Raw genomic sequence first — 68,811 nt, 5'->3', positions numbered from 1 at the left:
TTGTAGTTGTACTGATAATAGTAGTAGTAGTAGTAGTAGCAGTAGCAGTTGCAGTAGTAATAAAAGTAGTAGTGGTAGTGGTATAGTAGTAGTAGTAAAAAATAATAGTAGTAAAAGTAGTAGTAGTACAAATAATAATAGTAGAAAAATAATAATAATAGTAGCAGTAGCAGCAGCAGTAGTAGTAGTAGTAGTAGTAGCAGTTGTAGTTGTACTGATAATAGTAGTAGTGGTAGTAGTAGTAGTAGTAGTAGAAGTAATAGTAGTAGTAGAAATAATAATGTTAGTAGCAGTAGTAGTAGTTGTAGTAGTAGTAGTACCGATAATAGTAATAGTCGTAGTAGTAGTAGTAGTAGTAGCAGTAGAAGTAATAGTAGTCGTAGTGTAGTAGTGGTCATGGTATAGTAGTAGTAGTAAAAGTAGTAGCAAAGGTAGTGGGAGCAGTAGTAGTAATATTAATGGTAGTATTAGTGGTAGTAGTTGTAGTAATAGTAGTGGTAGTGTTATAGATGTAGTAGTAAAAGTAGTAGCAGTAGTAGTAAACGTACTATATTATGTCCCTGTTTTTTCCTCCTCCTTTTCCTCCCTTTATCCTCATGTTTATGCTGCAGTGTTTCTGGTCCATGTCTAGTTCCCACATGTGATGTATTTTATATTGATTCCTTTGTTTGTCTTATACTTGTGAAGAAATTGACAAATAAAGCAAAAGTAGTAGCAGTGGTAATAGTAATAGTAGTAAAAGGTATAAGGTAAACGTGTTCAAATTAAATACTAAGCTTTTACTGATAACAACTGTAATGCAGATTTATTCTTAATCACAAAACATTGGACGCGATGACTAAGTTTCTCAATCTCAAGACGATTATAGAAAGCAGAATGAGCCTCAAATGAGTTTTATTGCCAGGTTCAGTGCAGAAATCCAGTTGGTTTAAACCTAAAACGCCTCTCTCTGGTCTGAATGGTCACGAACTAAACCCCACGACCTGCAGCCAGTCATGACTCAGTGCTCGTGTAGCGGTGAGGGAAATCTGGAGGTTTTGAACTTCCACATGAGGCTTGTCCATAAACTGATGTGTCCTTTATCTGCAGGTTAAGGCACGAGAGAATCTACTTCCTTATTATTTCATTAAGAGCACAGACTGCACACCCTCCTTTTAAACATATCATTTAAAATCCTGTTCTGTCGTACAGTTATTAATAAGCTACAGTATAATTCAGTCCCATTACAGGAGGTGTTATGTACAGTACTTGCCCGATAATGAAATGCCTCCTCCGCCCGGGGCACTACACACGATTATAGACATATGCAAATGAAGCAGCGTGAGTGTGAAATCTCTGCATCTAATATACAGCACGATTACACTTATTAAACCAACTAACCCACATTACTGTACGAGTGTAGCCTATAAAACCGTCTAATTAAACTACAGAGTCTAGACAGAGGTAAAACTATTCAGAAAGTGTGTTTTGGTTAGAATGTGCAAAATTTCAGGTGTGACTATTGTGTGCCTAAGACCAGACTTAAAACCACGGGGACAGGACCTTCTCTGCGGACGGCCCCAAACTCTAAAACACTCTGCCATGATGATGATGATGAAGACATACTCAGTACTTTTCAGTGTGTGTGTGTATGTGTGAGTTAGTGTGCGTGTGTATATATATATATATATATATATATATATATATATATATATATATATATATATATATATATATATATATATATATATACACACACACACAAACACTGTGCTGGCAGCATGGTTGTCCTTAAAAGCAACAACAGCAACAACGGCACTGAGCCAGTGAGGGTATTTAAGGAGATGTTGGACACTGCGGTGTACACAAGTACCTGCGGTGGACAAAGACAGCTACATTCCTACAGATACAGCGCCAGCTTTCCCTGTGAGCTGTCTCCTCAGGAGGTGGTCCTGGAGCTGGTGACTAAAGTCTGTGAGAGTTTGTGGCTGCCCTCTTCCTCCTCGGTCCTGTGCAGCATGTCCTCCAGCCCGCTGAGTGCTCCCACTATGAGCCTGGTCCAGGCTGTAATGGACAAAGTGTCCCAAACACTGAGCACACAGAAGGTGCAGACTGTGTCCTTCACTGTCTCCCTCAGAGACCTCATGGTACAGACTGTCCTCTGTACAGTCTCACACATGGTCCCCATACAGAGGCTGCAGACTGAGCTGAGCTGCTCCTCCAAAGGCCTGGTCATGTTGGTGACCTGAGCTGTAGCTGCACAGGCCTGTGAGCTCTTTTAAAGACAGAAACATGCTGATGTCTCTCCAGCACTGATGTCAGACTCCAAGTCCTGCTTCAACTCTAAGGACCTGACCTCCAAGTTTGAGGAGTTCTCTCTTCCAACACCCAAGTCTGTCTCTCAGTCTGAGGACCTCGAGTCCCTCTCTCAGTTTGACGACCCCGAGTCCCTCTCTCAGTCTGAGAACCTGAAGTCCTGCTCCAGGTCTGCGGACCTGATGTCCTCCTCCAAGCTTGAGAAACCTTCTGTTCCAGACCCTGAGCCCCTCTCTCAGTCTGAGAACCAGACGGCTAAAGGAGACTTGGTGGACACTGGAGCTCAACCTTCTCCACGTTCATCTACCAAAGGCTCCATCTTTCGGTGTTTCGGCAGATGGCTTCGTAAAGTCAAGAGGAGATACTTCAAATAGAATGAGACTTTTCTCATTACTCTCCTCTTGTAAAATTGTAATAAACTGTTGTCTGCTCTGTGTTAACATCATTTTATTTATAAATACATTTATAAGTACAATATTGTAATAATATACCAGCTTTGATTCTTTTGTGTACCTTAACAAATCACTGGACCCAGGACTCTGCACAGATCTGGGGGCTGCTGCTGCTTGGTAAAACAGGTTTATTTGTTTTTTGCTGATTTTCTCAGTATTATATCACAATGGAGTAACTTGCTCACTGCGAGAGTTGTGTGACCCTCTGTGTCTTTTATTTTATTTTATTTTATTTTATGTTATTTTTATTTTTATTTTAGTTTTATGCATTTTCACACTTTATTCATTATTTTTATTTATAATATTTTATTTTAAATCTAGTATCTACAGCAATATCAAATTCAGCTATAAGACAAGAATCTTCTAATGGTCTTATTCCCTGCTCATATTTCATTTCATTTCAACTTCATCAACTTCATTCATTTCAGACGGATCTAAAAGAATAAAATGCAAAAAAAAAAAAAAAAAAAAAGAGTCCAATTAGTGTGCACAGATGTTGCATGGAAACCCCGGCTCTCGACGCAGTGACGCACCACAGGGACCAGGAAGTCGTCTGCTCCCGGTCACGCCTCTGTTAGCATTAGCATTCACCTTCAAACCAGCAGCATCCCACCCTCGGATCCCAACACCCCCTCCCTCCTCGCTCCGCTCCCACTGGTCCGCTCCCGCCGCCATCCTGCGCTCTGATTGGCTGCTCCGCTCAAGCCTGTTGCTGGGCTGTTTCCATGGAGATCACTATCACTGTTTTCAGGCGTTTGCAGAGACACAGAAGTCAGGATTTGGGGGAATAGATGATTACGTTTATATAATCTTGGTTTTTATAGTATGTAAAGGATTGTGTAGGGTTTCTGCAGCTATAGGACGACACGTTTAGTTACATGATCACCTTGTAAAATTATAATTTCACTGAATTGTTGTTATGGAAAAGCACAGGACCTGCTTGTATGATTTTAAACCCAGATTTAGATGTAACAACAAGTTTTTAGGAGTAACTATAGACCATAATTTAGACTGGAAATCACATATAAATAAAATTAGAAATAAATTATCCAAGTAATCACAATTATCTTGTCTTTTTATTATATAGAACTTGCTGGTAATGTCCTACATAACCTACTGTATTGAGATTTGGGGCAATACATATAAGACTAAAATAAATCCAATCTTTACCTTGCAAAAAAGGCAATAAGAGCATCACTTTATCAACTTATAATGAACCAAGCAATGTGTTATTTATAAACCTTCAAACTCTGAAATTTTATGGTTTAGTCGACCTTTACACTTTGAAAATCATGTTCAAAGTAAACAACAATCTCTTGTCAAAATCATTACAGAATATGTTCAAAATCCTAAAATCAAAGCAAACATCATGAAATTTTGTGTATCTAATAAATGGATAGACCTCTGGAACAACTGTACAGAAAACCTAAAACTGTACACCACTCTGTTCCATTTTATAAAGAAGTTTAAATGTTTAACTCTGGGCAGAAACAGGAGTTATGAAACTTAAACTGCGTTTACGCTGAAACAAATTCCGCGAATTACCTTAACCCCGTATCGGAAACGATCTGCGTCCACACACGTCATTTCTGTGTCTGCAAGCCTTCCCTATCCTCACAGCTTTGAGCATGTTTGTTTACATTTTAGAGAAACAAAACTTAAAACCGCATGACCAATTTGAATAAACTAAGCTAAAAAAAACCCCCAGCTCACTCCTTGTGCGCTGATCTGCATCTGCAATGAAAACGACTCAAATATGTACTAGTGTGGACGAGGCCTTAGTTTGTGCTGTAGTACTTTGTTGTACTGTTACTCATTTATTTGTTTCCTCTTGCTGTATTTATGAAGATGAACTGGTGTCAAGATGATGCTCTGATAAAGCCTATAAAGCCTACTCCTTTTTGGTTAGTGTATGTTAAATATGACTGTTAAATATTGTCGGAATTTATTTGTGACCGAAATCAATCAATCAATCAGATGTTGCAATGTCATAATTTACACTTTTACTGAAATATATCTTAAATTGACTTAAATAGGTAGAACATTTAGTCCAAAGCCTGTTAAAGGTCCAATATTACACAAAATTTGTGTAATATTGAGCTTTAAGACATTTTAGAATATGTCAAAAACAGACCTGGAGTTGTGTTTTGTTTCATTCACTCATGTTTCGTCATTAGTCTGTTTACATCTCCAAAGCTCAAAATGCTCTACTCCACATTCTGATGTCACGAAGCAGTAGTTTTCAAGTTAACAACTCCTTTTACCTTTTGTTCAGTAGAGGTTGGAAATTCCAAAGCTGAAATCATCTAAATATAGAGAAGGTGCATGAAGTTTAAAAACGCAGTGGAGCACTTCCTGTTTTAACACATGAAATCACAAAGTGGAAAGGAGTGTTTTCTGTTTTAGAGAAGAACTCAGCCTAAATATGCAGGGTTTGTGTGAATGAAACAAAAAACAGCTCCAGGTCTTAAAGAGAAAGTTACCCTCACTGGAAACGTAAAAGTGGGCAAGGTACAAACCTCAGGCACTTCGACTGAACATATTAAAAGTCCTTTATTGCATGAATCCAAGTCTGTTTTTAACGAGGAAATATTATAAAATAGATCAGCAAATAGAATCAGATCAGAAATTTTGTACAAACTGACTAAAATTAATTAAATGTCCCAAAACCCAAAGCTTGTTAAAGTAATGACATAGCAATAATTTGCACAGAGCATTTGTTAAAAGTGCCATCAGCATATTTTAGCATAATCTGAAAGAAGAGATCACATTTTTCATCTTGATGAATGGAAGCCTTCAAAGAATTATACAGAAATATCCAAATTACTTTACATCACGCATGTCCAAACTAAATGCAGCCCTCAGACCAATTTTTCTTAACCCTCAGCCTTACACGTGAATTGTCCCAAATTATCTTAAGCATTACTTTTTACTGGAAGTTTTTTGAAAGTTACTCAAAATCTTGACAAAATTAAATATTTAGTGTGTGCTTTTGAGGATCTTAGGGCCTGTTTTACGGGTAAAAACCACAAAATATTTTATCGGAAGTGCTTTTCGTTTAGACGGTGATGGTGTTTTTGGGGCTTAAAAATGCAAAAACCTGAAATCATCCTCCAGAGTGGAAAAGCTGAATACGCTCCGCTGTAGCGTTTCCATCTACACTGCCCAAGACGCAAAACTCTGGTCACATCTGCTCAAGTCGAGCACACGTTTACATCACATACATACAGTACACAGAAACCTGGCATGCACACCCAATCGAATTCACCGTGAAGACACGACACCACTTTTGCATCTTCTGTTCAGACCGTCATCATATAAAAGTATCTTAAGATTGAATAAAGCTCTGGTGGCTCATTCTAACATGTTAAAAAATGCACATATTTCAATTATTCACTGTTTTAAAGGTTGTATAGAGGATTTTCCAAGGAACGAGAAATCCAGCGACTGTTTGCCACCCCCCCTCCCCTACAGCTCCTACGTAGAAACGCCTCCTCCCGCCTCCTCTTTACGCCAGAAAAAGGTTTGTTTACAGCCGGTGAGCTGCACATGACTTGTAAAAACAACTAACTACAGTGTTGGTTAGACAAGACGGAGAAGTGAGGAGCAGGGGGAGCGGAGTGCGCGGACATTTCGTTCGCGGACGAGAAGTGAGGAGCAGGGAGAAGAACGGAGCAGGAGAGAGAGGAGAGGAGAGAGGAGAGGAGAGAGGAGAGGAGAGAGAGGAGAGAGGAGAGATAGGGAGAGGGAGCAGTGTGCGGAGATTTCCGTGCCCGAGAAGTGAGGAGCAGGGGGAAGAGCGGATCGGGCAGCGGGGGACAGGAGCAGGAAAGGGGTGCAGAGAAGGTTGCGCGGAGATTCAGTGCGAATGAACTAGCTACAACACGCAGCAGCAAGCGGACTCTTTCTTTGCCTTGAAAAATGACGTTTTTCAGACATAGGATATCGCTTTCGTGTCCTGAAAAACGTTTGTCTAACTCTTGGAAATAAAGTACGTTTTCATAATAAGCAGAAGTTTCCTGTCCAGGAGGTAATTTGTGGACCAGTGCGTCAGTCTTTAGGACCCTGTGTCTGCTTCAGTTGCGCCAATCGCTGGAATGAATCTACAAGAATCACCTTAGTTTGGCTTCGCTGCTTTTCCCCTTGTCTTCTTCTTTCAGCGACCTCAAAAACGGACTTTCTTTTGCGGTGAACTGCTCCTGGATTCTTGTCGCCATTGCAACAAACTTTGTTGCGAACTGTGAGGAAGATATAGGTAAAAAAAAGCCGCTAAGAACTGTTGCGTTGGTGGAGTAAACAGCGTCTGTGCGTCTTGCGTCTGTGGACTGCGTGACAGGCGTACGTAAACCACGTACCGGCGGCGCGCAGGCAAGTCAGTTACGCTAGAAACGTAGGGAGTTTGATTGACAGCCTGTCAGCTAACAGATAACGAGGCAGTGTCGTTATCTATTGGCAAATGTTTAGCCCCACCACGTCCAGAGTTGATGAATTTTTATTCTCTTTTTTTTGGCCATCATAATTACAAGGCTACTGCACCTCTATAATGCTATCATTGACAACTTGAAACAACAAAAAATCCTCCATACAACCTTTAAGTACCAGTCTACGGCCTTCCATCTGCCTTCTGCTTTGTCTGTGTTTTAATATAGCGTCCTTGATGAAAAAAGTTTGGACAACCTGACTTCACCTGATATTTCAATGAAGTCTTCTAATAATTTATGTTCACTCTGAGGAAGACAGGTATGAAAACAAACAAACTCTCGATCTGAAAAAGAACCTAATAATAGTCAGGGAGCCAAAGTATCAAAAATGGGTTGAACCTGACATGGTCTGCCATACTTTTTATTTGTGTATTTTTGATTAATTTTGAACCTAAGGACCAATAACGGGAGGGTCTGCTCTGCCGGAAATATCACAAACAAAATTGTGGCCATTGCTCATTGGGTTGGGTAAGCTCTCAATAAATACATTCCAAATAAAAGAACACATGTGGTGACAACATTCAGTGAAAAAATAATTCTTAAAACACATTTCTACATGATTTTGGCTCAGTTTAATACAAAAAATTAAAGCATTTTCTCACTATTTTCCAATATTTCATCTTTACCTCATTGGCAATCAAATATTCCCCCAAGTTATGACATCAGCCACTATGCCATTCTTTTCACCAAACAATACAAGTACACTCATTCCACTGAAAAAATGATAAAAACCCAACCAAAATCAATGGATCTGTGATAACATAAATTAATATACATACGTTTTCCGTGCACTTTGCCGACATCTTTAGTTGCAATTTAGGTTAGGTTAAAAAAATTAAATAAAGCTATTATTATGAAAAGGCCAAGAATAGATGGAATCAATTACTACAACACCAAACTACTACTGATATAAAATACTATATATGAGAAGTATTCATATTAGTATACAGTGAATATATAGTACAGAGTAGGGAGAGTGAATATTTGGTTAGAAAGAGGCTGAGGTCAAAAGGATGAATGACTGTATTACAAGATTGAAGTTGTGAATGTAATAACTAATATTAAAGCTGCACTGTGTAACTTTGTGGTTGCCGTCCGTCACCTGCTTGTTTCTATGTGCCCGGAATGTTCCACAATGTGACATTAAACAGCTCTACTTTACATTTATTCAATTACAGGTGGTTTTATATCACAAAAATACCTAGAAAAACATTACATCTGACTGTGAGCGGGGTCGCCTCTCCGCAGATCTGACCTGTAACTTGGTCTGGTTTGGTCTCCATGAAGATAGAAAGGTTTAAAGCCATACTGTGAAACATTCCAGACAAAACAATAACATCTCCACGGGGAAATGCATTTGAGAGACTCTTCAAAAGAAAAGAAAAGGAAAGTTACACGATGCAGCTCTGAGTATTGAGCGTATCTTCATCGTCACGGCATTTACCCACAAATCTGCAGGCGTCTCAGTAACTGATAATAATAATGGATAATTGTCCTTGCCTGAGTCCACACTGCTTCCTCCCCAAAGCTTTTCCTTCAGGCGGCGCACGAAAATCAATACCTCCTGGGCCCATCGAACACTAACTCACCAGAGTGTCAGAGAATGTGTTGTATAAGAGTTTACATCACTCCACAAAGACTCTACTCTAAACTACTGCAAAGAAACTATCTAGGTAAGTTAAAATGACTTAAATTAACAATATTTTACTTTATTTGAGTCGATTCGACTTGATAAGTAAAATTATCGACCAATGAAGTAAGTGAGTTTTTCTTAATTCAAGAAACATTTGATTTTGTTTCTTATTTTCAGTTCAGAAAGTTGTTGTTTTCTCATTTTAATTGTTTTAGTGTTTTAACTACAAAAAGTCTTGTTCCACTGGCAGATAATTTTGCTTGTCAAGTGAAATTGACTCAAATTGTGATAAAACTTTCTTGAAAACTTGACTTAAATTACAGGAGATTTGGTGTTTTTGCAAGAAAGATCCACAAACTTTAAACCCTATCATAATTTGTTTGGGATTTGCTTCACAAACTTGTTAATTTTACGTCTTAAAGTCACTTTCAGATGACAACAACAATCACATCTTTGGGTAATGTTTGAATAATGGCTCCACTTTCTGAAGATAATCCACAATTAAATTCTAACACAGAACTCTGACCTGTGCTAGTCTGAGTCATCAGCCGGTTTTATTTGTGGAAACCGTCTGACCTCGCAGCATCAGAATTAGTTCGCTCGATGGTAGATGGGTTCTTTTTTTATTTAACTAATCACTGCTGTTTGGTTGTGACGTATGTAATGCACCAAATCCCATAAGAAAAAGGGCAATAACTTCTTTCCCCTTGATAAAATTCACCAAACTTTCTCTTTGTTCCGGCTTTAAATCCTCGATCTTAGGAATTGTTGCCAACACAGAATGCATGTCTTCGTCCACATTCATCTCGACCACTTTGTTTACTGTTGTGCTGCACTACAAAAGGGACTCAGACAGGCGCTTGAGTTTGACGTCATGGCTTCACAGCTCTTCGTTGATTGGCCAGTGCGCGGTCTACAACTTCCAGGGTTCTTGCAAACCGTCTAGTGCAGGGGTGTCAAACTCATTTTGGTCCGGGGGCCGTATCCAACCTTCTTTGATCCCAAAGGGGCCAGACCAGAATCCTCATGGCATATATACCTCAAAAATAGCAATAAGTTCAAATATTTGTGCAGAGAAACGCAAATCTATTACAGAAATCTTTTTTAATTGATGAACTTTCATTTACAAAATATTATAATATTATGAACAACCTGAAACTTTAAGAAAAATGGAATTTCAACACAATGTTTTAACATTAACTTATATGCAAATAGGAATAAGTCAATTTTTCTTGGAAAATCCTGCACTCGGCTCCACTTTTCTAATTTTTGACATTTTTCTGATGAGGGTGTCAGGTTCAACAGTCAAAACGATCGTCCTTTAAGAGAGTTTGGAAAGAGGCAAGTCTTCATTTGTGCTGCTCTGGTGGGAGGGGCCACGTACAGAGACGCTGGAGACGCTGTTATGCTAAGCGGCGCAGAAAATTAACAATAGTTTAATAGAAAATATAATTAAAATATCTTAGCAGAAAATCAGCCGAGGGCCAGATTAAAGGCCTTGGAGGGAATTGAGTGGAGGCACTAGGTGGCGCCAGCCTGGTTGGACCTGTGCTGCAGATCATTTTGAAACTATAAAACATTGTGATGCCCCATGAATCCAACCAACTCTCTAAGGCAGAATGTTTAGCAGTACCGAAAAAGTTTTAAGATATAAAAAAAAAAAACAAAATAGATTTAAGCAACATATTTTCAGGAGCCTGTGGTCAATACGAGCATTCATGGTCTTGTTTAGGAGTTTGAAGTACAGTGAGGGGGACGTCTTTGGTCTCCTCCGTCCTTTCCCTTCTCTGTGCAGACACTCCCTTGTATCTACTGTGCCTCCTGTGAGCTCCAGGCTGCAGCAGAGAGAGCAGCGAGGCAGAGGAGTGCGCCATCTGCTGGTGGATATGCAGTACAACAGGAGAAGATAAATAATGAATGAAAACTAGAAAAAATAGAAACACTGACATCCTTTATGTAGCTACCCTGGTTTTCTTCACAAATAAAGGACGTCACGCTCCGTACTGATGATCATGTGTCAATATTTATTCTCATTAATATTCGACTCCATCAACACATTGGACACTGTGAAAACTAAAAGACAGACAGAGAAAATGTCTCAGCTTTATATAAATATCTTTAAATAAATGCAGAATTCAAAACAATATATTTAAACTGTTTGCCTAAACATCACCAGTAGTTAAGTAGTGTTTCTTTGTGTTTGACGTCTTTTTCTTTACACCTTTGCTGTGTTTCTATCTATAGTCTTTTTCTCTCTTTCGCGGCTCCTATTTCTCACTCTGTTTACTTCTGGGCAAAGTAAAATGTCACATGACTCAAAGGTAAATATTTTTACAAATAAGATATATGAAAATGAATAACAGTGGTGTTCTGACACATCTTAATATTTGAACAAATAAAATATTTTTCTGTATCTGTTAGTAGTATAACAAATATTCAAGATTATACAGTGAGTAAAATAAGTATTTGAACACCCTGCTATTTTCAAGTTCTCCCACTTAGAAATCGTGGAGGGGCCTGAAATTGTCATCGTAGGTGCATGTTCACTGTGAGCAGTGTTGGGAAGGCTACTTTTAAAATGTATTCCCCTACAGATTACAGATTACATACCCCAAAATGTAGTTTGTAACATAATCCATTAAATTACTTAAAGTGAGTAACGTAATCTGAATACTTTGGATTACTTGATTTGCTGTAGAGAAGCAAAGATGAGGAAATCTTCACAACTTCACTTAACAGTATTAAAAATATTATCGATAGAAGAGGAGGAGACATGGTCCACTCAGCATGGTTTAGTCCTGTTAAATCCTGTTTTAGACCTGGTTTAGTCCTGATTTAGTCCTGGTTTAGACCTGGTTTAGACCTGGTTTAGATCTCATTGTAGTCCTGCTTTAGTCCTGGTTTAGTCCTGGTTTAGACCTAGTTTAGACCTGGTTTTAGACCTGGTTAAGAGTCCTGCTTTAGTCCTGGTTTAGTCCTGGTTTTAGTCCTGGTTTAGTCCGGCTTTAGACCTGGTTTAGTCCTAGTTTAGTCCTGGTTTAGTCCTGGTTTAGACCTAGTTTAGACCTGGTTTTAGACCTGGTTTAGACAAGGTTTAGAACTGGTTTGGACCTGGGTTTAGACCTGGTTTAGCCCAAAATGTGAAAACAGGAAAATACCGAAGTGTAATCCATTTATTTCAACCAAGTAACTGTAATCCAATTACCACTCACTGAAACAGTAACTGTAACTGAATACAGTTACTGTTACTATAATTTGTACTCTGATTACGTAACTCCAGTACATGTAATTTGTTACTCCCCAACACTGACTGTGAGAGACATAATCTGAAAAGAAAAATCCAGAAATCACAATGTATGATTTTTAAAACTATTTATTTGTATGATACAGCTGCAAATAAGTATTTGAACACCTGAGAAAATCAATAAATAAATACTTATTTTCCTCACTGTACATGTATTTTTAAATAAAACTAAACCCCTAAAAGAAGTGAAATATAAATATAATAATATAAAATACAGACTCACAAAATGGCTAGAGCTACAAAACTATTCTGTACAATATAGACAGAATATTTTGACAATATTGACACTAGACGTTACACCTCATTGTAGTAAATCTAAGTAAATGTTGTATTTAAAAGCACTGAAGCCGAAAGTGTGACTGTCCAGCTGTAATTTTAAACATATTTCTTGGTATGTTCTTGCAATCGCTGATGTTTCGACAGTTCAAAGCAGCGTCAGAGCAGAATTTTAATGATCTGAACTTTCAGACTTGGAGCCGGGGGAGCAGTCAGTCCAGTAAGAGTCCCACAAACACTTGAGAATCAGCGGGAAGAGCTCAGCGAGGGGAGGGTGATTATAGAGACATTATCTGAACTGCAATTAGAAGAATCCACGCTGTGATGAGAGGATGAACTATGATGATGAACTAAGAGAGACCAGAGCAAAACAGACTGTTAATGAATCCACATACCATGAACACCACAACATCTTTAGATCATATTTGGCCTTTTACAACAGATTTTAAAAGTTTAGTTCAGTGTATATTTGTGATACAGAATAAATAAAACTGCTGCTGTCTCCGATGGCTTTACAAATGTGTGGATTATTTAACAGTGAGTTAGGAAATCAAAAAGTAAAATAGTCAATAGTCAACAGGAAGCAAACAAGCCAATGGAGAACTGTCCCATGAGCTGTACGACTGTGTTCTGTATTTTTGAAAAAATAAATAAACAAAATAATCAAATAAAAAAAAAAGCAAAAAAATTTAATAAACAATAATAACAAAATAACAATAATAAAAAAAATAGACAAAAATAAAAAAACTACAAAAAAATACAAAAAATACAAAAAACAAAAAAAACAAAAACAAAAAACAAATCAAATAAAAAAAATCAAAAAACAAACATAAAAATTTACAAAAAGAATAATAACAAAATAACAAAAATAACAATAATAAACAAAAAACAAGCAAACAAACAAACAAAAAAACCCAAACAAACAAAAAAATAAAAAAATAAAACAAAACAACAGCATACCCAAAGGACTGAAACAAGCTCCTGTTTGCTTCTCTATAATAAACCTTATAAATATAACCTACAGTATATTGCTGGATTTAAAATGATATCACAGATAAAAATAAAATTGTTAAAATAAAAAAAAAGTTGTTATATAGCAAGTTCTAAGATCTAGTTACTATTAGAAATGATTAAGTACCATATTTGGAAATTTACCTTTCTGATTTCACAGTAATGCACCATGTAAATAACCGGAAATTCTGTCTCCTGCCCCCAACATCACAGTCTAGAATCTGAAAACTACCAAAATGTTTCATGTGAACAGAACCATGATGACACTTCTCTGTGTCAAAATGTTGACCTTGACCTTGTGGTTTGGGAGCATCTCCAGAGAAACACAAAAACTCCTTTAACCAGCTGGTTAAACAGACAGCTTAGACTTAGACAGACTGAGATAACCTCAAGGGATGAGGGTGAGCTGTTGGACAGTTGTAGGGAGTATTTGAGCTGTGTACAGTTTGTAGGGAGTATTATCTGTTACATAAGGGTGAGCTGTTGTACAGTTGTAGGGAGTATTATCTGTCCCTCTATAGTCCAGTGCAGTGGGTGAGTTGTTGTAGTTGTAGGGAGTATTATCTGTTACATCAGGATGAGTTGTTGTACAGTTGTAGGGAGTATTATCTGTCCCTCTATAGTCCGGTGCAGTGGATGAGTTGTTGTAGTTGTAGGGAGTATTATCTGTTCCGTCTTTAGTCTGGTGCAGTGGGTGAGTTGTTGTAGTTGTAGGGAGTATTATCTGTCCGTCTTTAGTCTGGTGCAGTGGGTGAGTTGTTGTACAGTTGTAGGGAGTATTATCTGTGTCATTAGTCTGGTGAGTGAGTGTTGTAGTTGTAGGGAGTATTATCTGTACGTTGTACAGTTGTAGGGAGTATTATCTGTTTTATAAGGGTGAGTTGTTGTACAGTTGTAGGGAGTATTATCTGTTACATAAGGGTGAGTTGTTGTACAGTTGTAGGGAGTATTATCTGTCCCTCTATAGTCCAGTGCAGTGGGTGAGTTGTTGTAGTTGTAGGAGATATTATCTGTTACATCAGGTGAGTTGTTGTACAGTTGTAGGGAGTATTATCTGTCCCTCTTTAGTCTGGTGCAGTGGGTGAGTTGTTGTAGGGAGTATTATCTGTTACATCAGGATGAGTTGTTGTAGTTGTAGGGAGTATTATCTGTCCGTCTTTAGTCTGGTGCAGTGGTGAGTAGTTGTAGGGAGTATTATCTGTTACATCAGGATGAGTTGTTGTACAGTTGTAGGGAGTAGTATCTGTCCCTCTATAGTCCGGTGCAGTGGGTGAGTTGTTGTAGTTGTAGGGAGTATTATCTGTCCATCTTTAGTCTGGTGCAGTGGGTGAGTTGTTGTTTATCAGTTTTATTTTCTTGTCTTGTAAAGCCATTTTTATAGTTTTTTTTTTTTTTTTTTGTTAATAGATTTAATATTTATGGTGACTCAAACATGATTAATTATTTGTGGAATAAAAACTTTCAGCCCTGGAGCAATAATGTTTTTATTTGTGTGTCTGTAATGTGAAAGTGAAACTCCACAAACGTGTCTTTTTTTTTTTTTTTTTTTTTTTTAAGTGCAGCTGTGAGTGCACTGCCTCAATCTCACCACTGGAGGGCAATGTTACTCCAGCACTCAGACACGGGGATCACGGACCAACAACAAACCTGATTAAAAAAAGAGAAAGAGAAAAAGAAAAAGGGGGAAACATGGTGAATAGTTTGTGTTTGTTTTGTGTTTTATGTTTTCTGACAGCTCTGACCCGACTGCTTTTGTGAGCACTCAAGTCACCTCAAGTCAACTTAAAAAAACACACACTGCAGAAAGATCAATGATGAGAGAGAGAGAGAGAGAGAGAGAGAGGAGAGAGAGAAGGAGGGAGCGAGGAAGGGAGGAAGAGAGGGAGAGAGGAAGAGAGTGGGGGAGATAGAGAGAAGAGACAAAAGGGGAGAGAGAGAGAGAAAGAGAGAAATTGGGAGAGAAAGGGAGATGAGACAAAGAGGGAGAGAAAGAGAGATAGTGAGAGAAAGAGAGCGGGAGAAATAGAGAGAGAGGGAGGGGAGAGAAAGAGAGAAAGAAAGAGTAGGAGATAGAAGAGAAAAGGGAGAGAGAGAGAGAGAGAAGAGAAAGTGGAGAGAAAGAGAGAGAAGAGACAAGAGAGGGGGAGAAGAGAGAGATAGTGAGAGAAAGAGAGTGGGAGAAATAGAGAGAGAGGGGAGAGAAGAGAGAAGAAAGAAAGAGAGGTGGGGAGATAGAGAGAAGAGAAAGAAAGAGGAGAGAGAGAGAGAGAGAGAGAGAGAGAGAGAAGATTGGAAGGAGAGAAAGGGAGTTGAGACAAAGAGGAGAGAAAGAGAGAAAGAAAGAGTGGGAGAGATAGAAGAGACAAAAAGGGAGAGAGAGAGAGAGAGAGAAAGAGAGTGGGAGAGAAAGAGAGAAGAGACAAAGAGGGAGAGAAAGAGAGATAGTGAGAGAAAGAGAGTGGGAGAAATAGAGAAGAGAGGGAGGGGGAGAGAAAGAGAGAAAGAAAGAGAGTGGGAGAGATTGAAAGAAGAGATAAAAAGGGAGAGAGAGAGAGAGAGAAAGAGAGTGGGGAGAAAAGAGAGAAGAGACAAAAAGGAGAGAGGCAGGGGGCAGTGAGAGAGAGAGAAGAGAGAGAGAAGGAGAGAGCGAAGAGAGAAAAAGGGAGAGAAAGAAAGAGGAGGAGTAAAAAGAGAAAAAAAGAAGAGAGGACAGGGTAGAGAGATAAAGAGAGAGAACGGTAGAAAGAGAGTCTGAGATATTAAGAGAAAGAGAGAGAAAGGGAGTAAGAGAGAAAGAAGAGAGGACGGGGTAGAGAGATAAAGAGAGAATGGGAGAAAGAAAAAGAGTGAAATATTAAGAGAAATAAAGTAAGAAAGGAGAGAGAGAGAGAAGAAAGGTGAGAAGGAGAGAGAGAGAGAGAAAAGAGACAAAGAGAGAGAAAAGGAGTAAGAGAGAAAGAAAAGAGAGTGGGGGAGATAGAGAGAAGAGACAAAAAGGGAGAGAGAGAGAGAGAGAGAGAAATTGGGAGAGAAAGGGAGATGAGACAAAGAGGGGAGAAAGAGAGATAGTGAGAGAAAGAGAGCGGGAGAAATAGAGAGAGAGGGAGGGGAGAGAAAGAGAGAAAGAAAGAGAGTGGGAGAAATTGAAAGAAGAGATAAAAAGGGGAGAGAGAGAGAGAGAGAGAGAGAGAGAAAGAAAGAAAGAGATTGATAGAGAAAGAGAGAGGAGACAAATAGAGAAAGAAAGACAGGATTGAGAGAAAGAGAGGGAGAGAAGATAGAGAGGAGAGGGGAGAGAATGAGAGAAAGAAAGAGCGGGAGAGATAGAAGAGACAAAAAGAGGAGAGAGAGAAAGAGAGGGGAAAAAGAGAGAAGAGACAAAGAGAGAGAGAAAGAGAGATAGTGAGAGAAAGAGAGGGAGAAATAGAGAGAGAGAGGGAGGGGGAGAGAAGAGAGAAAGAAGAGAGTGGGGAGAGATAGAAGAGACAAAAGAGGGAGAGAGAGAGAGAGAGAGGGAGAGAGAGAGAAAGAGAGAGAGGAGAAAGAGAGAAGAGACAAAGAGGGAGAGAAAGAGATTGGGAGAGATAGAGAGAAGAGAACAAAAAGGGGGAGAGAGAGAGAGAAATTGGGAGAGAAAGGGAGTGAGACAAAGAGGGAGAGAAAGAGAGAAAGAAAGAGTGGGAGGAGATAGAAGAGAGAAAAAGGGAGAGAGAGAGAGAAAGAGAGTGGGAGAGAAAGAGAGAGAAGAGAGACAAAGAGGGAAAGAAAGAGAGATATGTGAGAGAAAGAGAGTGGGAGAAATAGAGAGAGAGGGAGGGGGAGAGAAAGAGAGAAAGAAAGAGCGGGAGAGATAGAAGAGACAAAAAGGGAGAGAGAGAGAGGGAGAGAGAGAAAGAGAGTGGGGAGAGATAGAGAGAAGAGACAAAGAGAGAGAGAGGCGGGGGGCAGGGAGAGAGCGAGAAGGAGAGAGCGAAAGAGAGAAAAAGGGAGAGAAAGAAAGAGGAGGAGTAAAAGAGGAAAAAAAAGAAGAGAGGACAGGGTAGAGAGATAAAGAGAGAGAACGGTAGAAAGAGAGTCTGAGATATTAAGAGAAAGAGGAGAGAAAGGGAGTAGAGAGAGAAAGAAGAGAGGAGGGGTAGAGAGATAAAGAGAGAATGGAGAAAGAAAAAGAGTGAAATATTAAGAGAAATAAAGTAAGAGAGAGAGAGAGAGAAAGAGAAAAGACAAAGAGAGAGAAAAGGAGTAAGAGAGAAAGAAAGAGAGGGATAAAGAGATAGAAAGAGAGAAAAGAAAGAGCCTGAAATATTAGGAGAAATAAAGTAAGAGAAGAGAGACAAAGAAAGAAAAGGGGAAAAGAAAAATAGAAAGGAGGGCTGAAGATGTAAATAAATGAAGAGAGATAAAATGAGAGAGAAAGAAAGGGGAGAGATTAAGTGGGAGAGAAAGATGAAGTCAGAGAGAGAGAGAGAGATGTATGTGAGCAGACACATGTGCTGGGGTCTTTGTGTGGGGTCGCCGGTTTAAATACCGGAGGAGAGCGCGGAGAACGACAGAAGCGACAGACGGACACATAAAAGCGAAAAATAAAGTTGGATTTGCTTCAGTCCCGGAGAACGTGTGGTCTGCTTCTCACATCCGCAGGTAGAATTACGTGAAGAGGAGATGAGCCGTCTCGAGTGTGCGGCTGGAAAATGAACACACAGTTAATCTGTCTGGATTTTATGCCGCTTTAAGATCCATTATGAGCAACACGGCATCAGTAGAAAAGATTAGGCAAACTATTAAATACAGAGATGGATTATGGGCTGGACTGAAAATATGACTAATCAATTGGCTTTTTAATTTCATTTCATTACGTCCAATTTCCTGGAGGTGGAGGACGGAAAGAACAGTGGAAAAGAAGCTCCACCGTCCGCTCCGAATATTTTTCATTCAATTTTTCCACAAACTTTTTGATAAATGTAAATATTAAAAGCTCCAAGGCATCATGGAGGCAGCCTACGTGGTGACTATTTTCTATTCATTTCAAAATCCAAGACACAGTTCACTTTATAAAGCTTCAGAAACAGACATTTTTTATATTTTTGGTCTTATAGTCATTAGTTTCTATAGCTGATTAGTATTGGTATCTGTACTTTACTTAAGAACATTTTACAGCAGATATTTTTTACTTTAACTACTTTAACTGCATTTGAAAGCACGTATCTGCACTTTCTATTTCACTACATTTTACAGCTGACTGAAAAATAAAAAGTACTTTTCTTTAGTTTAGTTTGAGACATGCTGAAATGGCAGAGACTTATTTTTAGCACTTTTAGTTTGAGTTTCCATTCCAACTTTGAGCAAAGCAAACACAAAAACAACAACATAAATTAAGAAATCAAATGAATCAGTTCAATTCAGCTAAATTCTGAGCAATAAATGAGTAAAGTGTGTCCTTATAGCTCCTATTTACAACTCCATCCTCAAACCTAAATCAAAACAAACAAGAGAACAACAGGTGTAGTCAGGTCAGGTCCAGAGGTGTGGAAGCTCCATTTTTGCCATGAATTGTTCTGCTAATTAGACCCCCACACCCTGTACAGGTCAATAGGCCTAACTAACAAACAGAAACTGTAAACAAGTAGGTGTGTTAGTTTCAGAGTAGTTTCAGTGTAGTTAGCTCCTCCCTTCAGGCAAATATAAGGAAGTGTCCACCAGCGTCTGACCAGAACTGAAGAAGCAGCTTGGATGAACTGTGAAACGTCTTCAACCAAACTAACTTTTGTCCAGTCGACAAACTGAATTTTCTCCTCATCCTTATTGCCCTGACAACCAAATCTTTTAAAACTTATTTTGAAGGGCCACATCTCACTATTTTTGTGCTACTGGAGAGCATTTTCTCTTAGGACTTTCTAGTACTTATTTGAGCGATTATTTCAACATGAAATGAGGCAAATCCAAGAAAAACATAACGCCTGAACAAGGCCTTAACCAAGCACCGGGCTCGACGGACATGGAGAAGAAAGAGCCGAGTCAGCCGACACCAAAGATGACGAGGTGGAACCATCTCACCAGGCCTTGCTCGAAGCAATCAAAGATCTCAAAGCTGAAGCCACCAAAAACAAAGATGACGTTGGCGAAAGTTTGGAAATTTGCATTGAAAGTGTTTCTAGTGACTTGAGAGGAGAAATAAACACGGCCAAAACAGATCTTTGTGCATCCACTGCTAACCTCGAAGCTAAGACTAAGATGACCTGCAACACTGTCAGAGATTTAGAGAAAGTGTCTACTTCTCATTTGGACATTATGACTCGCCGGAGCAACAAGTGAACAGTCTGAAGACAGAAGTTTCCATTCTGACCCAAAAATTTGCAGATCTGGAGTGAAGATCCCGGAGATACAACATCAGAATCACAGGATCCTAGAGCGACGTGAAGGGACAAAGCTGAGAGACTTTATCACTAACATGTTAAGAGAAGTCCTCAGATTGGATGAAGTGCCTCTAATCGATAGAGCGCACCAGGTCGACCGACAGAGACCCAGTCCATCCGAGCATTTCTGCATCTACACTAATACCACACGCTCCAGGATATTGTGCGGTGAGAGACCTTAAATACCACGACAAGACTTTACAGATCTTCTCTGACTACCCTCCAACTCTAGCGAAGCGAACTGGCTTCAACAGAGTCAGAAGTTTACAGCGCGACCATCTCGGAGTAAGATATGCTCTATTTTACCCAGCGAGACTCATTGAGTGCGTATACATGCACATCAATAACCCGGTTATTAGCCATACCCCGGTTATGTCAGTATTCGAGTTACTGCGTATACATGCGCACTGAGAAACCGGGATACTCATATCCGCGTATATATGATCAAATGGAGTATCCCGGTTTCTTGACATAATCTTACAAATGCGCAGGCGCAAAAATTAACTTAAATCAATTTCATAAACCAGGAAAAATACAAACCGTGAGCTCCTTTAGCATAAGAAGCTATGGAGCTACGAGATCTCCCACAATCCACTGTGCAGATTCTTCATTAAAATCTTCTGCATAAATAAACTCAACTTTACAACATATAAACCATAAAGACTATAGACACATCAGCCCGTTTGATCAGATCATTCAGCTGTGATCACATTTGTTTACGTTTTACAGAAACGAAACTTAAGACCGTTTGGCTAATTAGCATAAACTGCTAGCGGCGATAAAAACAACTCGCTCCTTGTGCCGCTGATGTGATCAGTTTCTTTTGGACTAAATGGCACAACTCTGTGGATTATGTGTGTTATTTCTGTGACAGAAGAGGCGCTAATGATGGTAAGTGTGTTCCGTGCGTATAGAGTATAGGAGATAGTTCATGTTTTAGCTTTTCAGCGTCACACGAGTGCAGGTCGCACGAGTGCAGGTCGTACGAGTGCAGGTCGTACGTGTGCAGGTTTAGCGCAGCTCTTTTTACAGTCATTTCACTCGTTTGGTCACTTTATTTATATTGGTCAATTTATTTATGTCACTACTGTTGTGTTGAGAGGCTGGAAAGTGTCTTTTGGACGCATGCGCACTCAACTTTATGTTGCAGTAACCGGGGTACTGCGTTTACATGCCACAAGTAACCCGGTTACTATCGGAATAAACCAGCTACAGTAACCCGGTTTCTAATAACAAATAATACTGCCATAACCGGGTTACTGAAACCGGGTTACTGCGTATACATGCACCATCAAGAAACCGGGATACTCAAAAAACCCGATCATAACCGGATTACTGATGTGCATGTATACGCACTCAGTGTGACCCATGAAAAAAATATCTGTATTGCTGTTTTTCAAATGGCCTTTTATAAATAGGCTTGATAGGCTTTCTTCAGTATGAACAACAGTCTCAGTAGGTTAGGATATTCTGACAGCATTGTTGTTTTTGTTATTTTTCCTTTTTCTGGCTACATTAGTGATAGCCAGAGGTGTTTTTGGTTATTATGTTTTTGTTCGTGAGTATGCGGAGTCATTACAGCCTGATATACAAATTCCTTTACGTACAATTTTATCCACGTAGACTTGGACTCTTACTTTCTGATCTTGTGTCAATGTATTTTCAATATGTGACACATGTTAGACAGGGCAGTAATAATCCAGTGAAAAGATGCAAAATCACGCATTTCTTGAAAATTATTACATTCTGATGTAACTTTCTTGCAAGAGACACATTTAAAAAATAATTGCCATAATAGACTGAGAGCAAAGTGGGTAAGAGATGTGTACCCCTCACCACTCATCTTTCTCTGCTCAGAGTACGGGAGCAGCTATAAAGAAAGGTTTAGCTATTAGTCATAACTCAAAGGCAAGGCAAGGCAAGGCAAGTTTATTTGTACAGCACAATTCGTACACAAAGTAATTCAAAGTGCTTTACAGAATAAGAAATACATTAAAATCATAATAAAAACAAATCAAAACATAAATAATCATGAAGATAAAATAAAAAAAGAGAGACATAAATTGGAGAGAAGAGTGCGGAATGAAAACCTTTCAGTTATATGCACAGTTAAACAGAAATGTTTTGAGCCTGGATTTAAACAGCGTCACAGAAGAGTCTGTCTCACATGTTCAGACTGTTCCAGGTTTTAGCTGCATGAACCTGAAACGCTGACTCCCCTTGTTTAGTTCTGACTCTGGGCACCAGCAGGAGGCTGGTCCCTGAGGTCCTCAGAGTGCGAGATGGTTCATATGACACTAACATGTCACAGATGTACTTTGGTGCTCGGCCATGGAGAGACTTGTACAAGCAGAGCTGTTTTAAAGTCTATTCTCTGAGGCACAGGAGACAGTGCAGAGACCTGAGCACAGGACTTATGTGCTCGTACTTCCTAGTTCGAGTAAGGACCCGAGCTGCAGCGTTCTGGATGTTCTGGATGTTCTGCAGCGTCTCACAGCTCGTTTGGAGAGACCAGTGAGCAGAACATTACAGTATCTAACCTACTGGTGACAAACACATGGATAAGTTTCTCCAAGTCTGATTTAGACAGTAAACCTTTGATTTTTGCTATGTTTTTTAGATGGTAAAAGGCTGCAGATGTTATTGATTTGATGTGACTGTTAAAGTTCAAGTCTGAGTCCATTATTACCCCTAGATTTCTTGCCAAAGATAGTTGATAAATATGGTCATAAGTGAGTATTTTTTTAAACTCATGTCTTAAAAGCATGAATACTATAGATCTATGGTGCTTTACAAATCCATCAGGTAGAGAGTATTGTTTTTTTTGACCAGTACAACAACAGTATAACTCAGATAGTAGAAGTGATGACTTTCTTCTGGATGCTCAGTTAGTACCATTTACAACAGAAATAAAATACCACATCGCATCAATCTCAGACCCCAACCTCTTCCATTTAATTTGTTTGTGGAGAGTATAGATCCACCTTTTGGAGTCTGGAGATTGAGTCCTCAGTTACTGACAGAAATGAATCCATAGAATCCAAAATAAAGTTATACTCTGAAATAAACGACACCTCTGATGTTGCCCCATGTGTCCTCTGGGAGGCTTTTAAGGCGTACTTAAGAGGGTGTGTTATTTCATATGAAACGGCAAAGAAGAAGATAATGCTCAAAGTAAGAAGCTAAAAGATCAGATTCAGCAGTTTGATCGGAAAAATGCACCACTACACCTTAACCACAGATGTACACGGGAGAATTAACAATGTGAAATATCAACTAATGAAAGAAGATCACGTTGGCCTTCCTCTTTGCCAAACAAAAGCATTCTGAATTTGGAGATAAACTGTACAAATTATGAGCAGATCAACTTAAAAAAGCAGAAGCAGACCAGGCAATCCATAAAATTAAAACTGACAGGGACAATATATTGAATAAACCAAGTAACACTAATAAATATTTCTACAATTTTATTCAGACTAACAGATCTCGAAGTGCAACATTAATCCTCTGGTTATAAATGCATTTTTAGATGAGTGCCAGCTCCCAAAACTAACAACATCTAACAACATCTAGATCAGACATGTCAAACTCAGGCCCGGGGGCTAAATCTTGCCCGCGATATTATTATATTTGGCCCGCAAGATTGTATCAAATATTTATTAGAGCTGGCTACAGATATACAGGCTATAGAGACATTATTTATTTAAAATGTTATTATTATTTTTTATTACGCTTGTTCTAGATTCAATATTTAAACAAAACTATTGTTAAACATGTATTTTAATAAGAAAAGGTTTAATGTTGTTGAAAATTTTCAATAAATATTTAGTTTGGTCCACAACTTAGTCCCAGTTTTAAATTTTGGCCTCTGTGAATTTGAGTTTGACACCCTTGATCTAGATAGTCTTAATTTATTCATCCTACTGAAATACAAAAAGCCATTAGTTCCCTTCAAATCAGTGAAGCTCCTGGCCCTGACGGTTTAACGGGTGAACTTGATCAAAAATGTTGTCCTATACTCACACCATTCCTGTATAAAATGTATAAAAATGAATGAGACATTTACATTTACACTATCACAACACAATCACGGTGCATCCCGCTAATGAAACTACTGCAGGTCGCCTCAGGTCGGTCAAGCTGTTGTGTAGTTTTGAATCATAGAAGATGCGGAAAGCTCAAAAACAAAATCAGTTGTGCATGATAGCAGACAGCTGCCCCAGAAAACAGGTAAAACTCAATGGATGAATGCTTCTTTAATCCAGTTCCACTGTTCTGAAAACCATTTAAATATTTTAGCTCACTTAACTGAATCTGGCAGTGTTGTTTCCAGAAAAAAACATCTGTGCAGGGGTGTGTAGCTCACACTTAAGTCAAGTCAGTCAAGTAACGTTTGAATAAAATTTTAGTTTTAGTATAGAGTTTAGTTCTCAGACACTGTATTTTAAGTTATATATTTTTTTTCCTCAAACATCAGCCCTCTCTGTCATAGATGCAAGACGATTAATAGTACGTTTGCACACCAATTCTGGTTATGCCCGAGACTCCAAGGTTTCTGTTGTTCAATATTTAAATGATATTCCCGTGCATTTCAGGTAACTACAGACCCTGATCCTGAAACGGCCTTTTTGGTTTCTCTACCATTTTGTAAAATATGGGACACCATTGCAGTGACTTACGGCCTGGTGATCGCTAAAAGATGCATTTTGAAACTGTGGAAATCGGATTCTCCACCTCAAATTGAAGCCTGGCTCAGGGAATTGATGGGAGTGTCGCATATGGAAAGATTGAGTTATGCCGGGCAATCTGAAGAAGGTATGGAAACCCATTCTGGAGCATTTGAATTTGCAGTGGACCCCTGAAAAAGAACAGTGTTGTTATATGATGTAATTGTGGACATTTATACTTTTTTGTATATGTAGACCCCATTGTGTGTTTGTGTGTGTTTTAAACCCTATTTTTTATTTTGTATCTATTTTATCTTAAATTTTATATTTTATCCTATTATTCTTATTATTATTTTTAACTACTTTATTTATGTTTTTTATTTATTTATTTTTGTTTATTTAATTTATATTTATTTTTTTTTATTGTATTTGATGCTTACAGTCTATTTTAATGATTATTTGGCACCAACATAAGCTTGTCCTTTTCAGTTTTTGTTGTAGATTTTTTGTTATAAACTGAAAATGTTAATAAATAAAGTTAAATAAAAAAAAAAAAGACACTTTATTTTTATTACACTTTAAATTTATGTAGAAGTAACAGTAATCTTAAGCCCAGCACAGCACATACTACTATTTTGTAGGGTTAACCAGTTTTAAATGTTTAAACTTTAAAGAGCCATTAAACGCCCTCCACCCTGAAGCAAAATCTGAAAAATCCTCCAGAGTGGGCGGTGCCGGCGAGTTGTGGGGAGCGGATGTGGACGGGCTTTGGAGCGGTGATTGACAGCGACCTGACACCCACAACAATCCAACACGGAGTGGACCAGTGTGTTCCAGACTATGAAACAGAGCGGACATTTGTGCTCGGATCACACTGTTTCCCTTTTCTCCAGACATGGGGGGAGATCGTGGTGACCAGCGGTGCCAGGACGAGGCGGGGCTGAGAGGGTCTCCTCATGTCCTGCCCATAGATGCCAGTGTATGTGCCCGTCACGTAATAACCTGCATCTGACTCACTGGCGGCTGTTAATCCAACACAAAAATTCAAATGTCCTGGCTGTCAGATTTTTCACAAATATGCACTAAAAGGACAAAATAAGGCCTGGGATCAGTGTACATTTCTATTTTAGACCCATTTACATAGATTATCAGTAGAAAAAAAAGTGATTTTAGGGTTTAGTGGCCCTTTAACTTAAAGAGACGTACCTGAGCTGTGCACTCTCCAATTACTCCAGACTCTTTCAAGGACCCCGATGTCTCTCTCCTCTGTTACATTCCTAAAATACATCTGCTGAACTTCTATATTCATATAGGCATTCCCATTTTTACTCTCATTAGCATAAAGGTGCATATATGTGTCGTCTCTTGTGACTGGCTTATGTGAGGCTTATGTAAAGTGGAGCATCCTGATCAGGAAACTTTTAATCAAGCATCTATTCACCAGGATCTGCTGTCATTTCTTAATTTTCTTATTTGCATCCCCCACAGTGAAGTGTTTTAAGTCTCGTCTCAAGACCCACTTTAATTCTCTGACTTTTAACACCGCGTGAGTTGTGTGGTCCTCTGTGTTTTTATTTATTATATTTTATTCATTGCTTTATTATTCTTAGCTTTATGCATTTTTAACACTTTTTATTTATTGTTTTTATTTATGATTTACTTTTATTGTACAGTCGTCCCTCGCTATATCACGGTTCACCTTCACTATGTTCACCTTCACTTCACCTTCACCTTCACAAAAATCCACTTCATGGATTTTTGTGTGTGAAATTTTGCATGCTTTTTACAGTATATGAATGCGTATTGTGTTCCTCCCCCTGTGTTCTGATTGGATAAGGGATTGTAGGCCATTGTCAGTCAATCTTCTCTGTGCCATGTTTCCTGTACAGTACAGATGAGTTCAGCTGACAAATTTACATAAATGTTCGATCTCTATCAGTGTGATTCTGAAGTGTAGTATGTTTGTAAGTTTTCTCCCCGACAAAACCCACAATGTCGACGAAACGTTTTGCACCGACAAAGGCTCCTGCGGTCGCACCCAAAAGGCAGAGGAAGACGCAAACCATCGCACAAAATGTTGGACTTCTGGACACGCTGAAGGAAGGAAGAAGTTACTACGAGTCTAGCTACAAACTACGAGTAGTTACGAGTCTTGAACCGGGTCGGATACCTGACGGGTACAGACAAATAGTTGCTGAAAGAGGCGAGTTTTAACGTTCTGGAATTTTACGGGCGGGTATGTGGGCGGGTCGTGATTACACACAAGTGGGTCAGGACTAAATCAGGACTAAACCAGGTCTAAATAGGACTAATCTTGGACTTAAGAGGGAGAACCATGAATCCACGGAGCAGAGTGTCCATAAAGCGCAATATGGCGACGGCTGTGGCCTTCGGTCGCCTCCGGGCCCATCCCGAGAGTGAGCCCTGGTTCAGTTCTGGTTTAGTCCTGGATTCAGATTACTGCTGTTTTATTCCTATTTTAGTCCTATTTCAGTCCTGGAATCAGTCCTAGGTTAGTCCTGGTTTAGTCTTGGTTCAGTCCGTGGTGTATGCAGCGTTTGATATAATTTTGGGTTAACGGGTGGGTGCAAGCAGGTGCGGGCAGGTGCGGTCCTGTACTGCGCGGGTGCGGGTCTCCAAAAAACGGACCCATGCAGGACTCTGCGCTGTAGGGCTCCATTACGGAATAAATTCATCTTTGGTTCATTACATAAAGGAGGAAAATGACAAAAGGACGACAGCAACAATCAATTTTAAGAAGGATACAAAAAGGGTTAACTGTCCTGTAATTGTAAAATATAAAGTTGACTACTTCGCGGATTTCACCTATCGCAGGTTATTTTTTAGAACGGAACCCCTGCGATAAACGAGGGACCACTGTATTGATTTGTCTGAGCAGCACTTTGGAAACTGTCATGTTTATAAAATGTGCTACATAAATAAAGTGAATTGGATTGAATTTATCTAACATCAAAAAAAAAAAACATCTCCCAATATCAGATTTGATTCCTGAAGTGGGCAAATTATCTTCTGCTTTTCTTGAATAAACTTTTTTGTAAATCCTCCCGCTTTGATTAAATCTATAAGTTACAAAAGTTTGATGTTGACAATATGAAATGATTTGTGTTTCTTCCACAGCTCCTTCAGATATGATTACGCTTTCCTAATTATTTCGGTCTAAATTGAAAATACCATCTTTTGTGCTTTATTTCGTATTTTGTCCTTTCATTAACTTCAAACTCTAAATCAGATGTAAATTTGATCAACCACTTCGACTTGAATATTATGAAGTAGCTCTGTTTTTGTCCACAGCTTTGCCTTTTGTTCCCACCTCTACTTTTGTGCCACTTTTATGTAAATCCATTAACCTTTTTGATATTCAACTAGTTCTGAAGAAGTTTTTCAATTGCAAATGGTCAGTTCTTGTCTTTGTGCCCCGGTAATGACTAGTTGCACCACAATAATTTTCTGTTTTATAATACCTTTAGTCCATGAGGTAGTCCATTTAACAGCCCCAGCCAACTGTCTATCACTCTAACGCACAATTAAACCCCCACTGCGATAAGACTGTGGCTCCAATAAATCTTTATAATTTCGCAAATGAAACATGAAACGTGTGATTTCTCCTGTTGAGTTTTCCCTGAAATATTTGTTCCAGTTGATTAGAGCAAATAATGAGGAGTCTGCTCTGTTTTGTGTGCGAGCTGTGTTCATTTAGCCCCAGATTGCGTCACCGATGATAAAGATGACCTAAAAGGAACACATTTTATTTTTTTATTATCATTATAACAAATCCAGACAAGTCAGTTATATAGAAGAGCCGTCTGGGGAACTGTGTACGCACCCACAGACAAGCCAATCAGCAGAGTTACAAAGTCCCGTCTAGTCAGCGGAGGAACCTAATGAAGTACAATTATGAGTAACTGTATTCAGTTACAGTTACTGTTTTAATGAGTGTTAATTGGATTACAGTTACTTTGTTGAAATAAATGGATTACACGCTGGTTGGGCAATTTTTTATTTTTATTTTTCCGGTAATTCCACTCATTTCCTGACACTAAACCAGGACAAAACCAGGACTAAAACCAGTTCCAAACCAAGACTAAACCAGGTCTAAACCAAGACTAAACCAGGTCTAAACCAGGTTTAAACCAGGACTAAAACCAGGTTTAAACCAGGACTAAAGCCAGGTCTAAAACCAGGTCTAAAACCAGGTCTAAACCAGGTCTAAAACCAGGTCTAAATCAGGTCCAAACCAGGTCTAAACCAGGTCTAAACCAGGACTAAACGGGGACCAAACCCAGACTAAACCAGGATTAAACCAGGTCTAAACCAGAATTTAACAGGACTTAACCATGCTGCGTGTCTCCTCTTCTATCAATAATAATTTTAATACTGTTCAGTAAAGTCTGGGCTTTTTATTTTCTTTCAGCAGACAAAACATCTTATGTCCTGGTCTTTGCTTCTCTACAGCAAATCAAGTAATCCAAAGTATTCAGATTTTAGTTAGTCACTTGAAGTAACTAAATGGATTCTGTTACAAACTACATTTTGGGGTATGTAATCTGTAATCTGTAGGGGAATTGTGACGGAGCCAGTCTGTCTATGATTTTAGGTGGCGTTTCCCCCCCTACACGTAACCGCGGTCTGCACTGGCGTGCCCGCGCGCACACACGCTGATTCATCCCGCACACACGAGTTCATTCCCCGTTTCCCCGCTGTTTCATTCATTCGCGCCGTATTCACTGTTATCGCCTTCTCCCCTCTTTCCTCCGTTACTAATTCGCCAAGGGTGCACACTTGAGCGCGTTAGAGTAATTTATTTCATACTTGTCTCGTACCTGTCCGATGACGCCGTCTCTCTCTCTCCTTCGACGTGGTGCGCCTCTGCCAAATCGAGCCTTTATTTCCTGGTAGTTGAAATAGGCGCTGTTCGCGCCGTGGTGCTGACCATGTGACGCGCATTATGTAATACGATTTTCTTTACGTTTTTCAGCTATTATTTTTGACATTTAATGTACATTATTACTGTGTGCTCAACGTAGCATAGACAAGGTAGGTTTATGGTTAAATTGTTTGTCTTTAGAATGATTTTGATATATTGCTCAGTGGGAGGAGTCAGGGGAGTATAAAGGGGAGCCGTTCCTGGCTGTTAATCAGTTTGCCACCGGGTACAGAGCAGGTAACGTCGGTGTGCTGTACAGAATCTTAAAAGGGGCAGTTAACGCTGAACTCGACCCTGTTTCTTCGCTGTAAATACTTTTTGGACTGTTTTGCTCACTGTAAATATTCTGCACTGTTTTTTGGGATTTTTGCACTTTGGACACTGGCACAATAAACCACCTGCACTCAGAATCTCGATCTTGCCTAAGTTTTTAATAGAGCCCCGCCACAGGAATACATTTTAAAAGTAACCTTCCCAACACTGCTAATGAAGTACAAGTAGTAAAAAAGTACTGTACTTAAGTAGAATATTTAGGTATCAGCAGAGGTGAGGACTTGCAAATTGTGACTTGGACTCAAGTCAGACTTGAGTCATTATTTTTAGGACTTGAGAAATGACTTGATAAACTGACACTTGACTAATAAAATGAACTAAGACTTGGGACTTGAAGCTCAGTGACTTGCTTCATAAACATGTTTGAGAGACCATAACTTCATAAAAACTAGAGCTAGGAAGCTGAGATCTCTCAAACATGCTTATAACTTAAGGCTTACGAAAAAGTGAGCATGGCCCCAAAATTTCAGCGGACCATAACTCAGGAACGACTTAAGGGATTGAGCTAGAATTTGAGATTCTTTCATTTGGTAATTTTAGCCATTTTTGGAAAAATTTTCAGCCAAATCTGAAATGGGTCATAGGGGAGGGTGGCTGATTTCATATGGACTCACCCATTTCCATGTAAGCTTGAAGGAGAATATTTTAATTCCAAACTATTTAATTCCGAACTTAAAAACATCATGTAAACGAGGCCAGTATTTTAATAATATAAAGTGAATTGTCGATGAAGCCTGAAGCGTGCCCAGGCTCACTTCCTGGAACGCTACTGTATGTCCATTTATATACACAGTCTGAGTAGAACCAAGACTGAACTGGTACCAGGTCCTTTTTTTAGTTGTAGCTCGGGGTTCTGAAGGCCATTAGTGGCTATAGCCCTGAAGCAAGTCAGCGAGTGTGAATGCACCCTATAAAACACACAATCTCTCTCTCGCTCTCCTGCTCTTTCTCTCCGTCTCTCTTTCTATCCCTCTCTCTCTCTCTCTTCCCACATCTCAACTACCAAGTGATTGATTCAGGTTGTTTACTTCCCCATATTCTCACCCGCTCTCCTCTCTCTCATCTTGTACTTGTTATAGACCTGGCCATTGATCCAATAGTCGCAGTGGTTTTCTCACACCCGTGGATCTCAGCAGCTAATCCCTCTTTCTCCCTCTTTCTCTCTCTTTCTCTCTCTTCTCCATAGACCTGCTATCGAAACCTCACGCGGCACTTCTGCACCGCTCTCTTCCATCTGTGCAGCGCTCTTAGCTTAGCCCCCACATTTGCTGGAGTAATAGTGCAATAACGCCAACTGTAGCTTTCACCAGTTTAAAGATTCATGATTTGAAATTGGCTGTTAGCGAAAATTCTTTTACACCAATCACCCGGCGCCAAATTACACCCAATATATTCTTCTAAGTTTTTTATTTCGGCTAAAACTCTGCAATTTACCAAGAACACGTTTGAGATAGAAACAACAGTATTGTCATAGAAAATGTGATTCACAGTGTCTGAGCAGGAGCACATGAATTTATGCATGAGATACAAAGTGTGTTTTCAAATGAAGAGGAGGCGTGAGAGAACAAGGTACACACTAACTCTTACCTGCACCACAAGATTGGAAAATAGTGTAAAATTGTTTAATGTCGTAGCCTCTGCTGTGGATAAAATTGGAAGATATGAAAGCAAAAAAAGATTTGAATAAAATGGTGGACACTTTGAGACGTATAGAGCAGAGTTTGATGCATAATGTAGAAAAATACATTTATTTAGGACAACTTTTTATGTGCACGCTTGATCAAAATAACTAGAACCCAACTCTTGAAATATTTTAATAACAACAAAAAGTCTTATATTGATACTTTGACGCTATCTGTAGGCACAACTCTGACTGAGGCTTTGTTAAGACTTAAATCTGAGCTTTATTTGAACAAAATTTGACCAGCAAAAACTGATTTAGCTGGAAAAGATGAGCAGATTTGTGCCTTTAAACAAGTCATTTTAAATAAAATGACAGTCTGAAGTTTGGTAGCATCGTCACTCACTTTTTTGTTGAAAATCAAACACCTAAACAGTTACTATGGATCCATATTTTATTGATTTGCTTGGAGAGATGTTGCAGTATATAAAATCTTATATAAAGTCTATGGCAGACCTGAGCTTTGTCCAGCTCCCGGGCCACATACGGTCCTTTGGTTGACTCTGACTGGAAGTGTGCTTATGTTCCCACAGCCCTATGTTCCCTCATTGCAAGTTTTTTTTTTCTTCACAAAATTAGGCCCTACATTCCCACATTTCCGTTATCATCAATTTGCATCAAATTTTATCTCCATTTCTCCCAGTTTGGAGAGGTCAATTACACCCAACTTATTAACGAGCAGCAGTTGAATCAACTCTTTAAATGTGGTATAAAAATAAAAATGACTTGAATTAGAGCTTAATTTTGAGAAAATCTTAGAAATGAGGGAACACAGAGCTCTGGGAACATTGGGCTGAACCTCTGTGACCAGCCCGTTTAAGCTCATTTGGAATTACAAAATAAACATATTTTATCATTTTTCCTCATGCATGGACTAAAGCGGCCCTGCTTTTATTTTAGAGGTGTTTTTTTACGACATTTTTTGTAAGGCAACCTCACTTTTTCGTTGCTGAGTCATAACATTTAGTCTTGCCAGTCTTACTACCTTGTCAAAACAATACTATTTACTGCTCTTTATAAAAAAATAATATTAATTTTATGCAGAATTGAGTTAAGCTTTTTAACCCGCCCCTCCACAATATTTTCTGTTTCTCATGTGGCCCAAAGGAAAAAAGAATTGCCCACCCATGTTCTATGGAGTAATAATATGTTTTCCACAGTGTTTCGAAGAGGCAGATAGGGCGAGCCTAAAAGTGAAGGAGGGTTTGGGGTCCCACATTTGGAATAGTATCTGATATTGGTCTTTGGTCCTCTGCTCTTTTTCTCAGTGACTGAAAAGCCTAAACACGACCATGGACGTTCGTACTGATCACAGGCTCCTGTCGCCACAGACGCCCTGAGGTAGAGTAACAGAAGTGAGGTTGCCAATCTGCACCATCTGCCCCTCCAACCAACACATGTGAACACCACTTTCATACTCAGTAATATGAGTGAAGTGCTTTGCCTAAGGACACAACGACCCACTGGGGCGCCTGGAATTTCCATCAGTCCTCCATAAAAGTATTAACAGCGAGATCAGGCTTGGACAATGAGATTTTAACAAGGCTATTTGTTGTTTTATGCATCTTTGTTATGAGGAGGTTGAATATACAAGTTTAGTCTCTCTGACTCTGACTCTAATAGTTCAATAATAATAGTTTAAGTTAAAGGATCCGCCAACTGTTTGTCTACATAGAATATCACACAGTGTGGCATTAAACATACTGTATCTCTAAGTTTATTCACTTACATGTGTTTTTTTATTCACAAAAAATGCATTTTTATTGTAAATGGGATTTTCCACTAGCCAGGCTGGTACCGTCTAGTGCCTCTGCTCAATTTCATTTCTGTCCAGTGACTAGGTCAGGAATCAGAATACACTAGATGGTTTGTAAGAACCCTGGAAGTGGGAGTCCAGGCACCAGCCAATCAGTGAAGAGTCATACATTCTGTGTTGGCAACGATTCTCGAGATCGAGGATTTAAGGCCGAAACAAAGAGAATGTTTGGTGAATTTTATCAAGGGGAAAGACATTATTACCCTTCTTCCTATGGGAATTTGGAAAAGCTTAATATACCAGTTAGCCCCGTTAGCGTTGGGTTACATACATCACGACCAAATAGCAGCGATTGGTTAAATAAAAAAGTACCCGCCTACCGTCGAGCGAACAAATTCTAATGCTGCGAGGTCAGACGGTTTCCACGAGGTGAAACTGGCTGACGAATCAGGACACCGCTCCACAGACCTGACCTGTAACACTGCGTAGACACTGACATCACCTGCTTGCCTCCATTGAGATTGACAAATATAGGTTTACCTTCTTGCCCTCAGAGATATACATTTAATGCTATCCTGTGGAACATTCTAGCTCAAGCAATAGTATTTCATTGGAGACAAGCAGGTGACAGACCCTCCACCTGAAAAGTTACATAGTGTAGCTTTAAACTAATGTTATGTTCAGTAGATATGAAGTGAGTCACGTCATCCTCGTTGATACACAGGGTTTATCTGCGGATGCTACTCACTCAAAGTTACATATGTCTCCCATTGAGGATCTATGGGGCTCATATTTTACTCAGATCTCTCTTTTAACTGCCCGTGGATCTGTTTTTAAGGCCGGCGTTTGGACAAATCGTGTTGTGGCCACATCCGTCAGAGTAAACCTGAGATTTTGTGTGTCTATGGGGCTGATAGAGGCACTTTGTCAGAGGGAGGGGCTGCTCCGTCTGCAGTCTGTGTTTATATCATCCAGGCTGGGGAAGTCTAATGAAATGATCCATCACTAAAGCACTGGGCACATGTGCACTGTAAACTCTCGTGCATCTTAGTTAAAACACAGACCGGCCAGGCTAAACTCAATCAAAAATAGCCACGCTGGTAAAATGAGATGTTGCTCACGGTTAAAGGTCCTATATTACACAAAATTGACTCTTGTGAGCTTTAAGACGTGTTACAATATTGTTGCCTCCTCAAAAACAGACCTGGAGTTGTGTTTTATTTCGTTCACATATATTTGAATACTGTCATTTCCCCACTATAAGCCTCTACTTTTTTCTCACACTTTGAACGACACGGCGAATATATGGACGGATAAATTTTTTTGGCACATTGTACGTTCATAAATGCGGTCTATGGTTTGGCAACACAGTGAATTTGTGCAGCCTGAGTGCAGAAAGCGTCGCTGTCTGTGCGGGTAACACATGGATCTAGGGTTAACATGAAGTGTGATGAAGTAAGTTATGATGCTAAATTAACATTAGTGAGTGGGATACGTCTTACCCGTGTGCGTTAAATGACTGTGGGTCCGGAAATGATGAGAAGAAACGTCTCAAACTTCAGGAGCCGGACATCCACTCATATCTGATTGATACAACAAGATCAACCCAGCTCTGTGTTCCCTCGTTTCTAAGATTTTTCTCTAAATGAAACTCTAATTCAAGTTATTTTTCTTTTTATACCGCATTTAAAGGGATGATTCAGAGTCATTTCAACCTAGGGTCCTTTGATAGCCTGATTCATCAGCCGGTTTCACCTTGTGGAAACCGTCTGACCTCACAGTGTTAGAATTCGTTCGCTCGGCGGGTACTTTTTTTCATTTCACCAATCGCAGCTATTTGGTCGTGACATATGTAATGCGCCGCTAATGGGGCTAACTGGTATATTCATCTTTTCCCAAATCTCGTAGGAAGAAGGGCAATAACATCTTTCCCCTTGATAAAATTCACCAAATACTCTCTTTGTTCCAGCTTTAAATCCTCGATCTCGGGAATCGTTGACAACACAGAATGGGCTCTTCACTGATTTTCTGAACTCGTACTTCCGGGGTTCCTGCAAACAATCTAGTGTATTTTGATTCCTGACCTAGTCGCTGGAGAGAAATGAAATTGAGCGGAAGCACTAGGTGGTGCCAGTGGCTAGTCCTTTGCACCATGACCTCTATGTTACATCTGTAGTCAACTGCTGTGGTATAAAAGGTTGGGTGTGACGACCAAATTGAGAGAAATGGGGATAAAATCTGATGCAAACTGATGATAAAGGAAATGAGGGAACATAAGGCTGTGGGAACATAAGCACGCTCCAGATACAACTAACCTAGCCCCCGGGAGAGTCTGAAATCTGCTGAAATCCTACAAGACATCGACATGATACCAGACAGAACAGAGGCTCTTTCTGCAGGAGACATGCACAGTAGAGCGCGGGGAGAGACAGGGATGTTGCGCTGAGGAAGATGCTCAGTTTATTGTGTTTTGAACAGTTATTTTGCTCTTCATACACACACCCTCCACCTGGAAAACACATGAAAAAATGCAGATGATGCAGCTTTTAAGTTAAAGGCAGTTGATGTGGCTGTCAAAGAAGTAAACAGAGCTGCTGCTGTCTTAAAATGTGAAAAATAAACTATTTTTAAATGGTTTGCAGTAGTGCACTTACCTTATGCATTCAGTTTATAAATGCTTTTCACCACTTTCAGAGACTTTCAGTTTGGAGTTTTTTCCATCACACTAATGATAACAACAGCTAGCATACTAACAAGCACTTCCTGATACTTGGACATTAAAACTTTTTACAGATGTACACCTGCTGATTTATTTTCATCTCAAGAGCTGTTTATAGAATATATCCATAGTGGGGCAAGATACATTTTGCTTGTATTAATGGGAGACATATATACTGCATTTACTCCCCCTGTGCACGTAGGCACAGCAGCACCGCACAGGAGCAGGAATAACTTTTCATTTTAACTGTTTAGGCAATCTAGACCAGCAACAGGCGTAATTAGATTAAGTGACGCTCAAATTAGGTTGGAGTTCTGTTTTGTCTCCAGGCTTTTTAGCAGGAGGAAGACAGGAAATAAGCACGGGGTGTTGGTGCCCTTTCAAAATAAGTTCTCTAAAAACCACTACAGTCCATGGATCTATTAAAATTACTGGATAGGGTGTTGCTGCTTGTAGCTGCCTCCAGTTGACATAGTGGCCACTCACTGGTGCTACAGGGGAAAAAATCCCCTGGGCCTAGACAAGATTTTTCTCATAGAACGCAATGTACAAACACACAACTGCTCATATTCGGCTGACAGGACACCTACAACTTTCAAAAATATTGGGATTTGTTGGTGATTTTTACCTATTTTTAGATCATAAACTTTCTCTCAGCTCAAAATCCTTCACTTGTCTTAAAAAAACGCTTTATAATTGTTAGCTCCAGCTTCACTCTGCTCCCCTCTAGCTCCTCTTGCTCCTATTGGTCAAAGCGATCATTTGATACACAAGCCCGTGCTCCGTGCGTGCGCTCACGTGCATTCATGTGCACCAGCGGGAGAAAAGAGCACTATTGCACATGCTCGGTCGTCCCACAGCCACCGGAAGTACCTCGCCGGGCTAAAGGCTAATCTGAAGTCATGCGCCATTGAGCTCGGCCATGGATCTATTAAAATAACTGGATAGAGTGTTGCTGCTTGTAGCTGCCTCGAGTTGACGTAGTGGCCACTCACTGGAACTTCAGAGGAAAAAAATCCCCTGAGCCGAGAACGGATTTTTCTCATAGATCGCAATGTACAAACACACAACTGGTCGTGTTCAGCTGACAGGGACCTACAACTTTAAAAAATCTCATATTTTGTCGCAATTTTTACCTATTTTTACATCATAAACTTTCTCTCAGCTCAAAACCTTTCATTTGTCTTCAATGCTGTATAATTGTTAGCTCTAGCTTTGTTTTAGCTCTTCTCACTTCGATTGGTCAAAGCGATCACATGATACACAAGACCGCGACTTGAATGGGCGGCTATTTTGAAACCCTGGGGCTTGCTACAGTCGCATAAACACCGTGCGTCACAGCCAGGAGCTCGGAGAATGACTCGTGAAGGACTACAGGAAGTTCATAGATGTGGGAGATAAATATAACACACTTTATAAGGTCAAACATCAACTTTACAAGAATATAGTGGGAATGAAAAAGGACACTTACCTTGGGTTATCGTTAAAGCATCGTCCCTCTTGTTAAAGGTGCACTATGTAACTTCTTGGTTGGGGCTCCGTCACCTGCTTGTTTCTATGGATAAGTCATTGCTTTGCCTGGAATGTTCCACAGTGTGACATTAATCAGATCTACCTTACATTTATTCAATTACAGGTGTTTTTTTTATAGAAAGGTTTAAAGAAATGAAGAAATGCATTTGATGGAACCTCCAAGAGAAAAGTTACACAATGCACCTTTAACTTTTGCACAGTTTTAAAAGGTAATTCTTCCAATCAAGAATGAAAATGTGAGCAGAATAAAACAGTTTTGCCAGTGTTTCATATCTCTGCTGCTTCAGGTGTAAAACCCAAGTAATATTTTATAAAAGTAATTAATTCATCGGTTTTATTGCCCAAGTCACAAACATCATTATTTAGTATTCAGACCTGGTTCTGTGCTTTCCACTCTCTGAATACTGGATGTAAAGTGTTGCTTTCACTTATTAATGGGAGTAATTGCTGCATAATATTATAAAGCTGCATGAGACTCTGCTAATTTACATAAAGGACTCAAACTCTAACATCTACGCTTTAATTAACGTAGAAACCACTTGAAATAAATCACTGAAAGGATTTGTGGACACTTTCATCTGGCTAAATGTGACAAAATACTAAATATATATATATAAGTTATAGAAGTTTCTCTAAATATTGCCCTGACAGTGTAAAAGGGAAAGAGAAAGAAACTATATACTGTATTTTTCACACTTTTTTTCATGGATTGGGTGTTTGCTGCGACTTATACTCCAGTGTGACTCATACTGTATATTCAAATGTTCACACTGACAGCCTGGAGAGTGCACTCTAGGCTTGTGTGTCAGTATCTGCTACAACTATTACTCCTGTACCACTGTCACTTGGCTCTACTGCGCATGTCTCCTGCATAAAGAGCCTCTGTTCTGTCTGTGTCATGTCAGTCGATCGCACCATTACTTCTGCACCACTCAAAATTTAAACAAACTTATAAAGACAACTGTGAAGACTGAACACAAATGACCCCAAAAAGAAAATCATGTTTTGCAGATTACAAGCTGCAAGTTGTGAATTATGCAGCCGAAAATGGTAATCAAGCAGCAGAAAGAAAGTTTGGAGTGAGCGAGAAACTTGTGACACTGGGAGGATGCAACATGTAACCTTCCTGGAAGTCACTGGATGGATCGACAAAGCCTGAACTTCAGTGACACCGAAACCATCCTGTCGAGATTCAGAAAGGAAAGAATAATTCTAACTGGAACTGATGCTGAGTCTGACGACAGCTACACAGAAGAAGAAGTGGCGCTCCGTTTACCTCCAGAGGTTGTGGAGTTGCTCAGAAGTGACACCGAGGATGAAGAATTCAATGGATTTAGTGATTTGGAGTGAGATGGAGAGTTTGATAAACTGCTTGCTCCTGTACCACTGTCACTTGGCTCTACTGTGCATGTCTCCTGCAGAAAGAGCCTCTGTCCTGTCTGTATCATGTCAGTTGATCGCAACATTACTTCTGTACCACTATAAATTTAACATTTAAACAAACTTATAAAGATGACTGAGAAAAGACTGAACACAAATGCCCCCCAAAAGAAAATCAGACTTTACAAGCTGCAAATATCGAAATATGCAGCTGAAAACAGTAATCGAGCAGCAGAAAGAAAGTTTGGAGTGAGCGAGAACTTTCCTGGAAGTCACTGGATGGATCGACAAACCAAAACCATTCTGTCGGGATTCAGAAAGGCCGGAATAATTCTAACTGGAACTGATCTTACACAGAAGAGGAAGCGATGAAGAAGAAGTGCGACTTATATATGTTTTTATCTTCTTCATTATGCGTTTTTTGGCTGGTGCGATTTATGCTCTGAAGCAAATTATAATTCGAAATGTACGGTAACTTGAAAGAAAACTTTAAAAATCATTACAAATTGATTTTAACTGAAGAGTACTTGATAATAACTACACCTTAATTAGTCTTAAAGGGCTCATATCACACTATTTTAAAAAAATCTATGTTATAATGTTGTTTCCTCATCAAAAATATACCAGATAACAGCATTATAACAGTGGCTCAGTGGTTAGAGCAGTCGTCCCACAACCTGAAGGTGGGAAGATCTGTTGTTGTGTCCTTAGGCAATACACTTGACCCACATTACCTCGTATGAAAGTGGTGGGTGAGTGTTGGTGGAGGTCAGAGGGGCTGACGAGTAACTAAACCTACTCTGAAATTACAATATGATGTGACATGTGCAGCAGAAATATCAAGAAAGCACAAAATACAAAAGTACAGGTTTGATTTAGATTTTATTTGACAAGACGATGATCTGTAAAACATGAACAGCAGGTTTCCCCAAAGCATACATTATAATACACAGTGTGACCCAAGTGATAAAGTGAACTGGAAACCACCCACAGAAAAGACTTACATCTGCGCTGAGGTGAGCAGAATTCCCATAATGCATCAGTGTATGTGTGGATGTCAAAGCCGAGGAGTTGGAGTGTGTCTGCTTTCATCGTGCACCGAGCGCCAGAGAAGAAACAAGAAACGGTTTAAAAATAACTCAAAGAAAGGCACGTCTGTGGTAGAGGAGCGTTCAGTGTAAGTAACACATAAGGGTCTGTAGAGCTGAGTTGGGACACAGAATCATTATTATAATTCTTATAGTTCAGCTTTGGTGGATTTTCATTGTGGATATTTCTCATAACATAACTCATACCGAGATAACTCCTCCTAAATCCAAAATAACTAAACATGAATGTGGTTTTTAAATTAGTTTTTGACAAGATTGCGTCAAAACCTAAAGTTAAATAAAAGTTGATTTAAAGTCGTTCCAATAGTTGCCACTTCCCATTGTTATAAATCTTATAAATCAAGAGTGTCCAGACTTTTTTTGCTGACCACATATTGAAACATGCAGCATGTGAAGTGGAGGCCACAGAGTGATGTCAGCACTGGGAGTATTTGAAACAGATGCATTTAAGACGCTTTGACACAGGCGCATTCTTTTAATAGTACTTGAAACATTGATTTTAGATTTGTATCATACAGGCCTGAGGGACGACAAAAACAGGCCATAGTTTGGACACTCCTGTTATAGATCCTTGACATCATGTCAAAACGCACATTGCAGCTGTGAGAGGGATCGCCTCTCCACAGATCTGAATTGTACCTTGAACTGTTTAACTTAGTCATGTGGTGTCATATCTGCATGTCCCCATGGATAGATAAATGCCATACTGCGGAACATTCACAGTATCTCCATAGAGGCGAAAAAGTTACATAATGAAACTTTAAGTGCCCTACAGCTCTACATCATATTTTCTCCCATTAGTTTTTTGTTGACTTAAAGCCTGTGGAAGCTGCTGACTCACGGCTCTCAGAGCTGCAGTCTCCAGTGATCTTCAGAATAATTCTCCTCATTCAGTCTCACGCGCTCAGCGCCCCCTCTGGGCAAACACACCGCATTATTTATTCATTCATTTTGGGGATTAACAGAGAGCCAATAGGCACAACATCACCTGCATTTAGCCGCTGTGGTGGGGCTCTCCAGCTCATACAGGCAGCTCACACTGCACCAGGTATTCATATGATTTTATTAGAACTTTAAGTTAGATACTGTGTTAATATGAAAACTATTTATAATCAATTATCAAATAAAATAGAAATTGGGATTTGAAGTTAAAGTGCCTATGACAGGTTAAGATCATTACATTTCAGATTTTACTAGTCTCTCCCTAGTTTGGACAGTTTTTAGGTTTAAAATTTGACTTCCTGGTTGGATACAATGATATTACTCTAACTTTAACTGTTAAATGGACAGATACTTTATTGATCCCGAAGGAAATTCAGATATGTTACCAAGCAACCATGACACAGAGTAGGGCAAAACTCCTCAAGTGCACACAGAAATTATTATTTGACAAATGAAATGACAAGAAAACACATTTATTTTGTTGATTATTATTATGTTTAAACTAACATAAGAAAAAATTTGTTTCTCACCTCTCAACGTTCAACATATTTTTCAATTTTTCTTCACCAGTTCTTTTTGATTGGTTTAAAACTATCATTTATTTTAACACCAAATATTATCCCACCAAATTAAGTCAAAATTAAAGAATCATCAGAACCTGTCACACGCACTTTAATCTATTCAAAAAAATGTAAATGCAGCTTTTGGGATTTTTGGAGAGAGATAAAACAATGTCTTATCTGCATATTTGGATAATTTTCAAATTTATCTTAAATTCTGAAAGGAGCACTGTGTAACTTTTTGGTTGGGGTTCGGCCACCTGCCTGTTTCTATGGATATGCTCATTGCTCTGCCTGGAATGTTCCACAGTATGACTTTAAACAACTGTACTTTATATTTATTCAATTACAGGTGTTTTAATAGCTCAAAAATCCCAAGAAAAACAGACTTTCTGACTGTGAGTGGGGTTGCCTCTCCACAGATCTGACCTGTAACTTTGTCTGGTCTGGTCTCCATGATGATAAAAAGGTTTAATGCCATACTGCGAAACATTCCAGACAAAGCAATGACATCTCCATGGAGAAGACCCTGCACCAGCACAAGTTAATACAAGAAAATCATCGAAAATAATAATATGACAAATTCACATGCATAAAAAATATAAAAAAAGACCCTTTTCCATCCCAAATCATCAAAAAGACACAGAATACCTCTTCATCAAAACAGTTAAAACATTCAAATGATTGTCAGAACAAAATAAAAACAAATGTCTCCTCTTATGTATCTGCAACTGCTTTGTAAATCCTCGTTATTTTCGCATTTCCAGCCCAAACTGGATTTTCATTTGCAAAATTACGGTGAAAAATGCTGAAATTCCATCCAATTTTCCCAAACAAAATTGTAAAATGTGCTGACAGTGAAAGATGTTTTGAAAATGAGCAATATAAAATAACACATTTCTTTTTTGACATTCAGAAACGCTTTTTACAAATGCATCTTGGGTAAATTTTACAAGCAACCAGTCATGCCATGCAGATTATTATGAACATTAGTGAAAACATCGTTGCTCCATTTCCTCAAATAAAACAGATTTTCAATAGTGACAAAAGTCTAATATCGTATAGTACATTTTGTTTTTCTTATCCCTCATTTTGACACTTAACAAAAGTCCATCTTCTGTACACAGCCACTGACACCAACACCAAAAGTGCACGTTTCACCCACAAGATTAGACTCGTTGTTTTTATACACAATATGTACATGTATTTATTATAGCATTTGGTTGTTTCACGCTCAGAGACCAGGGATCCAGTCAGGCATAGTATTCTAAAGCCGCTAAAATGCAAAATGTAAGATTCTGTGTCAAATGAATTGGTTTAAAACGATCAAGCAAAACAATACGACCACAAAGTGAAGAAATAATAATTATCATGGCTCCTGAAAGGTAATTCTTTTTAAATAACTACACTTTAATCTGCCTTAATGAAGCATGAACAAAGAATTTAAATGCACGGTGTAACTTTAAAACCACACTTCAGCCCCGTCCGCACTAGTACGTATTTGAGTCGTTTTCGTTGTGGATGCAGTGTTCGTCCACGCTAATCCGATTGAAAACGGCTCCAGAGACGGAACGATCTGGTGCCGCCAGCTCCCACGAATTTAATTTGAGTACAGATCTGATCCAACACCATGTGGACGCCTGAAAATGCTGATGCGTATGATCGTACGCAAAGATCGTATAATCTCAGAACCGTTTAACATGAACCATCTCCGACGCAACAGAGGCACAGAACAGACTCACCATCAGCAGAACATCCCTCTGTCATAGAAACAACACTCATAATCCACTGAGTCATGTCCTTTAGGCTACGTTCAGACTGCAGGGCTTAACGCTCAATTCCGATTTTTTTGTGAAATCCGATGTTTTTGCGAGGTCGTTCACATTTCCAATTAAATGTGACTTGTATGTGACTCCAGTGTGAACATTAAACGGCCCGAAAGTGTCCCACATGTGCACCGGAGGACACGACGACGTCAACGCGCGAGCGTGCTCTGTGTTTACAGAAGTTGTCCAAACATGGACGCGAGGATTGAGCACCTGGAGATTTTAAAGTTCCTCTCGTACCGGAGCCAGAACATGAACAACTTACTTGTTTTAAGGAGAAGATTGAGAAGGAGAAGGACGAGGTTTTTGGCCGTGGTGTTTTGTGGGACAGCGGCAGCGACGTCTGTAGAAAGGAACATGTGGATGCGGAGACGTAGCCAAGAGTGGTGAGTGGCGATGTGCTTAGCTTCAGTGACACAGAGTTCATTAACAATTTTCGCCTACTTTAGCGCAGAATAGTGACGTTTGTGGCTTGTTGATAACGTGTAGGTCGGATGAATGCGCTTTGGCCGTTCAGACTGAAGTCGCATGTCAAAAGATCGGATATGTATCGGTTTTAAGACCACATATCCAAGTGGCCTGGGTCACATTTGAAAAAATCGGATCTGTGTCGTTCAGACTGTCATTAAAAGATCAGATACAGGTCACGTAAGGGCCAAAAAATCAGATTTGGGTCACTTTAGGCTGCAGTCTGAACGCAGCCTTAGTCCGACAGAAGCTGAACCGCATCAGTGCACAATAGCAAGCGCTTAGTGTATGCAAATGAGTCATTTGTTTCTGTAAAATGTAAACAAATATGCTCAAAACTGTGTGGATACGGAAGTCTTGCGGACACAAAATAAGTCAGTCCTCACTCTGAGCCCCCATGCTCGTCTTAAAATCCAGTGTTAAGCTGAGTAACAACTGAACCTCGTTGGTCCACGAAAAGACTGTTTTTACACTTGTCGTCTCCCTCGGTTCAAAATCAGCTGCTGCAACTTCAGACTTCCTTGTTTTTACCTATTGTGACGAGCGTTTCAGGCAGTTTTGTGTTACTGTGTGGACAGGGAAGGCTTTGATTGCGGATACAGAAACGACGTGTCTGGACGCAGAGTGTTTCTGATACGGTGATACGGTGATACGCAGATTCGTGTTAGTGTAAATGGGGTCTTCAGATCATTTTCTATCTTTTTTTTTTCCCATTTGAGGCCATTGGCAAAGATAAAGCCAGCACTCACAAGAAACCATTTTGAGATTTTGATCCAGGCTTTTCTCACGACCAGACTGGATTATTTCAATGCCCTCCGCTTGCAGCTAGTACAAAACACAGCTGCTCGTCTTTTAACTGGTTCACGGAAATACGACCACGTGTCCCCGATCCTGTCTGCCCTTCACTGGCTCCCTGTTTGTTTCAGAGTGGATTTTAAAATACTTTGATTTGTTTTTAAATGCCTAAATGGCCTTGCCCCGCAATACCTGGCTGACCTGCTGGTGCCTTCCTCTCCAGTGCGCTTCCTCTCGTTCCTCAGTCCAGGAGGAACCTCAGAGGAGACGGAGCATTTTCTGTTGTTGGGCCTAAATTATGGAATGAGTTGCCTGTTCACATAAAACAAGATGACTCTCTTCTTGCTTTTAAACGAGTTCTTGTTACACACTTGTTTTCTTTGACTTTTAACTAATTTTGAGGTCTTTTACTCTTCAATAATTGTTGTATATGATTTTTCATTGTATTACACATATGTTTTTATCTTAGTGTACAGCACTTACAGAACTTTATTGTTTTTAACAGTGCTTTATAAATAAACTGAATTTGGATTTGGATTCTACATGGAGATAGATGTGTTTTATGCCATTTACCAGGTTGTCAAACTCAAATTCACAGAGGCCAAAATTAAAAACTGGGAATAAGTCATGGGCCAAGATAAATATGTATTGAAAAATTTCAACAACATCTGCATGTTTTTTCTTCTTTCAAGGTATATAAAGTTAAACCTTTTCCTATTAAAATAAATGTTTAATAATACACTGAATCCATAACAAGCATAATATAAAATAATAACACAATTTTAAATAAATAATGTCTCTATATCCTATCTGTAGCCGGAGGTCCAGCTCTAATACAGATTTGATATGATCTTGAGGGCCAAATATAATTATATCGTGGGTCAAATTTGGCCCCCGTGCCTGAGTTTGACATGTCTACCATTTACTGTGGAGGATTATGCCTTCAAATCCAGACCAGTCTCTCTCTGTATTTTACACAGATGGATATCAGTCTGGGTCCTCTAAACCAAACTTCATTGTCCAATCCAGTTTGTTTTTTTTCAGTGACGCGTGTGAAACGAAGGAGCTCATTTGTCACATATCATTTCCAAATAATAAAATGTATCACACCTCACCTCAGATTAACAGAGGTTAGTGTTTGCTTTGTTTATTCTGCAGAAATCCATCATGCTTTTCAGCTCCTTGTGATATTTTTTTCCTTTCCTGTGTGTCCCTGATTGGCTAATCCAGCTGTCAATCATGCTCACTGGTGACCAGACTCACATGTTCATAAAGTATTGAAGAAGTGTGTGTTCTGATTCCCAAGGCAAGATGAGTATCGCTGAAGGAGCAACATTTGCATGGAAACAAGCAGGTCAAATAAGTGTTTGCTGCTCAGAGTGCATTTTTAGTGCAATAAACACAGCAAAAACACAAAAACATCATGCTTTTATTCTGGCTCTAAGACTTTGTTTATGTTCCATTAAGTTTATTGTAGTTATCATTAAGTGTTACCAAATGTAATAGTCTCAAAATATTCTTTCATTTGGTTTAATTGTGTAAAAAACATGCTAATTCTGTAGTTTAGACATCTACAATCATGTTCTGTGTGATTCTTAGACACAGCGCAGGAGCTTGTTGCATATAACGCAGTGGTCGTATTGTTTTGGCTGATCCGTACACATCTGTATCGACTCTAATGGCAGTAATTTTCAAGCGTTCATGGATCATTTACCGCGTACATTCTCGTGATAAGACTGTTCAACATAAGCGTGACTATAGATGTCTGTTTATTTCCGTTGTTTTTGGTTGCTTGGTTTGATAAATGCATTTTCAAAACGTGGATAGAATGCAGTTTAAAGGTTGCACAAGAGTCAAATCGCATCGTTTGCATAAGTAAAAAAAAATGCGCATTACGTCGATATGTTACTGGGGTTTCTGAAAATCTGCATCCCACGTTATAAGAGCAAATCAAAATGGCTTAACCCTCTTGACATTACTAGATTGGAAACAGAAAAAATGAATATAAAAACATGATAAAAATGTTTGAACAAGTTGGCAGTGAAAAGATTTGACACAAACTCGCTCGATCTCAGTGGTACAAAAGACAATTCCATTAGTCTGATCAACCAATCAAAATAAATGAAATGAAATCAACCAAACCTGTTCTGCAGGTTGAAGTGGGCCCTTGAATCTCTCTCATTTTATCTGTGAGTGTCTGGGTCTATTTCAGCAACTAAGGCCTTGGAAAATGAAATGAAGCTCACCGAGGCCAGTAGTTATAGGAGAGAATTTGTTAACCGAGTTCGTATTAGAGCTAGGAATTTATTAACGGACAAAATAGCGAAATAAAAACACCAGGATCAAGCAGAGCGGGTTAATACGAACATTTTAAGACCAAAATGAAGCTCACTGCAGTAGTTACAGAGAAAGGGGTGAAGATTCTTAATGTAAAGTCAATGGGAAACAGTCAATGGAGACAGAAGTGCCCCTGTGAACACTTCCTGTCTGGAATGTGGCACTTTTTGACCTTTTATATATATACAGTCTATTGTACAAACTGGACAATGGTTAAAAAAACAAACAAAAACAAAACAACATGATAGAACTGCTGACTTGTATGAGACTATTGCTTATTTCAAAGTACCATATATTTCGGACTATATGTCACTCTTTTTTCATGGTTTGGGTGTTTACTGTGACTTATACTCTGGTTATGTTAAAAAAAAAAGTTAAAAACAGCAGTGAGAGGGCGCTCTAGGCTTGTGTGCCAGTATCTGCTGCTACTATTACTCCTGTACCACTGTCACTTCGCTCTACTGCGCATGTCTCCTGCAGAAAGAGCCTCTATTCTGTCTGTATCATGTCAGTCGATTGCACCATTACTTCTGTACAACAAAAAATTTAAAACTTAAGTGACTTCAGTGACCAAATCATCCTGTTGGGATTCAGAAAGGCCGGAATAATTACCTCTGCCAAGGAGGTTATGTTTTTGCCGGCGTTTGTTTGTTTGTTTGTTTGTCTGTTAGCAACATAACTCAAAAAGTTATGGACCGATTTTGATGAAATTTTCAGGATTTGTTGGAAATGTGAAAAGGAAGAACTGATTTCATTTTGGGGGTGATCCGAAAGAAATCCTGGATTCTGGATCACTTTGAAATTTTAGTTAACATTGGGGTAAATGGGGCCAAAAATTTTGTTTCTCAATATCTCGGTTAATTATTGACCAAACCCCATGACATTTGACTCAGGGATGGACAATGGGATCCTCTTTCATATTCCAAAGGCTGATCCAGATCTGATCCAGAAGACTGATTTTATCGCAATTTATATAAAAAATGGGGGTAGTCCTTGGCGGAGGTCTGCGCTCTCTGACTGCTTTTCTAGTTCTAACTGGAACTGATGCCGAGTCTGACCACAGCTACACAGAAGCAGAAGCGGCGCTCTGTTTACCTCCGGAGGTCGTGGAGTTGCTCAGAAGTGACACCGAGGCTGAAGAATTGAATGGATTTAGTGATTTGGAGTGAGATCAAGGGTTTGGTAAACTTGTTCTGTTCTGTTCTTTATGCTATAGTTATCTGAAGAACTTAATATGTTGCATTTACAGCCTTTTGTTCTCTATTATGTTGTTATTATTAAAACTTAATAAGTTAACTTAATAATTTCCCCCAAAAATTGTGACTTATATATGTTTTTTTGTTCTTCATTTTGCATTTTTTGGCTGGTGCGACTTATACTGCAGAGCGATTTATCGTCCAAAAAGTACGATATGTATCTTCTGATTTTAGTCGTTGCTTATTTTGATGATACACTGCGTTAGAAAGATCCTTCAACACGGATGGGACACTGTTAGGAGCAAGGGTTCCATCTCCAGATCTTGAACTTAATCTTGTCTTGGTCTGTCTTAATTCCTTAAGCATACACTGCAATTTTTGGATCGATTTAGACAAAAAATGTAAAAACAGTCTGAATTTCGGCTCCTCTGTGCATCTGTGTCGTGCTCAGGGGGTTACGAGCTGTAATTACCTGCTCTCGATGAACGCACAGCTGATTACACGGTCACAGGGAGATCAGATATCATCCACGTGTGATCATTTTTGTGAGTTGTAAGGTCTGAGCACTGCTGTAGCCGGGTGAGAACAGCATGTGGAGGTAAAATACAGCTGCAGGCATCGTAAACACAGCGCCGATGGCTGGAGCGAGGAGGAGGTGACTTCTGACTCGTATTCTGAACAAATTATAACACACACGAGAGCCAGAAAGAGAGCCTGTGTGTAATGAATGGGGAAACAAATGGGCTATATGGTTTTTACTATTTCTGTAGACCCAATATGCACACAGAAAATATTCTCTATTCGTAAAAGAGAGGAATTTTAAAAGTGCACTGCGCAACTTTTCTGGTGGAGGGTCCGCTACCTACTTGTCTCCATGGAGGCATTATTGCTTTACCTTTTTCACTGACAAAATTTAACCTCCTAAAGTGACCTAAAGTGAATTTTCCATGACTTTACGGCACCTACATGTGTAGAATTTATCAGACTTTTAGGACTAAATATGAAATGTGAACCTTTTCCACTCACCTTATGGTTTGGTATTATAGTTTTTTAACATTCAAAATACTGTCAGTGCATTTATTGTCGTCTCTTTTAAACAAAAGGTGCAAACGTTCAGAAATAATCATAATAGTCTAATGAGAACTTAACAGAACGCTGTAGTTGTGTCAAAGAGATACTAAAATTCCATGACTTTGCCAAAACTTTAATTGTATTTACAAAATTCCATGACTTTTCCAGGCCTGGAGAATGACATTTTCAATTTTGATGACTTTTCCAGGATTTCCATGACTGTAGGAGTCCTGTCCATGGTATGACTTTAAACATCTCCAACAAACATTTATTCATTACAGGTGTTTCTACTGTATCTGTCAAAAATACACTAATTCCTTCTGTGAGTAGGGACGCCTCTCCACAGATCTGAACTGTAATGAAGCTTAGTGCTGTAACCTGCTTGTCTCTCTTGTGATAGAGAGTTTTAATCTATACTGTGGAACATTCTAGACCAGGGGCCAAAATTAAAAACTGGGACTAAATCATAGGCCAAAATTTCAACAACATCTGCATGTTTTCTTTTCTTTCGAGATATGTAATGTTAAACCTTTTCTTATAAAAATAAATGTTTAATTAATGATAGTTTTTGCTTAAACATTGAATCCAGAACAAGCGTAATATAAAATAATAACATTTTACATAAATAATGTCTCTGTAGCTTTTGAACGTGGGCCAAATATAATTATATCACCTATAAGGCCTGAGTCTGACATGTCTGTTTAGACAAAACAATAACATTTCCATGGAGACAAACAGCTGACAAACCCTCCACCATAAAAGTTGCGCAGTGCACCTTTAACTTAAAGAGGCGGTGTTTAGTTAAATCAACTTTTTAGTAAAGTGAAGAGAGTAAAAGAGTAAGGTGATTGGTCATCCTCAGCAGCCTGGACTCCCTGTACTCGAGACAGAGACAGCGGACGACCCAGAGGATTTTAAAAGACGTGTAACATCCACTAAACTCAGAGTTTCAGCTGCTTTCCTCTGGTCTGAGGTTTTTAGTCCAAACATCTACAACAAACCATTTTAAAAGGAGCTTCGTTCCAGCTGCTGTCGTATTTATGAATAAACTGTAATCTATTCATCGATTTTGGTACCCTGTATTGGAAAATTGTGTTTATTATATGTTTAATATTTATTGTGATTTTTAGCCAAGCGTGATGGATGAATGAATTATTTATGGAACAAAACTAATCTACACCGGAGCCCTGTAACACTTTATTTTGTAATTGTGTTTTTATATGTGTTAATTGAACATAATGTAGATAAATGAAATGTGAAATGTGGGACCAGCCTCTCAAATCTGCAAAACAAATTTGGGTATGATTAAAGCAACCTAACCCAATCTAACCTTTTTGGATCTTTCTACCATGTTACAACCTTGTTTCCTCATCAAAAACTCGCCTAAGAGGTTCACCTGCAGTCTTTAATACCAGCGTATAATTTAAGAGTATAGCTTTGAGCGTTAAATTGGATCTTTGCTGCTGGCCCAGTAATTAAACTAAAACCTTAAACATTTGTATCTGATAAAATTACGATCTTTGTTGTGTCAGAAAAAGATGCCGTGCTCTCCTTCGTTAGTATTAATGAGCTAACTGCGCCGCCAGCTCTCTGACACGGGCTTTGATGACATAATAAAGTGCAATTTGCTAGACCACTGCCTGGTACAAAAAAACACTGTTATTGTAAGAAGTATAATGGTAAAATACATTCTTTTCTTTAAAGATTAATTGAATCTTTCATTGGAGCCATGGGAGTGGGACAGATTTTAGTGTTAGCTTTTCAAACGCAGTGGTCCGGAGAGGTGCCTGAACATTTCTATAAACCTGTGATTTTATTTGGGCATTCAAAGGAACACAAAATTTCAACTACACTTAAAGCTGCACTGTGTCACTTCTTAGGTGGAGGGTCCGCTAATTGCTTGTCTTCGTGGAGATGTTATTTCCTTGCCTGGGATGCTCCACAGTAGAGCATTAAACGTATCTAGGGATGCACCGATATCGATATCAGCCCGAAACTTCTTTAATATACTCGTACTCGTTAAACATTTGTCGTTTTACCTAACTTCAAAGTCTGGGGGGAGACAAAAAGTCAGAAGACACGGCTCGTCATATGCATAAATAATGCTCAATCATGTTGTCGTGTGCAATTTTGGGAATATTTTAGTATTAGGGAGGACGACGGGAGTAAGGCAGATTGAAAATTATGTAGTGCCAAGGTGTTGAGAGGTGGAAGGGAAAACACCTCATTTAATACGAGCAATTTAATCAAACGTTTGAAGACACACCGCAGTGATAAGTGCGCCGAGTTCACCAAAGCAGCACTAACCATCAACAGCCAACTTTAAAATTTGAAGAAGCGAAAGAAAATGTCTTGGGCAACAAATATAACTGGGGCACTTAACCATTACATTGCGCTGGATGATAAGCCACTTTCAGTCATCGACGATATTGGGTTTCAGTGTCTTATATAGATGTTCTAGAGCCCAGATATGAGCTTCCCAGTCGTCGCTAAATCACAGGTTAAAGTATCGGTATCAGTACTCAGCAGAGGTGGAGACTTGCAAGTCGGGACTTGAGACTTGACTTTATAAAATGGATTAAGACTTGGGACTCGACTTGGACTTGAGGCCTGTGACTTGAGAAGACTTGAGAAGCACTTTTAAATCTGAATTCATTCTATTCTGACTATAATGATTCACACTAAGATCTGGTCAAGACATTTAAAAACAAAATTTGTATTTCTACAACTAATATAACTAAACGAATATACTCTATAAATACTCATATATAAATATACCATGACTTTATAAGTACAATTTAGCTTTAAAGTCATATAAATTGCAAAAATCAAATCTAGATTTGGTATTTTGGTTTAAAGACTTGAGATGTCTTGAAGCTCAAAGCAGACGACTTGGACTTGACTTGGATTTACAGGCCAGTGACTCAAGACTCAACTTGGACTTGCCTGTATTTGATTTGAAACTTGACTCGGACTTGAGGTCAAAGACTTGGGACTTACTTGAGACTTGCAAAACAACGACTTGGTCCCACCTCTGGTACTCGGTATCGGCCAGTACAGAAATACTCATACTCGTATCGGTTTTGAAAAAAGTGGTATCGGTGCATCCCTAAACATATCTCCCTTGCATCAATTAGAAGTGTTTTATAGCTCAAAGAGCTCAAATAATACCTTAAAAACATGAATTATTATCATGTGTAGGCTTGCCTCTTCATAGATCTGACCCTTAACCTGACTCCATTGTGATTACCAAGTTTATTCCTGTATTCCCATGTAGAATAATCAAGTCAAAACAGTAATATCTCCTTGGAGACAGGCAGGTGATGGACAGAAAAGTTACACAGTGCAGTATTTCTGTCCACTAGTGAGAAATAATGAAGTTAAAACATGTAGGATTTGTGTAGTTGTATTAAATGTCCAATGCAAAAATACTATAGGAAAAATACTAGAGAACATTCAGAGTAAAAGCCTATTTACTAGATTGGGGAGTGAAAATATAGCAGAGTGGTTGGCTGTTAGCAAGGGTGAGTTGTGCATGTCCTCCACTTTACTTTTTGTACTAACTTAGAATTGAATGAAGTAGTATAAAATATTCTATTGTTAGTAGCAAAAAGCCCTAAACAGGGGATAGCGTTGACAAGGCTGTGGTGGTCTGTCCTTGTTTCTGTTCATGGTACAAAAAAAAATCATGCATAAGAATGTTAACAATAGATTACTGACTGATGTAAAAATTGAAAAATTCCTCTGTGTAGCGTTTTGAAAATTGGGAAATGGACATAATGGACCGTCGTGTTCCATTGACTCGTCACCCTCTCTCTGTAACCGCTGCTGTCAGGTCCTAAAATGTTCATATAAAGCCGCTCTACATGATCCTGGTGTTTTGCTTTCACAGTTTTATCCATAAATCAAGATATGAACATTAATGTCTTCTTTTCCTGAGGTTACTCCCTATCAAACCACCGCCAAACCAGCAGTGTGGCCGCTTAGCAACGCTGTCAGTCAAATCTGTTGCCAACGCTAGCGAGAAGGGGCGTTACCTTCAACAGCCTCGTTCTGGATTGGCTCTTTGATTGTTATGATATTTGCAGTCGAAATTCAAATTTTTTTTCACTCTGCTCCAAAGCAAGCCTCAATGAGCTTCATTTGACTTGAGCCGAACAGTATGAGTGGGGTTCCAGTCCCATAGGCTACGTTCAGACTGCAGGGCTTAATGCTCAATTTGGATTTTTTTGTGTGAAATCCATTTATTATACATCTATAAATACAAGACATATAATATTCACTTCATTATTTTATCATAGCAATGATTTTTGTTCCCATTTCCAATTAAATGTGACTTGTATGTGATCTCCAGTGTGAACTTTAAACACACCAAAAGTGTCCCGCATGCACATTGGAGAACTTGACGACGTCACACACAACGAGCTTGCTCAGTGTTTACGGAAGTCGCCCAAACATAGACACGAGCATTGAACACCTGGAGATTTTAAAGTTGCTGTTGTACTGGAGCCACAACGTACAGTTTTTTGTTTTAAGGAGGAGACTGAGGAGGAGAAGGATGAGGTTTTTGGCCATGACGTGTAGAAAGGAACGTGAGGGTAAGGAGTCGCAGCCAAGAGTGGTGGGATTGTGATGTGCTTCGCTGCTTTGCTGACAAGGAGCTCAGACACAATTTTCGTCCGATGAGAAGAACGTTTGCGTACATTTGTGAGCGTGTAGGTGGGATGAATGCGACCTGGCCGTTCAGACTGAAGTCGCATGTCAAAAGATCGGATATGTATCAGTTTCAGGAGCACATATCGAAGTGGCCTGAGTCGCATTTGAAAAAAATCGGATCTGTGTCGTTCAGACTGTCATTAAAAGATCAGATACAGGTCACGTAGGGGTGAAAAAATTGGATTTGGGTCACTTCAGGCTGCAGAATGAACGTAGCCTTATGGTAATAGAGCTTTAATGTATTTGGAAGTACAATATCTGGTATTTTTAAAGAACAGACAACAAAAATTAGAAATACAAAACCATATCTGAGTGGTGCAATAAACTCAAACTGTTCAGTGTTTTGTTGGTTATGGATGTACAGTGGGAAGAGCAAACAAAATATTAGTACAAAAAAAAAAAAGTAGAAGTAAAGGGATAGTAGTTTGGGGTCTGAAAAGTCAAATTGGACCTTTACAATGCTACTCTAAACTGCCCCTAACTAAGTGAATGACCATCAAAGGGATAATAACCATAATTGAGTATTGTCCAGGATTTGAAGCCCGCAGTTGCTGAAATAGACTTTTACATTTTCGCAAATCATCTCCACATTTTGTCGTTTTAAAAGCAAGTCTCATCATACGGCATACGACCTCAGAGACCGCCTGTCAAAACACCGCTATTTTTAATGGAAAATACCACAATGTACTTTGGTCACTGGTCCATTTCAACACCACTGTCAGACTCCACTGTCACTGTACAGATAATATGCAAATTTACTCCAAGAAAATGAAACGTATGACAGCTGAAAATGTTACCAAATGCCACAGGGACTTGGGGTTAAGTTAGCCTGACCCCAAACTCACCCCTGGAATAGAAATGCATGACTTCAATGCGCTGTTGTACACATTATTCTTCTATATCCGGAGATTTGGAGCAACAAAAACAATATTTATCAGACAGAAGCTGCACCCACAGACAGGCCCTGCTCCAGACGTGCTCGGGCTGAATAAACAGAGAAACTGCACCCAGGTGGCCAAAGGAGGCATCAGTCTGCGTATGTATTTTAATATTGAGCTGTTCTTTTCTACAGGGAGAGAAGTGCACCCAAATCTCAGTGCGTGTAAACCTCAGCGTGGACTTCATGGGGAAAATGTGACATATTACTGGGTTTCAGAAGACGTCACAGCGTCTACAGGCCAATAATATTTAATACAGAGGGGGGAGCTAAAATACAGGCTGATGAAAAGATGATTTTTCATTTTATAATCTGAAAACGTCCAATGCCAGAAACAAGTGTAATATGTTTGAAAGTGTAGACATTAAAGAGACATATAGTCAGTGGTGTAGTGGGGATTTTTTTTTTCGTGACTCAAAATGATATGGAAACATGTTCTTAACATTAACGCTGTTCATAATCACCCACAGAACATATATCATAGACAACAGACATGGCCAGGACTGAACCAGGACTAAAACAGGACTAAACCAGGATTAAAACAGGGCTAAACCAGGACTAAAACAGGACTAAATCAGGACTGAACCAGAAGGACTAAGACAGGTCTAAACCAGGACTAAAACAGGTCTAAACCAGGATTAAAACAGGGCTAAACCAGGACTAAAACAGGACTAAATCAGGACTGAACCAGAAGGACAAAAACAGGACTGAACCAGGACTAAAAGAGGTATAAACCAGGACTAAAACAGGTCTAAACCAGGTCTAAACCAGGTTTAAACCAGGACTAAACCAGGTTTAAACCAGGACTAAACTGGACTTGAGAGCAAAAGAGAGAATCCTGGGCCCGCAGAACAGGGTATCCAAAAAGTGCGATCAGGAGAGGGCAGCACTTAGCCCTGTGGGCCGCGGAGCTCTGCACCGGTCCTTTCGCCCGCAGTCAACCGACAGTCTATGTGGGCCCTGTCCCAACACTCAGTCCTGGTTCAGTTCTGGTTTAGTCCTGGTTCAGTCCTGGTCCCCTCATGTCACAGGTCACTAGTACAGTACTGTAGATATCATGAGTCTATGCAGGTTGTTTTCACCGTTGCCAGTAGCTCTGATTTGACATTTAAGTTGTAGCTGTTTATATATATATATATATATTTTTTATATCTCACGTCAGGAGAAGTGAGCGGATGGCGTGCCCCCACATACTACACCCACTACACAACTGCCTATAGCGCTTGTATCTGCTATATAGTTATAATCTATGACACCCGTGGATCATTGTGTTATAATTTGGACATTTTCAATCGCAAAATTAATCTAAAACAACTTAATAAAAGAAACAAAATTTAAAATATGTTACCAAAATGATCCTACGGCTATCACAGTTATGAAAATAAAATTGGAGAACGAAGTAAGCATGGAACAGTGTGCGTGTCCTGGTGACGGCGAAAATGGGAGTCGATCGCAAAATGGCGTCTTGAAAATAAGCGATTAAAGCCCGACTCTGATGTTCAAATTGTGGAAAATTTCTTGGTCTGATCTTGTCTAATGAGCTGAGCCGGAGCACAAACACCGGTAATATTGCTAAGAAAGCTCGGCAGCGTCTCTTCTTTTTGCGAAAACTGAGAGAATTCACAAGGAACTCAAAGATCACGCTGAACCTTTATCTCTGCACCATCGACAGGCTTCAGGGCGGTCCGATCCTGCCAAAAAAAAACTGAACTGTGACCTGCCGCTCCTCAAGGCTCTTTACAAATGTAGACTCTTAAAAACCTTCAGATCATACGGGACCCCTCTGGCCGTCCTGGCAGAGACGTGATCCGGCTTCTCCCCTCTGGAAGAAGATATCCCTACATTAAAGGTAAGACTTGTCGCCATGGTAACAGCTTCTTATAAGCCCGAACAACTTTGAACTTTGATGTAGCACCTTAATATTTTAGCTATTAAATCTCTGTAGCTTGTTTATTTCAGTCCCTGTAATGATGTTTATTGTTTGTAGTTATTTTTAATATCTCGAGATGCACTTGAATTTCCTGCAGGTTTTCCTATGTGGTTTTACCTACAAATTGCAAAATCTAAACCTAACCTAATATCACGTCTTGTATCGCTGTGTTTTGTTTCATTCGCACATGTTTAACACACAAATCCTGCATATTTAGGCTGAGTTCTCAAAGTGAAATAAGACAGGAAGTGCTCCACTGTGTTTCTAAACTCCATGCACCTTCACTAGAATCATTTGGATGATTTCAGTGTTAAAATTTCCAATCTCTATTGAACTAAACGTAAAAGGAGCTGCTAAGTTCAAAACTATCACTACGTAACATCACAAGCACAAGGTGGAACAGAGCGTTTTGATCTTTGGGGGATGTTTATGTCTCGTTCCACTCCTAAAAATGTATAGGCTATAATTTTAAACCCATGCAGGATCTTTTTGCTTCCAGTCAGACTCTGCTTTTATGTTGCTGACTTTGGTTTACGATGGTATTTGATAGAGATTTAAAATGGTCATTTAAAGTTCCTTTCTTTTTGAAAATACACTTACAAAATCAGGGACTAACCGTGTAAAAACTGTGCATATGACGAACTTGAATGCAATGAATTCAAACTGGAGCGTTAAGTGACATACAGCATTGTTTCTCAAAGACCTTCAGGTGAGTCGCAAAAGGGGTTTTTTTTGGGTCGCTTTCTCACGATCTGCATGTAGGTCGGCAATATACAGTTCTGTCTCGTGAGAAAGCGAGTGAATCAGCGAATCCTGTCTGCCTGCCCTGAATGAGTGTTCCTGCAGCTAACGTTGAGAAATGCTTGCTTGGTTGTCCAAAAAGAAGGGGGATAAATCAGCAAAGGTCAGTGCACTTCAGGAGACTTATGGATACTTTTATTGCTGCTTCAATTACTGCAGGGGTCTCCAACCTGGGAGCTCGGGAAATACCGGTAGCTCTCCACCCCCTTTCAAGTAGCTCGCCCAGAGATTTCTGAGTTATATATATTGTACTGAGTAATGCAAATTTGATTAATTACCATTGTAAATATGTTATTTTGGTCTTTGTGTTCTAATAAATAGATCATGTTTTAGGTTTACAGGCATCTAACTATGCAACACTAAGGCTTGTATGAAGGTAAATGTGCAAAAGTACAGCATCGCAGTTTAAGTCACGTAAACGAGAAATTTCGGCCTTTATTCGTTTTTTTTTTTTTCCATTTTGGTTTTGGAGACAAATAATGAAGAAAATAGTTGTTTTTTCGTTTTGTTATTTTTGGTTTTATTTTGAAAAACGGATGAATACACTGTGATTCTTCATTTTCACTCGCTTCTCTGATTGGTCAAGTGTAATTACAAGTTCAAAGTTTTGTTCTACACATTCTGACATTATATTCTACAAATTCTCAAATCAAGTTTACACGCTCTCTCATTTTGCAACATATTTACCTTCATAGGGTTGCCCTCTTATACTAACTCTGAAGCTTCTTGTGACCGCTAAACTGAGTAGCTCTCCGGCATTTTTATTTTGTAAAAGTAGCTCACCGGACGCAAAAGGTTGGAGATCCCTGAATTACTGTTTTTCATTGTTTAAAACTTGAGTAATACTAATTGTTCAGAGAGACACGATCACTCAGTCAACAATAAAATATCCTCATTAATGTTTAATAATGGTCAAATCCACCTTTATTTTGTAATTTTTGAATAATTTCTATTGACTTGGGTTGTGAAGGTTTGTGATTTGGAAAATATTTGTCCCCAGAGAAAAGTTTGGGAAACAGTGACATACATAAAATCACCAAATCAATCTTAAAATCCATGCATCTTCAATATTCTTCTTCTTCTGTTATAGACAGTGGATGTAGCTGAAGGACCAGTGACCAAAGATACACCGTGAAATTATAAATTCATAATAATAAAACGTGAAAAATTTACCACCATTTATCACCAACACCAAAAATTATTGTTAAAAAAGAAAAAAAAAAAATGACCCAAATTCCCAAAACACCGTGAATAAAATTTAAAATCTGTTGTTATTTATTGTCCTTTTTGCTTTTCATTCAAATTGAAGTACTGTGGACCCTCTCCCATTATTGTAGTAGTAGTAGTAGTACTTATAGTGGTGGTAGTTGCAGTAGTAGTAGTAGTAGTAGTAGTAGTTGTGGTTTTGCGTTCCTGGTTTCTGTCTTCTGTCGCTCTACACGTACATGGCCGGAGACACGAAACTTTCCCCGCGGGCGATGTTCACGGTTCCTGCGTCGTGATTGGTCGGGTCGTAGTCGTTTCCGTGGAGACCATCGTTCATGTTGTCGTATTTGGCGCCGCCGTTCAGGGCCCCTGCGCTGCCGTCATCGTCCAGATTCTGAGATAAATGGTAGAAAAAAAGAACATTTAAAAGAAAATATTGATAAATACATAAAACGTGTCTTTTGAATTATAAACATGTTAAGAGTGAAATCACAGAAGTCTTAAAAAGTAATTATAACCTCAAACCCAAAACATGACGCTTCGGTAGAGATTTGATGTGGATAAAGCAAAGATGTTTTTATTTGTGATAATTACCGTGACAGGCTCCGTGCCTGAAGTCTCGTAGTACACGTCTCCAGGACTGAGAGGAAAAGTCTCTGCGGCTGAGGGAGGCTCTGAGGGCTTATTCAACTGCAAAATACACACAACACAATATTCACACATTATTCACATATTTACCATGGATTTATTTTAAGAGCAACTGCAGGATTTAAGATATTTTCAAGGTTTTTTATATTGGAAGACGGGAAAATTTATCCAAGTCCAGCTCCGAGGATTCAGTAGAAAAGCCTTCTGTTTTCTGATCTGTTCTAATGTTGTTTCCTTATCACAAACATACCTGGACTTGTGTTTTGTTTCATTCACAAATCCAGCATTTTTAGACTATGTTCCTCTCTCAAACAAAAAACACTCCTTGTTTCAACTTGTGATGTCATGTGGTAATACTGGAAGTGCCCCACTGTGTTTTTAAACTCCTGCACCTTCAATAGAATCATTTAGATCAGTGTTTCGAAACAGTTTTTCTGGGGACCCATATTTTAAAAGTCACAAACCTAGAAATTATTCGTAAATCACAAAATAAAGGTGGATTTGACCATTATTGAACATCAACGTAGATATTTTATTGTTGACTGAGGGATCGTGTCTCTCTGAACAATGAGTATTACTCAAGTTTTAAACAATGAAAAACAGAAATTGAAACCAGAAATAAAAGTCGCCTATTTGGACGTTAAATGTGGCCCATTTCTTTTTCTTTTCATCAGTCAATTGAAGCAGCAATACTGGAACAAAATAGTCAATAAGATAATTACAAAAAGGTAGGAATTACACAAAACATGTCTTAAAATTTCAACATTTCTACCGAGATAGGTGGGCCTGTCTGCGTTTTTGTGGCGCGTTCCAGTCCGGGGTGCAGGAGGAGAACGCAGCAGCAGATCAGGCGTATAAGTAGAACTGTATATCACAGACCTACATGCAGATCGTGACAAGGTGACCCAAAAAATAAACTCTCTTGTGACCCACCTAAGGGTCACGACTCAGTCTTTGGGTCAATGATTTATGCCGGGCGTACACTGTGCGATATTTTCGGTCGTGTCACTCAGCTCCAGCTTAAACTGTACGACCAAATCACAGGGTTTAACAGTTCACAGCTCACGAATCATGTTCTCACACTGAACGAACCGATGCTCGGATGCGACTTGCCTGCTCACACTGTACGTTCACATAACGACCGGAGTTGTCAAAGTTGTTGTTCCGGAAGTAGAAAACCACAGATGTGCGGAGACACAATGCTGAGCCACTTCTGCGTCCGCGCATGTTCAGTCTGCCAGATTCTGGCAAATCGGCTCGTGGAACAACTTCAACAGAGCGAAATCCTCACGAGAGGCGACTGGATTTCAAACAAGTTTGATTTTCTTGCGACCTACGAATGTCGATCGGGAGCTGGTCGTGAGTCATTAATCGGTTTTCTTTACCCCATGTAAACTACACGAAGCACGACACACGATGAAGCCAAAACTCGGCCCGATCCCCAAAACAGTCGCACGAGCGAAAAATCGGCTCAAAAAGGGTCAAAAATCGCACAGTGTACGCCCGGCCTTAGATGATTTCAGCCCTGGAATTGCCAATCTCTACTGAAATAAACTTAAAAGGAGCTGTTAACTTGAAAACTACAGTTTCATGACATCACAAGGTGGAACAGAACATTCTGAAAGTTGGAGATGTCATCAGACTATTAATAAAAGATTACTCAAACATGTGTGAATGAAACAAAACACAACTCCAGGTCTGTTTTTGATGAGATAACCACATTATAACATGACCTAAAGCCCACAAGAATCCATTCTGTGCAATAAAGAACATTTACGCCGCTTTAAAGGTGCATTGTGTAACTTTTCTGGTGGACGGTCCGTCAAACGCTTTTTCTCCGTGGAGATGTTATTGCTTTGTCTGGAAAGTATGGGATCAAACCTTTCTATCTTCATGGAGACCAAAGAAAGTGTTTTCGTAGGTATTTTTGAGCCATAAAACCACTTGCAATTGAAAAAAATGTAAAGTCGAGCTGTTTAATGTCACACTGTGGAACATTCCAGGCAGAGCAATGACGTATCCATAGAAACAAGAAGAAAACCTGAGCACCGTGATGCATCCAAACACATGTGAACTTGATAGAACATACAGTAGTGCTTGTGACTTGTGGGACTCAAACCTACAATGTAAAACGATTGCGTAACATAAAAAAACATGTTACTTCCATTTTCTGAAGAGGATCAAAGTTTAGGCATAACTTTACTCTGGATGCCCTTTCTTGCGCACACAGAAACATTCTTAAGGCCTTATTGACTTGCAAACGAGCCTGTCACAATGAGAGGGCCCCGGTGGTAAATGGCACTCAAATGTCATTGATCTCTATGCAAATGAATCAGCACAAAGAAGACGTAACAATGACTCCGGATTTAATAAAAAATATACACAAAAATGCTTCTAAATGTGTGTTCTGAATCCTCTTACCGGCTTTTCTTATATTCTGACTAGCTTAAAGGTGCATTGTGTAACTTTTCTGGTGGAGGGTCCATCAAATACTTCACGGAGATCAAACTACACCAAGTTACAGGTCAGATCTGTGGAGAGGCGATCCCGCTCACAGTTAGAATGTCTGTTTTTTAAGGTATTTTTGAGCTGTAAAACCATCTGTAATTGAATGAATGGAAGGTAGAGCAGTTTAAAGTCATACTGTGGAACATTCCAAGCAGAACAATGACATACAAAACAAGAAGGTGAAGGACCTCCAACCAAAAAGTTACATAGTGCACCTTTAAAACTTGAGTGTTTTATTAACTACTAAACCGTAACCAGTGTTGGGAAGGTGACTTTTAAAATGTTTTCCCCTACAGATTACAGATTACATACCCCAAAATGTAGTTTGTAATGTAATCCAATAAATTACTTAAAGTGAGTAACGTAATCTGAATACTTTGGATTACTTGATTTGCTGTAGAGAAACAAAGACCAGGATATCGTAACATAAGATGTTTTGTCTGATAAAAGAAAATAAAAAGCCCAGACTTTACTGAACCGTATTAAAAATATTATTGATAAAAGAGGAGGAGACACGTCCATGCAGCATGATTTAGACCTGTTAACTACTGTTTTAGTCCTAGTTTAGTCCTTTAGACCTGTTTTAGACCTGTTTTACACCTGGTTTAGATCTAGTTTAGATCTAGTTTAGACCTGGTTTTAGACCTGGTTTAGATCTAGTTTAGACCTGGTTTTAGACCTGGTTTAAGGTCTAGTTTAGACCTGGTTTTAGTCCTGGATTAGTCCTGTTTTAGACCTGGTTTAGACCTGGTTTAGATCTAGTTTAGAACTGGTTTAGTTTCCAGCAATGAGTGGAATTACTGAAAAAAAAATGAAAGGGGGGGGGGGCAAAATCCATTTATTTCAACAAAGTAACTGTAATCCAATTACCACTCACTGAAACAGTAACTGTAACTGAATACAGTTACTCATAATTTGTACTCTGATTACGTAACTCCGGTACTTGTAATCTGTTACTCCCCAACACTGACCGTAACATAATTAGAAAACCATGTTATATTTTATTGTTTTTAAAATGCTATATTTGCCAAAAACAATTATTTACTTCAATTACATTATTGATACTCTCGCCTCCCTTTGCTCTCGAGATTAAGTCACTCCCCCTTCAGAGCGCTATCCCAGCACAATCAGTGTGCATCCCGCTAATGAAACTACTGCACATCGCATCAGGTTTGTCAAGTTGTCGTGTACAGTTTCGTGTCATGTTTTTGTATGTTTATGAGTAACATCAGGGGCAAACTGGGACCAAAAAATGGCCCTGGACTTTTCCCCGACAAATAGGCTCATGGACGGCCGTTCTGGACTCTTTCAGACCGTACAGAATGTCCAGTCCTCCTCTGGGTGATGTGAGATTGAGAGCGGAGCGTTGCAGAAAATTACAGCTAATCGTGAGGAGAGTTTGAACAGGGCCCACGAGGGATCTCTAAATTACTCAAACATGCATGAATGACATCTGTTTTTGATGATCGAACATCATTATAATATGGTAGAAAGCTCAAAAAATGATTGTGGGACCAATGTTTTCCACAGCACTTTATAGTTTAGCCTTGACAACAAGTGGCCCCCGCCTTGACTACATCCTTCTGAACCACGTGAACCCTCGCAAAACTACGGTCGTCTCATCTCCACGCACCCCCCACTCCTCACTTCTTCTCCGTGCACAGAATCTCTGCACTGGGAAACACTGGAGACTGAACACTAAATCCACCTTACTTACAAAAACTGTGTATATGATGTTTTAATTGTGTTATCTACTGTTCCTAGTAAACTTTTGTGAAAATTTTTAGAGTAATCTTGGTAAATTTGCAACTCAACAATGCCAAAATTTCTGTTTGTGCTGCCTTCAATGGCTTCTGCGATTTCAAGTAGTTGGTGACATCACAAAAGACTGCCCCTGTTTAGTTTAGTTTCTCTGCCCTGCCCCATTCTTCTTCCTCCAGGTGTCTTTGCCTCAATCTGCTGCCCTGTCTGCTGGCTCCACCTGTCAATCACCAGGGGACTATAAAACAGTGTTCAAGCACATGCTCCCTCCCCTCTCCTCCTTCATTCTGTTTCCAACACGCCGCCACAACCACTAACATGATGTTTTTATAATAAATGCCATCTGAAGGGGTTAAAAACGCCGCTGTTGTCGTGTTCTCCTTTTTTTGTTTCAGTCTCTTGAGCCGGGGACGTAACAAATGAGGGCTCGTCCGGGATCAATCCGTTCCCAGTAACAAAACAGTTTGGTGCTATCCTACTCTCACAGGTCTCTTCTTAAATACGCTTCATAGGCCGGAATGCCTACTTGTTGCAGAGGACAGACGGAGGGGAGAAGACTAGGATTTAAAGTCCTCTTTCACATTAATTTCAAATAATTTCAGACTTGTAATACCATCTGTACACTTATTATTATTTTTTATTTTGAATTTTGCATGTACAGGTCCTTAAAATTCACCTGACCAGTACTTCCGAACTTCTTATTAGAGTCCTGCAATCCCGCGAGCCCGGATCTGATGCAAAACAGTGCGGCGCAGGACACATTTTAAAAACTCATTGCGGAGGCGGGCGGGAGCGGGACAACACAACTTGGGACTGGGTGAGTGGGATGATAAAGTCCAGTCCCGCAAACTAAATATGAGTGTAAAGTAAAATATACAAATGATGAATGTAAGTATATCATGCAGAATTTGAGCTGGATGTTTTATTTGACATTAATAAAAACATTTTAAGCAGCAGACAGTCCCCCCCGTTCTGGACGCCACGTGGACAGATCTCCCGTCCCATACGTCGCGCCTAAACCAGAACTAAACCAGGATTCAACCAGGTCTAAAACAAGTCTAAAACCAGGACTTAAACAGGACTAAAAAAGGATTTAACCAGAGCTTAATCATGCAGCTGGACCATCCACCGGCGCTTCCTCCCATACGCAGCCCAATTCCTTTCCACTTCTCCATGTTTGATAGAGCTTAAGAAAGCAAACATACCCATCCTGCGGGATTTGCGGGCGGGAGCGGAACAAAATATCGCAGATGCAGTCGGGAGCAAGACTGAAAATTGCAATTCTTTGCAGGATTCTCTGTCCTGTGCAGACCTCCACTTCTTATTCCATTAAATGTTCCACTTTATAGCATAAAATCTATATATAAAGCCACCAGGACGGCACTATACTGTATATCAGGTGAGGTTATGGGTCAGATCTGTGGAGAGACAATCCTGTAGAGTAAGAATAGTTGCTTTTCAAGTTGTTTTTGGCAATAAAGACACTTATAGTTGAATGAATGCAAGATAGAACATTCCAGGCAACGCAATAATATCTCCACTGAGACAAGCAGGTGGCGGACCCTCCAGAAAAGTTACATAGTGCATCTTTTCCTCTTTTAGTTTGACATTTTTTGACATTTACTATCAAAACACAGGAATTCAAGCCTCAATAGCAAAGAATGCTGTTAAAACGTTACGGAGCTAAAGATACATTTTCGCGCAATTTTCCACAACAATCTCGGCGATGACTCCCTTTCAGAGCTCACCTTACTTTACCTCGCTCCTATAATACACGGCGAGACTTCCTTCCCACCAAATATTTCCTCAGGTTGTGATGAAATTTCATATTTAAGACAAAATTGCTTCCCCCAGCTATAAAACTTTGCGGACCTCTTTTATGAACAACAAGCTACAAATCCGAAACACTCGGAAAATGCTTAACTTTTAAACAAACTCCTGCCTCTGGGCTTTCTACACTTGTTATTAAAATGCAAACTGGCTGCTATTACAAAAATGCATATTCAGAAGATAATATTGGAAGCAACAAAAGGGGAAATTGTCAAGCTTGAGTTATAAAATGTTTCCAGTAATTGACATGAGAGTCGTCAAGGTCTTTGGAATGAAGACAGTTGTTGCTAATGTAATTTACGAATAAACAGCGCCGGAAGAAGTGTTCACTTTTGTTATTTAAGTAAAAGTACAAATACTGGAGCCAAAAAATAAATAAATACTCAAGTAAAAGTAAAAGTATCACATGAAAAAATCTATGTAACTTTTTTGGAAGCTCCGTCAACTGCATTTCTCCGTGGAAATGTTATTACTTTGCCTGGAATGTTTCTCAGTGTGGCATTAAACCTTTCTATCTCCATGGAGACCAAACCAGACCAAGTTACAGGTCAGATCTGTGGAGCGGCGACCCCGCTCACAGTCAGAATGTTGTTTTTCTAGGTATTTTAGAGCTTTAAATCCACCTGTAATTGAATAAATGTAAAGTGGAGAGCAATGACGTATCCATAGAAACAAGAAGGTGACTGACTTCCACCCAAAAAGTTACACAGTGCACCTTTAAGCAAAAGTACTTGTTTAAAAATGTACTTAAAGAGGAATAAATAATAGTGTTTCCCACAGATTCAAATGTAGTGATTTTGATACAGATTTGTGCTTTATACTTTTGTTCAACAAAAACAATTTAATCCATAATTTTTTTGGGAATTTGTATATTATTTGTTTGTTTTTTTTTTGTTGCAAAATATGAACTTCATAAAATAAACCCTGAGCCTTTTCGGCAAGTCTCAAAAAATACTTAAATACTTTTACTTTTCGGCTCAGTAAAAAAAAAATGTAGTGGAGTAAAATGTACAGATATCTGCTCTCAAACTTAAAATAAGTAAAAATAAAACCTATCCAGTTTAAAACACTCAGATAAAGTACAGAGACTGATTTTTTTACTTTAAGTACTTTACTACTTTTTCTTTAAGTTCCACCACTGCAAATAAACAAGATAAAATACACATTTGCTTTAGGAGTGAAATAAACCCCAGACATACAACAGACCTAAATGATTGGCCGCGGTTTCTGATGGATTTCATAATTACTGCAGTAAATGACATGTCTTAAAAATGGTGTATTTTCATTAAAATGTCTGACTTGGCATCCTAATTTTCCCCTGTGACGTTTGAAACTCTGTACGGGACAAAACAAATTAAAAAAGCGTGAGGACGTTAAATAAAACCGACACCTTTTTGACAAAGTAGTTTTAATTTTGGTCTGTCGGGGAGCCGTGTATTAGCAGCTTTGTGCCAAGGTGGATTTGAGGCAAGAGTAAAGTTAATTTAAAGGTGCAACTTTTTGGTTCGGGGTCTGTCACCTCCTTGTTTCTATGGAGATGTCATTGCTCTGTCTGGAATGTTCCACAGTGTGACATTAAACAGCTCTACCTTACATTTATTCAATTACAGGTGATTTTATAGCTCAAAAATACCGTAAAATCCAGACGACTGTAAAATCGTCTTTACGCAAACTATGGTTTCGTCTCCATGGAGGTAGAAAGGGGTAACGCTAGGGTGACCAAAATGTCAATTTTTCCCCGGACATGTCAGTTTTTTGCGTCCTGTCCTGAGCGTCCAAATGATGAAAATGTTTGGGTTTTCATTTCCTTTCATTGGAGACATTAAATTGAGCGTCTCTCGTCGCTCTCTGTGCACTCAGAAGGAGCGAGCAGACACAAACAGTCGGTCAGTCTGCAACGTGCCTGTTACGTCCCCTTTGCTACGGGAGAAAGGGAAGTAACAATAAAACCAGGATGTTTAAGTTTTAACAAAAAATTGTGCACTTATTATTTACAGTGTAAGGGAAGAACAAAAAAGCAAAAACAAAAAAACAGGCAATTGAGGAGAAAGTAAATAGGAATTAAACAAAATAATCTAATAAACTAAAGAGCCCTAAGTACAATATAACACATCTAACTCAAGTTATACTGCAAACAAAAAGGTGGCAATAGCCGGCAATATAACAAAATGAGACAACCCAAAACATCAAATAAAAAGGGCGAGCTGGCCGCAGTGATCCAGCCGCCACGAGCAGGGGGAAGATGGTCCTTTTTAAACCCCCGCAACCACAGGTGGCATCCGCGGATTGGTGGGAGCGTAGGGGTGAACGGCCAATCGTCGACGCGCTGCGACGCCAGCCTCCGTCCGGCGTCTGGTCCTCCAGCGCATCCGGGTCCAGGGCTCGCGGACCGAGCGCATCATGCACACGCAAAAGCAAATACAGAAGAACGGGAGCACTCTAAACAAATATCAAAGGGCCCGTAACGATGCCGAAGCACAAATGCGCATTTAACAATGACTTGTACAAGAAATTCTCCGTTTTCCGCCCCGGTCGAGACAAGTGGGAGGCCATGTGCACAGTTTGCGAGGTGAGAGCGGCTCAGTGTCGAGGCCCCACCCCCCACCCCCAGTAAGGTGTCCGTATTGTCACAAATGGAAATATGGTCACCCTAGAGTAAAGCCACACTGTGAAACACTCCAGACAAAGCAATAACAAGCATTTGATGGACCCTCCACCAGAAAAGTTACACAATGCACCTTTAAACCATTTTTAACTGCAGAGGACCAGGCTCACAGACATCACAACATATTATAATAACAGAATGCAAAAATATAAATGGTAATAACTCAAAATACAAAGCAAAACTAATGAAAGACTAAGGGTCAAATAAGGCTTAAGTTAAAAATAAAATATAGAAAAACTGCATATGTTGGATTTTCTCTGAACTCTTGTTGCTAAGTAGTATTCCCAGATGAAAGCGAGAGTCCACCGAGAAGAGCCTACCTCACAGATCTCTCCTCCGCCCACGTGTCCTTATACTTCTCCTTTAGTTTATTCCTTATAATTATTGCCTTGGCGCTGTCTTAGTTCACTTCTAAATGTTATTAAAGATGATAAAGCTTATTTAACTTTTCGCAATTACATTAACATTTCAAAGTTTGTTCATTTAATCCCCAAAACATTTCTAAAAGTTTCCTATTTTTTGAAATTAACTTAGTGTCTCTACTCTGTTTGCGTAAGGAAGTTTTTAGTTTAACTGTCAACGTGTAGCCTATAATGGTTTACAAATGACATATTATGTAGTTTGTC

General features: G+C 39.3%; 1 long non-coding RNA gene across 1 annotated transcript; it reads right to left on the bottom strand.

Annotated features, from left to right (window-relative positions):
* Positions 1-27,975: 27,975 nt before the first annotated feature.
* LOC129410125 (uncharacterized) lies at positions 27,976-29,637 on the bottom strand. The gene is made up of 3 exons (XR_008632742.1): positions 29,374-29,637; positions 28,377-28,431; positions 27,976-28,282 (listed from the first exon to the last, which is right to left on the bottom strand). It is a non-coding gene; the product is annotated as an uncharacterized LOC129410125 (long non-coding RNA).
* Positions 29,638-68,811: the final 39,174 nt, after the last annotated feature.

The sequence above is a fragment of the Boleophthalmus pectinirostris genome, unplaced genomic scaffold, assembly GCF_026225935.1.
Source record: "Boleophthalmus pectinirostris isolate CB_2022bp ecotype Guang Dong unplaced genomic scaffold, ASM2622593v1 HiC_scaffold_21, whole genome shotgun sequence".
Classification (NCBI taxonomy): Eukaryota; Metazoa; Chordata; class Actinopteri; order Gobiiformes; family Gobiidae; genus Boleophthalmus; species Boleophthalmus pectinirostris.
This window is presented reverse-complemented; position numbering and strand designations above follow the sequence as displayed.